Here is a 72,089-nt window from a genome sequence, read left to right as displayed (position 1 = left end):
TAACCCTAGTTATTTTTAACTAAGTGGATTATAAAATAAAACTGTGACCTCATAGAAGCAATGCTTTTGCAGAAATAAAAATTGAGTTATGGTTGGCAAGGAAGTATGTGATAGAATTTTGAAACACTTGTAATCTATGAGTCAGTGTCTCTGGAATGTTGGAGAAGCAAGAATGGCAGTAATCAATCCAAGAGGACATAATGGCATGTGCTCTATGAGCTGCTCCAAGTCTATTTTAGCAAGTGCACATGTCTCCAAAATGAAAGATACTCTCCAAATGGTCAAATGACATCTGGATTATAGAAGGTTTTTTTTATTATCATCTTTAAACATCATTTCAAATCCCATCAGACTCTCCAATATCTTCAGTAAGATGGACAATTTTTTTAATTTAGAAAAGAATTTAAGGAAAATGATATATTGGGACTAGAATTTATCATTACAATGATTGTCATTCTCTGTTTTTAGTATTATGAAATAGATATTCCACAAAACACATGATTCTAATTACCACAAAAGCAGAAAATAGCACACAGACTATTTTTGAAGTTAAGTAAGACTGTGGTGGTTTTTTAAGGATTAATTTTTATTTACTTATGCATACAAGAACTGGGGTGTAGGCCAGAAGTGCAGGGGGTGACAGGATTCACCAGAGACAGAGTGGGGAGCAGAGCAGGCAGATTGTCTGAAATACACTGCTGAGGGGAGCAGTGAGCAATACAGGAGAGATCTGTTTCACCATGTGGGTTAGCTCCCTGGCTGGGGGTAGAACTCATGCCACAGTGACTGGCAATAGCTTTATGGTGCTGAGACTTAACCCCTGTGCCACCACAGAGGCCCAAGACTGTGTTTTGTTTGGTGATTTGACAGAAGTACTCACAAGACTCAATGACAGATTATACTCGTGGCAGAAATTTATTACAGCAAAGGATGATGAACAAAAACAACAAGGAATAGATGTGCAGAAATGGAGTACAGAGAAGTTCTGCACTGACTTCTGATGTCCTTCTTCATCCATGGTCACATAGGATCACTGTCTCTCTTACAGAATTAGCCGGGATATATGTGAAATTTTTGTGTACAGGGAAGTTCATTTGAGTCTCAAAATTGAAGACTTTTATAGGGAGTAATCCACAGTGGTACATTCTACTTCATAACCAGTCATGACAACCAAAATCAAGACCCCAACAAAGAACCCATATGCAAATCATAACTTGAGATTTGTGCTAAGCCAATTGACAAGCCAGTATAGCATGGTCCATTGTTCAAAGTGTATATAAAAATTATCAGTCACATGAAGATAATCCCAAGCACCACATTCTTTGGTTGGCCAAGAGTTAGTCATGGTTTCCTTGGAGACATGTAATGATTAAAATACAGAGCTGCTGTAACAACTCTTTCATAAGTGATATTTTGGAATGAACCAATGGGAGCAAACTTTCAAGATGGTATTACTCTGGAACACATGCCTTGTTTCCATATCACTCTACCTTCCCCAAAGTGTTTCCTCTAGCAAATCTGTCCTCCACTTCATCTCCTGTCTTAATTTCCAAATTCCACATGCCCTTCAAATTCCCAAGGCATTGGTTGATTACCCAGAGACCCATGCCCAGCTGGTTGCCATCCTTTGTGCAGTCAAGACCAGAAACATAATTTGTAGAACCTGGTGGAAAATGAAAATACTGGGCCTCTTGTTCAAAATCATTAAAAGTTTCAGACAGTGACTACAAAGCATTAAGTGAAGAGTAAGTTCTTTCCTATCCTGTGAAAATACCACACCTTACACATCCATGGAGCCAGTTCTGAGTGCAATGATTACTTTTTGGAGGTTTGTCTCTCCCAAGAGACCAAATCATTGAGTCAGAAGAAGAAAATGGTGTTGCTGAAAAACCATTTGTATCCCATTAACTGAGCGCTGATTTCTGTTATATAGTTAAGGGGCAGTGCAGAGGACACTCACCTTAAAGTCAGCTCACTCTTCATTCTATCCCTCACTGGCAGCTTGATCTTGGAAAGACTTGCATGCAGCCTCCCAGACTCCATTTCTTTCACAACTAAAACAGGAATGCTAATGACACCAAATTTATCAGCAATTGTGAATGTTGAAAGAGATTATGTACACAAAGTTACTTTTAAACTTAAGTACTATGCAAATGTTATTAACCTCTCCGGAGAGCTCTGAGTGGATAAGAAATGCTGGTCTATCATTTCCTCTTCCCTAGTCAGTATTAAAGATAGACTGGCAAAACCCTGTCTTTTCCAGCTTTTTTCCCCAGATGTTAATGCTTCTGTCATTAAAGCATTGCAATAACTTCATATTATGTTTCTCCAAGTCACAAAAACAATTAGTTACAGTTGATACTCAGACTGATACATTCATATCATCCAGGGTTAGTAACTTATGTAAATAATCTCATGCCCTTTGTTTTGTTCCAATTGACTTCAAAATCATTGTCCTTCTTCAAAACTTGTCCCTAGATTGTGATTCAGTCACATTATATAACACCTAAAGTCACCTATGTACAGAATATACTTTGCTCTTTTAATCCCTATGCTTCTTAATTACTGATATGTGCACATAAGGATCTTGGTAAATATTTGTTAAATAGGTGAATTAGTGAATAAATGAAAGTGTTGGGGGGAAAGGATGTCCTGAACAAATTCCACAAATAGATTTTATGGACTCCACCCCCACCCCAGAGCAAATAGATCCAAAACACCAAGGACTACAAATTCTACAATGTCATCATCACCGAAGGGAGAGTTGCTGGAAACTAAGGGCAGAGTTAAGCAGCAAGGCTTGGTATATAAACAGATATAACAAGACATGTGGGCCTTGGGGGTCTCTTGGTTTTTCACCAGCTCTCAGCGTGCTATATAGGGATTCCAGATCAGGGGAACTAGTAGGACACATTCACAAATTTATCTCCCTCTTTTTCTCCCTGAGTTATTCCTTTCTTCATTTCCCCTTCTTTTGTAAATAAACTCTTTGTTAACCTTTTTGTGTGTGCCTGCAGTTAAGTATTATTATAAGTCCCTTTTAAGCACGCAGATGAGAACCCACAGTCAGGCAACCCATTTCATATCAGGGTTGCCCTGTAACAGTTTGGTGCCCAACATGGTTAACCATGTTACACGGATGGTTAACCAGCCCAAAGTTACTTTCTTTGCATTGGTCACCATAAGAGCATTAGGTCTGCAGGACATGTGGCCTAATCTTTCTGTCTCAAGTCTTGAGAAGTTTGCTTTTTCCTTGTGTACATCTCTCTCTTGTGGGTGTATTTTTGGCCCAAACATGGCCTCAACAATGATTTTAAGCTGTTTTATCCCTAGCTTGAGTTCTTTCAGTTTTCTTCTAGCCTTAAGTTTAAATATTCTTTTCCCTTTAAATATTACCACCAGTTTTATAAACATAAATAATAAGCCTGGTATATGGCAAATGATTTTGCCTCTGTACACATCCATTGGTGGTTTACAAGCCATCCCTACTTTACAATCTGTGATTTTGGGTGTTTTTTTTTTGTAGTGTGTTTAAGTGTCATTTTCTACATTCTTGGTTCTGTAAGCGGTGGATGTTCTACCCACCTACTGAGAATGTGCAACAACAAATTCAGGGTCTTAATTTAGCTATTAAGAGTATAGTTTTAAATTTATTATTTTATTTATTTATGCATATAAGAACTGGGATGTAGGACAGAGGTTGGGGTGGTGAGCGGATTCACCAGAGACAGAGTGGGGAGCAGAACAGGTGGATCTACTGAAATACGCTGCAGAGGAGAGCAGCGGGTAAGACAGGAGAGGTCTACTGCACTGTGTAGGTTAGCTTCCTGGCAAACTCTTTATGCAGTGGCTGGTAATAGCTTCACAGTACTGGTACTTAACCCCTTGCACTACCAGGTAGGTCCAGAAAAAGTATATTGTGGACCTGCATTCTTGGTTCTGAATGGCTAGGTTAACTTTTGGCTTAAAGAAAACAAGTACAATTTACACTTTCAAATATCCTTTTCTTATTTATACTTGGGCTGGGAGTATAATAAAATTCAATGTATGTATGTTTTGACAAACTGAGTAGAGTTCCCAGTCTGGTCAACTCACAGAAATGAAGAGCTCACAAGTTCAGAATGTGACTAAATATTCACGTAACCTGAATATTTGGAGATTACCCAAGAAATTCCAATAAAAGTAAATTGCATGCTGTAAAAATGGAGGTGTTCAATTTTCAATATTATGAAAGAAACAAGTGGATGAGTCAGAGCATCTAGTCATTAGGATGATCAAGAAACTCAAAATCATATGAATCTAAGTGTTACAGGGCAACCCCAATGTGAAATGTGTTGCCTGACTGTGGGTCCTCACCCATGCACTTAAAACAGACTTATAATGACACCCAAATGCAGGCACACACATCAAAGGTTAATAAAGTGTTTATTTACAAAAAATGGGGGAAATGAAGAAAAGAATTACTCAGGGAGAAAGAGAGAGCTATAAATTGGTGAATGCATCCTATCAGTTCTGCTGAGCTGGAGCCCCAATAGCATGCTGAAAGCGGGCAAAAAAACCCAAAAACAACCAAGGACCCCCAAGACCCACTTGTCTGGTTACATACCAAGCCTGGCTGCTTAACTCCACATTCAGTTCCCAGAAATCCTCCCTTCAGTGGTGATGACATTATGGGATTTGTAGTCCTTTGTGTCTTGGATGTCTGGTCTGGGGTCGGGGTGGAGTCCATAAAACCAATGTTTGTGGAGTTTGTTCAGGACATCCTTTTCCCCAGCACAAACACTTTAAATGAGAATTGAGAGTCCTTAGCACAATCTTTGAGTAATTAAAAATCATCATTCTTTTTGTTCCAAGGGTCCCTAGAAAATAGAGTGAAAAGAATGAAACCATGGTTCATGCAACTAAGATAGCAACCATGATTTCAGAGAGGATCTTCTGAACCTGAAAATTCAGAATGCTCTAGTTGTGTTTATGTAGATAAATAATATGTTAAATGTGTCACTGGGTGTGGTTTTGAATTGAATTTGCAGTAGTTGAAATGAGATTTTTCCTTCTCATTATAAGAAGTGACTTTTCCCAAGTAGACAATGATGAAACTCCCTACTGAAAGATAAGTAAAGCATAGTGACATATATTAAAATGAGAAAATCAGTGTGAACTTTTGGCTTTAAAAAAGAGATGTTTTCTAGTTCTATCATTATTAAATTTGGCCTTTCAGCAACAGTGCACATTCACTTATCACCACTTTTTGTCCCTATACTCTTTTCTACTGGAAGAAGAAAGGGCTCCTGAAGGGGACCTGAATCCATGTCTCAGGGCAAGAAAAATTAAGATGGTTTGGGTACATCATGTCTTGCCAAAAAGCAAGAAATCCTTTAAAGAATGCCAGAAACAGGGCTAAAGGGCAAAACAACTTGCTTAAACAGACTCATTATGAAACAGAGCCTAAATGAATAGTAAATGTTATTGTTCATATAGTTAATTAGGACAAGTTGTATCTATGAAAGGCCATGAGTTATGATGTCCCAAAAGAAGTATCAATATAAATTATGCAAAAGGTAATTATAGCACAAAATACCAGTAACTATAAGAAGATATGTTTTATTTGTATCGATTTTAATAATTAAAGGAGAGAATGTGTTTGTTCTTTCATTAAGTTTACGTCTACATTAAGTTTACATCTAGAGATTGGATATATATTTGCATCTACTCTTTTTGTGAGTAAATATGGTGAACACAAAGTACTATGGAAAAGTCCCAGAAAGTGATAAGATTATACATAGGACAGAAAGAATTACTCACCCCAGTGGTCACACACAAGGCAGAAAAGACTTTAATATTTAATTGTTACAGGTGGTCATATTAGAGGAACAATAAGGAGAAAACTCTGAGCCGTGAATGAAGTCCCTAATGAACCCCACCCCCTAATCTTTTTAGAGACCACCTCAGTAGCCACACTGCAGAGACCTCAGGCTCCAAGGATTACAACTCCCAGATGCCATGAACCTGACTTCCTGAATGAGGGCTCACTAGGAACTAAGGAAGGAGTTAAATAGCCTTCATTGGCTTATAACTAAACACATGTGGGTTCTTGCCTCTTTTGCTTTTCCAGCTTCAACTTGTACTCTGGTGTCTTAGCTCAGAAGGCGTTACCGGTAGGACAAGTTGACCTATTAATATCAGCATGCACTGTAGCTATACTGCATGTCCAGCAACAAGTTGGCATGCTGGGCGCTCACAGAGTCTGGGAACTCAGCACCTGGAACTTGTTCTTGGTGAAAGCAATGATTTTCAGAACTGTGCCAAATTTGGAGAAGATCTGATACAGCACATCCAGGGTCACCATGCAGTTGGGGTTCTCCACAATGATGCTGAGCTGTGGTCTCTGGCCAGGTGTCACCATGACAGCATCCACCTCAGCGACTGAGGAGGCCAGGGCCAGGTTTCCTGACTGGACCAAGTTCATGCCTGCAGGGCTACCTGGATCTGTGCCTGGTTGGGGAGCGGTTGGTATTGAGATCCGTGTAATTGAAGAACTGCGTGGCCACAGAGCACGTGCGTCATGGGGGTGCAGTTGTTCACCATGGTGTTGGCTGCCTCCTCTGTGTTCATCTTGATGCAGGCCTGGTTTTTCCCTTTTCCAAAGAGCCACCTCAGGGAGATGACCTCACCTCAGTAACGTTGCTGCGGAGATTCCGGATGTGGATCACTCTGGAGAATAGATACTTTTGTTGTCACCTTTAAACTTCTTGCTGCCATTTTCCTCTGCTCAGGAGGCTGAGTTCCTGCTCGTGATAAAAGTTGCATTAGTGACACAGGTAGAGAAAAGTTGGCCCAACCCCTCTTGGTACCAACTGCATTATCTAGGACAATGCCACTCATTGCTCACAGAGGGAGGAGGCTAGAGTGGAGGCAGGAATCAAACTCAGGGAATTTTGATACCAAGTTTGGGAACCACTTAAGACAGAGAAGACTTAATTCTATGTCTCCTAAATTCCTAAGCACCAACTGTTATATTTTTATTTTTATTATTTTTATTTATAGCAATAATTTAATTATTACTTTATTATATTTATTACTTTAATTATTAATTATTAAAACTTCACCTGTGGAGAAGGGATAATTATCATCACTCCAATGGAGAAGCTATATCATTTATTTATTAAATTAAAAAAGAAAACATGATTTCATACATGATTCTTTAAACGGGGAGTGTTGTAATGTTAAGCATTCTTGCTCTTCCGGTCGTTAATAATATCTAGGGTATTCCTGCCTGTGCCATATATACTCATCGATTCTCAGGCAGATCCTAGGAAGAAAGTGTTAATGACAATGACTATGTAACAGTTCTGTAGAATAGATTTCGCTGTTGTTTTCTGAGCACCCAGCAGTGTATTAGGATCTGTCTAATCCTTCAGATTTCACACCTTCCTAAACGGTGTCTGTTTACACTCCATGACATAGTTCTTAATATTTCAATCTGAGCTTTCCAAAACACCTCATAAAGTGGCCAAACACACTTTGTCTAAGAGGAAGTTTTTCCAATAGAAGTATATGTAGCAACCTTTGCCTTGCACATTTCTTAAGTGCATGAATTTCAGTTACCAATGTTTAGATAAACAACAGTGGCCTTTCAACAACAGGATTCAAATTTCAGTTACCATACCTTATATAGGGAGTGATTGTAAAAAGCACCTGCAACTAGATCTTCAATCCACATTATTTTATAAATAGCAGATGTGCTTATCTGTTACCCCACTCATGCACACAGAGCAAAATGTCAGGTTGTGTTGCTTCTTTGTCTCTCAGTGGTAAACTCACAGCATTTTACAAGAAGAAGAAGGAGCAGGAGGAGGAGAAGGAATTAATCAAATGGAGGCGAAATTACAGCAATGGAAGAAAAGTGGGAATGCTAGAAGTGAAATTTAAACAGAGTATATATGAGTTATAGCAGAAATAGCTGACAGTGGAAATGGTGACCAAACTGCCATTAGTGCCTTCACAAAAATGAGGAAAGTGATCATGATGAAAAGGATTAAGGTGTCCCAGAGGAAGTGAGGTTGTCAAAAACTCATTCCAAAGGGAGTCATGAAGAGACTGCAGAAAGAAAGTGACATTTACCAAGGCATAAAAAAGTTGCTTGCTCCATACTGCTAGTAACATGACAAGAAGACAAGCACTATCCAAACTCTTCTTAATCAATTTGTTATAAAGAAATAAAACACTTTAATTTATTGTTTCTAACATGTTAAATTGTCATGTACTAAATTAGCTTTATGATATCTTCCCTTTTTTATACCTCTATAACTGATAGTTTTGAATGTTTGACTAAATATTTTAAGAACATGAAACAACTTTTTCCCATGGATAATTAAAATCGCTTTGCATGGTTGTAGCTTCTGTGGTCATTTTTATAGTCCTATGGAAAGTGGGGGTTGCCCATGTACACTTAAATGGGACAAAATGTCAGGTAACAAAATCATAGAAACTCACCCCACTACTTCTTTATACCAATTACAAACTGTTATTCTGAAATTTTCTATTCAAAGAAGTAACTATTTTTGAATGTTTTAAGTGCAAAATCCATCACAGACAATGTCTAGTGGGAAAAAAAAACTAAGCATCAAAAAGTTGCCCTTGGATATATTTACCATATACATCATTCTAGGAGTTACTTCATTGTTTAAATTTCCAGTTTTGCTTTTTTCTGATAAAGATTGATATTACATTCAATCACCACAAACCTGATGTAATCAGAAAGACATTTTCTTAAACAAATTGACAATGGAAGTTGCAACCTTCAACTTTGTTGTCTTCTACCAAACCTTCTTTGTAACCTAACTCCCAAATTCTATCATCAGTCCTGGAGGCTCACTATGCCAACAACACTATACAAGCTTGGACAGCCCCATGACACTTTATCTCAATATGTATAAAATCCATATCCTTACTATGAAAACTCCACTCTTAACTTACTTACTTTTCCTAATTCAAGCATGGGACAGCTTGGAGATGAATGTGTGAGAAATGTGGCACTGTGGCTAGTAGAGTGAAAGATAAGACCACTGGATAATGTTATGGTTTGAATTATGTCCCTCCCAAAATTCATATGATTATATTTGGAGATAGCATTTTGTTGTTATTCTTAGGTAAAATTGACATACTGTTGTATGTCAATTATAATGATTCAACATTTGGAGATAGGGTCTTTAAGGAGGTGATTAAGTTATAATGAGGCCTTTAGGAGAAACCTTAATCCAATCTGACTTATGTCCTTATTTTTTTTTAAAGAATTATTTATTTATGCATACAAGAACTGGGATACAGGTCAGAGGTGCAGGGGGTAGTGAGAGGATTCACCAGAGACAGAGTGGGGAACAGAACAGGCAGATTGACTGAAATACACCACTGAGGGGTGCAGTGGGTGAGACCGTATAGGTCTGTGGTGCCATGTGAGTTAGCTTTCTGGCCAGGGATCGAGCTTGTGCTTCAATGGCTGTGAATAGCTTCATAGTGCTGAGACTTAACCCCTTGCACCACCAGGGAGGCCCTGACTTACGTCTATATGAGGAGAGGAAAGTTTTTTTATTGCTAATAAAAAATATTATTAAGTATATTATTAAATATAATAACACTTATTAAAGTCTTATTATTTTTTATTTTTTATTGTTTTATTCAGATTAAAGAACATAAACTATACACACACAAACTTTATACTATATGCCATTGTTTTCTACATTTTACTTAATATGAGCTATTTTTAATTATGATAACATCAGTTTACATCACTGCATATGCTTAGAGGAATAGGATCTCCCCCTTCAGTGTTACCACACCCACAAAATACCCATAATCCTCTACTATAGTCCATGTGCTTCCTGACTGTTTTGATCTTTCCCCACTCTCCCCCCACTGCTCTGGTAGCCTAAGTTCTACAGTCAAGTTTTCCAGAGTTTGTTATTGGTTTGACTTTATTTGATCCTTTCTATTGTTTCTCTGTATTCCACATGTAAATAACACTATCCAATATTTGTCTTTCTCCTTATGACTTATTTTGTTTACCATAATCGTCTCCAGTTCCTTCCATGTCACAAATGACAATTGTTTATCTCTTTTTTATTACTAAGTAGTGTGCCATTGTGTATATATATCACATCTTCCTGATCAGCTCCGTCTTTGGGTACTTAGATCATTTCCATAGTTTGTAATAGTAAATAGTGTAAATACTGTACTAGAAATAGTGCTGCAGTGAACATATCCCTTTGATTTAGTGTTTTTATTCTTCGAATAGATACCTACAAGTGGAATTGCTGAGTCATATGCTAGATCCATTTTGAATCTTTTGAGAAGCCTCCATGCTGTTTTCCAGAGTAGCCAGACAGCCTGTATTCCCACCAATAGTATAAGAGCCTTCCTCATTTTCCCTCACATCCTCGCCAATATTTGTTGTTTTTGGTCTTTTTGATGTGGGCCATTCTCACAGGTGTGAGGTGGTATCTCATTAAGGTTTTGATTTGCATTTCCCTGTGATAAGTGAGGATGAGCATTTTTTTTTTCACATGTACCTCTGTGTCATCTATGTATTTTCTTTGGAGAAATGTCTATTTAGCTAAGAGGAGGAATTTTGGACATACATAGACCTCAGGGATGGAGGAAAGGTGATGTGACAACACACTGAGAAGATAGCAAGTTAAGAAAAGATGCCTCAGAAGAAACCAATCAGGCTGATATCTTGATCTTGCACCCCCAATTTCCAAAACTGTGGGAAAATAAATTTCTGTTGTTGAAACGACCCAGTGTACGGTATTTTGTTATAGAAACCTTAGCAAATTAAAACAGGTAGAATGGGCTAGTAGAGGGCTTGGTAGATCACAATTAAAAATAAAAACAAAAAGGAATGAAAAGAATAATAAAAGATACCAAAAACAAGAAAAATTATGCTTTCCCATAATCTTTTCTGACTTCCAGCACCCTCTCATCTATCAAAGTTTTCCTTTGTCTCCCTGTCTAACGCAAGCAGAAATCCTTATCCAATAATTTCGCACTAGTGAACATTTGCTTCTATGGAAATTTACTAACCACAGAAATGAGTGGATAAGGCAACAATGTTTTCTAACAACCTATATCTCAGCTATATCTAATGTCTCAACTTTTCTAAAAGCTCACTTCCTTTTCTGCCAAAACATGAATGATATCATTCTGTATGAATGATAGTTCTGCACTTTTATTATTAATAATAATTAACTTTTATTGAGGACTTATTATGTGCCAGGTACTTTGATCTTAGTTTAAACATGAACACACATAAACACTGCACATATGCATGAATAATCAGTAATTTTCAAGGACAGAAAAGAGCAGAAGCATATTAAGAAATATTACCCTAAAGAAATCATAATTTGCAGGGATGTAACTCCAACAGTGAAGAATATTGAAAATATTACTCAGAATATCATAATTCTTCATTTTCTTATAAAATGGGATCATTCTTTACCAAAAAAATCCATTAACAAATTTTTCAAAATATATGAGAACAAGAGACATTTTCCCTCAGAGATAAATTTAAGCCTCCTCCTCTTGCAACATGAAGCTGAATCTTCACAAGTATCACAGTTTTGAAGCTCCCAGGAAGCAGGTAATCAAGGTAAAGTTATCTGAACTCCCCCAATCTCCACTTGGTCTAGAATCAGCAGCCCACATATGAGATGAGCATAAGCTCCATTTACTTTTGACTAAGGAAGTCTTTGAGGGGTCAACTTTTTTCATTTTTCACATTTTTAGTAGGCAATTGTCAAAATTTCTGACACATATAATTGAAAAAATCAGTTGTGAAAATAATAAAACTAAAAACTTTCTATAAAATAAAAATAATTCTTAAAATGCAATGGTGTATTTAGGAATAGTGTACCAATGTCTGCAATTTAATTAGAAATGCACCAAAAGGTAAATTAATAGAGTAATGGAGAGGTGGATAGATACCTAATAAAGAAAGTATAATGAAATGGTATTGAATATAGAATCTAGGTGGTAGGTATACAGAGGTTCATTATAAAATTTTTCCAACTTTTCTATAAGTTTAAAATTCTATTTTTATTTTTAAGAATTTATTGTAAATTTCAAAATTAGAGGTGAAGAAGTATACAAATAAATCAATGTAATTCTTAACCATAGAGAGCTCAGAAATACACCCATGAATATATGGAATCTTCGTGTAATATAAAGTAGTGGAAATAATTAAATATTTAACACATGGTGCTGGGAAAAGAGACCAAAAAAAAAAATTTAGATTCCTGACTCAATTAGCCTCATAGACTAGACTCCTCCACTGAGCTGCTACAAGTCTAATTTTTTCTCTCTAATGTAACCCAAGGAGCTGGTGCCTACTAGGTGGTCAATAAATATTTTTGAATGAAGCATATATGAATAAAGATTTCAGTACTGGAAGATATACTGTGCATTGCGGGATTCCTGTGATCTGTGCTCTTGCCAAGGATTAGCAATTAAGAGCCAGGTAGCTGAGTCCTTTGTCCAGCCCTGTTCCTAGTCAGTTGATGTAAAGCAACTGTCACATTGACTCCTGACTGCACACAAGTAAACTATCCTGACTGCATATAAGTAAATTCAATGATGAGTACTATGAATTTAGTCTAGACTCCTTTCAAAACTTATAGGAACAGAAATTGTGGCTATTTGTTCTTCCTATGGCTATGACAAGGGGGATGGAGAACAGGATGTAAGATAGGAAGTCAGGGAGGAAATAATAATGTTTAGAAATAAAAGATTGATCTCAAGTAACAGATAATATACATATAAAATATACATCACAGATATGTGCATGATAGGTATATGTATATATGTTACATATCCCTCTCTATATAGTGTGTGAGTGCTAAAGAGATAGGAAACGAATTGTATTATGAACTTATCCAAGCCTTACACACATTTTCCCTTATATCCTTGAAAAAGCTGAGGAAGTTATTTCACAGTGAGTGAAATTTGGCAAAAGGTACCTTGAACTACTTGTGCATATTGATTTGAAGATTTTGTAGTCAGGACACACATTGTACTCTGATGCTGGTAAGTCATGTGCTTATCCTCAGCACACCAGTGATGAAATGGAAAAGTTGTGTGTGAATTATAGATAACCTACTTAGAGTTTCCATTTATACTTGCTGAATCAATCAAAGCGTGTTTTGTTCCATTTTATCATAAACATTAGTATTTACATTTTAGTATAGTCTACCTTTTTATAAGACTACTAAAAGTCAGAGGGATAATACAAATAAAAGTGCTCAGTAAATCTTTGGTTTTCCTCAAGAATACATAAAGTAAAATGAAACTTGGCAAATATTCCTCATATTACTATGTGTTATGTAGACTCTGTATTACATAGATAACTAATGTAAAAAGTGTATGCTTCCCACAAAAAGACTAGTTCATTTTGTCTGTGCTTACTATGCTTAATATATAGCATAGTAACTCATTCCTTTATTTCAATACATAAATCGAAATAATCTTTCGAACAAGAAGATGAAGTGTTGCCAGAAAAGAAATGCTTAATAATAAAGATTCCTCTTACTTAAAATCTCTATTTTTATGGCTCATTTGAATGAACCAACACATTTTCCTTCTAGTGGTTTCCTCACTCATCAATAATAAAAGCAGCTCTTTATTCTCATGAGCATTAGAACTACCAACCGCAAATGTGCTGAGTACAAATCACTTTTCAAAGCATGGAACAATAACATCCATTTTAATGTAGTGAATAAAGGGTTCATATAGCAAAGAAGCCATTATAACACTAGTTTACTGCCAGTACTATTTAATTGCTACCCATATTTACAGTTCCAGGATCTAGAAAAAGTCCAAAATGTTTATAAACTTGTGTTTATAGTAAACGTGTGCCATAGTATACAACTTAAGTACTTTACATATCTGTATAACTGAAATCCGATGGTGAGGTTGCACTTGTCCTGATTAAGGTAGTATGCTCCTGTGAAGACTTAACTAGAATAGACATGTTACAACATGATTAGGATTAGGATGAAAGAAGCTTCACCTCTCGGCTTAAAGAATTTCTTACTTTAATTCTAGGTATAACTAAGATGTCTATCATAAAATATCAGACTATCTTCTTGATAATTACCATACTTCAGCGCCTACAAACTAAGAGTGAAAATTTCATTACCTTTCTAAATAGGCTTTGTCCTGACATCTAATCTTGTGGAATGACAGTAATGAAGAGAACTGAAAAGGAAGAAGGCAGCGGTGACACATCAAAGTTCAAGGTTCCAAACGTTCTTCAACATTAAGAAACACACTTAGAAGGAGTTCATTGTGCCTACCTGTTAGAAAATCTGGAAGTATTTGAACTTTAGGAAAGTCTTCACTGGAAATGAATTTCATGTTGTCTGCCTTTCAATTCAGCTATTCAGACATGTGGTTTGGGTAAAGGACCAGATAGCTCATGAAAGGCACATTATTCTCAATATATTCATTTCAAGACTTCGTAGAAATAGACAATAAAGACTTAATAAGTGTCTTGCAACATTGGCATAGTGGATGCTATGTTGTACCACCTAAGGTCTCAAGTCTCCCATTTGTAACGAAAGCTGATGGTGATTTACAGCCTTCCTGGGAATTACTCTCTGAGGAAGGGAGCCCGCTCATCTAAGATTATGCCATTTTCCCAGGGGCAGGCAGCATCCAATGACTAGCCCTTTGTATCAATTCCTGCTCCACTGTATTCTTTCACATAAAACCAGTTCAGTTCTCTGTTGCAACCTCATCGGAGTTCAATTTCTTACTTAACTCTGCTTCCTTTATGTCCTTGGCAAACGGTATTGTCCAGAGGACTCCCCAGTTAACCCCTCACAGGCAAATTTCTTTCCAGAGATTTTCATCATCAAATCCAATGTAAGACAAATGCAACATTCTTTTGTAGGATTAAAGACAACTATAGATTAGAATTGCTCTATTACTTTTCTTTGAGTGGATGGATAGCTGGAAAAAAAATTCCTACTGGTTTTCCTACAGGTCAGTCTACTAAATCATAAGAGTACAGACTTAACTACATTTCTGCTAATCTAAAGCAGAGTCTGAAAAAATTAAAAAATCATAGAATATATACAATACTTTCTTTTTAAAAATAAAATTAACTAGCTTGTCAAATCACAGAATATATGAATAAATAGGAGAGACTCTTCAGTTTCTACTTTCTCAATTATGTACAAGTTCTTTATAAACAATTAAGTGTTAATTAGGATTGACTTGCTGAATAATAATGAAACCTGGGGAATGGAAGACATAACCAGAACATACCTGGTCAAACCATGGCATATTCGGCCAAATTATCTGACAATTGTTATAAAAGATCTTGACTGTCATCTTTGATATCAACTTCAAAAAGTGAGGAAGTTCCCTCAAATATTCATTCTTTGTGTTCTTGTGGCACTGATTTAATAGAATCTATCCCTGTGATTTATATTTATTCTAACCTCCCACACTAGATTAAGACCTCCTTATTGGGTAATTATTCACATTGACATGCACTCAGTGAATTGCAATTTTTTTTAAAGATTTATTTATTTATACATACAAGCACTGGGTACAGATAGACGCTCGGGAGGGTGAGAGAATTCACCAGAGGCAGAGCGGAGAGCAGAGCAGAGCAGGCAGACTGACGAAGTACACTGCTTAGGGGAGCAGCGGGTGGCAGGAGAGGTCTGCGCGCCATGTGGGACCCTCACCCTGCCAGGGATCAAACCGGTGCTGCAGAGGCTGCAGGCAGCTTCACAACCCAGCGCTCAACCACTGCACCACCGGGGAGGCCCTGAATTGCAATTCAATCAGCACAAGTTTTATTGGCACTTATGAGACCCTGAACACTAAACTAAACATTGTCAGAAAAAAAATTATGCAGTACTGCCCTCAAGGAACTTATTATACTCTTAGGGTTATAACACACTTAAACAGCCAGAGGCCAATTAATGGTTGCCAATTATATATGGTAGGTTGAGTATTCACATTTATTTTTGATCCCCCTGACACTCCAATAAAAAAAAAGTACTAAAGTCACAAGTTTCATAAAGGAAACTAGAAAACAAGATTTCAGTAAAATGTTGGAAATGTGTAACTGCCTACGTAGTCTGGAGAATGCAAAAACCTAAGCTTGCAGGGCAGAAAGCCAAGATGTAAGTTATCCACAAATACTAGGAAGACTGAGGAATTGTAGACATCAGGAGGCAGAGTTACAGGATAAAGCTGATAATAGGAAGATTTAGTAGGTAGTTTTTTAGGGACGTGTCTCCCCAAACCAAAATCCAAGAGGATTGCCTGCTCCGCCTGCACTGTGTAAGTAAAAAGTCTCACTCTCTGGATAGATGAGCCAGAGAGGCTGGAGATGCAGAAATACTAGATAAAGTTGGAATGGTGAGTTACCGCAATGAAAACAGGGAGATTAAACAAAAGTTTATAAACTAAATGTTGAAATCATCCAGTCCTATTTATCTCAAAGAAAATTGCCACAAGTATGTTCACCTCACAAGAAATTATAGATTTCCTCTCTGGGGAAACTAACCAGTCCAAAGAGATGTCTACCCAAGGTGACATTTAAAATTTCCCTAATGAAATTGCTAGGTTGTTGCCCAATCACACAGAGGTGAAACCCATCAGTCTATAAACCTTACATACACAAAGCTTCCAATAAGTGTTTTAGTTTTTCAGTTATATATGTTAGAATACCTAGGACCACCACACATTTGAGGAAAACTTTAATATGAGTGACGGAGACCAAAACGAACCACAGAGAAAATTTAAAAAACAAAAGGAAACTGAAAAACAAAACAAAACAGATACTCAGAATAAGAAAAGATATTGCTTTATGAAAGAACAAATTTCACTAAAAATATCCATTTAGAGAAAATTCAGAAAACACATATGTATATATATTCTGACCCTCATACTAAAGAAATTAGCATATCAAAGAAATTTTATCATACATATGTGTGTTAAATATATATTATTAAAATATTTTTATTTAAAATTTTAAAAAATAATTTCTATTAAAATCGAAATTAAAGATCCAAAATGGAGTGATATATGCCAGGTCCCCACCCAAATTTAATATCTAATCTCATTGTCATTTCAACCTCTCCCAAAAGTATAAACCTAAAGCAATCATTATAGGGCTTCTAGATCAGCATCAGTAAGGTAATCTGCATGACAAGATCCCCTCTCCCTTCCACTCAAGAAAGACGATTTTATCTGAAATTATCTTTTCTTTTGCTACTAAGTTTATACCACCCTCTTTCTGCTTATGACTATTCTCCATTTTGTGTAAGCCCTTGCAGCATCTGGATGGGATGCTGCCCAACTCATGAATCATTTAATAAATACAATTAGATGTTCAAATCTGTAATTTTTGTTTTTTAAAATTATATAACAACCCACAGATGAGTTAAAGCTAAACTCAAGAGAATCTTCCAAAGACGAAATCAGAAAACCAAGGAAATGCAAAGTAAGAAAAACATGAAGTCTAGAAGAAAAATACACATTACATATAAATGATCAGGACTCCAAAGGAATCAGACTTCTTAACAACAACAGTAACTATAAGATGGCAACAAAAAGCCGTCAAATATCAAGAGTAACTTTATACTTCTGGTGGAAATATAGGACATGGCAATAGTAAACAACTGGGTGGTTGGAATGAGGCAATTATTAACTCCAGAAAAAAAAAAATTGTATAAGATAGACAATGTACAAGATAGGCACCATTTGACTAAACCGTGAGTTTAGACTGTAAACACTATATACTAATTTAACGAAAAATAGGGATATTTATTGGAAAGATAAGGAAAAGAAAATGTGTGCTAATTTAATTGAGAGGCAGTATAAAAGCATTGTAACTTCATTTAATAATAATTAAGAATTACTAAATCAAGAAGCAGCAGTACAAGAATATTATTTGAGATATGGAGGTAAAGACCAGAGGAAATAGCTAAAAGAATTAAAGTTATTGCCCTGAATAATAAAACAAGATTTGGAGAGGAAGGAGCAAGAGCTTCTCTGTTTTTCATTGTTTCAATTCTGCTTTTAAACTGTGAACTGGTATTATTCTTATAAATATATTCTTATATATTTTTAATTAAAAAATCTAAAAATTTATGGCATTACACAGTGCAGGGTTTTCTGTCTGACCTGTGAAATAATTTCATTCTGAAAAAAAAAATTTGTGAAAGTGGGATTTGAAGAAAAAGAAATAGCATTTGAATGGAGACATAAAGCAGAGATACTCAGGGTGGGAGTAGAATGACCTTGCAAATTAGAAAATTAAAAGAGAAGTTAGGGAAAAGACCAGTGGTGAATCAAGAAAGTTGTGGAGCAGTGGGGAAATCCTATTTAGATATGGGGAAGTCCAATGATAGAAAGTCTTGGATCTAAATAGAGGAATTTGAACTTGAGAAGATAAAAGGGAATTGTTGATACGATGTAATAAGAGCAATGTTTTAGGAAATTTAAACTGAAAATTGTATGCAAAATAGTGGATATGGCAGCAAATATTTAGTCTTTTTCACTATTATATCCCTAGTACTTATCTCAGTGCCCAGCTCACAGCTGGCACTCCATTCATATTTACTGAATGATCAAATGGGAAAGACGCTGTGAGTTATTGCAGTCATCTAGGAATGAAAAAGTAAAGCCTTAAATTAGGAATGGGTAGTGGAAATGGCAGGAACAGGTGTCTCTTGTACACATTTGAAAAAGACAAATATTATAATTTCCTATTCTAAACACCCATTTAAAAATCATTTCACATTAAATATAAATTTTCTTATAGTAGTTATAAACAGAGGTTATGATATTAGACCACCTCCAAGTATTTACAACTAATCTAAAATACAATTCGATCTAAGTATATCTATTATACACAAGTAACATTTTACAAATTTATTTCCAGGAAATTTAAATTTCAAGTTGGGGGTGATTATTAGAGGCTCCTCTTGTTATGTAAAAAAATTACTCAAAACTGAGTAACATAATGAATGTAATTATCATTTTATTACAATCTCATGATTTTAAGGGTCAGGAATTTGGGCAGGTTTCAGCAGGATGATTCTTCTGCTCCAAGGGTGTCAATTGACATTACTTGCTGGTATTCACTGGTAGATGTAGTGGGCTAGACAGTTCATGGTGGCTTCCCTTACAAGTCTGGTGCCTGGGTTGTGTTAGTTAGAAGACTGGGATCAGCTGGGACTATTGAAGAGCGAGCCCACATATAGAAGGTCTTCCAGCATAATGTTCTCAGGGTAGTTGGTCTGCTTATCTGGTGGTTCAGAGCCCTTAGAAAGAGTGTTCCAAGAGGTCAAAGGGGAAGCAACAAGCCTTCTCACCTAATCTTAGCTAGAATGCAGTGTCACACTTTTGCCACCTTATACTGGTTACAAGTGAATTCATGGGATCAGCCAGATTTAAGAAGAAAGTCTACACAACAGTGTGAATCCATGTAGGTATGGTTCATTGGAGTACTATCTTTGAAAGCTAAATTCCACAGTGGAAATTTGTTCTAAATTAGTATTGGTGAACGTACCAGTCACATTTTCATAAGCAAAAGTTATGTTAAGGGTCTTAAACTCTACTCCTAAATATGTTTACTGTTTCACTGCTAACGTTATATAATTTTTGTTATATTTGGAAGAAAAGCTAGGATTAACCACTTTTGTTTATCAATCTTTTGTTTCCCTGTTAAAGTATTTCTTAAGCACTATTGCCTGATATATTCATCACTAATCTGACAGGACAAGTTTTAGAAATATTTTTTCACATAGCATTTTTCTCCTTCCTGGTCCTAGGCAGTCAGGCTGTTTGTGAACCTTTGTCCAGAAAAATCTGTATGTCAATCTGAAAGCAGAAGACTCTTGCAGATACTTCCCTTTCTGGATTTTGTTTTCATGAAGTATGAGTTTCTAGAATTTACTGTGCAGGAGGAAAAGGCAAGAGTTGAAAGGCAACAGGAATAACTTGGGTATCAGTTTCCCACAGTTTCATCCCTGGACCCTTCAATCCACCTCCTTTCCTTCCCCCAAATCATGAAATCTCTTGAATAAACTATTTGGAACCTCTACTCCATGAAGTAGAATTTGAAAATCACTGCTTCTAGATCAATCATTCTTCAGATTTTCTGAGTTGAGAAACAAATGGGAATGATAGAGTAGAAGGTGAAAAACTTCATATATTATTATGTTTTTCTTCTCCATGTTTAGGGGTAAAGGACATAGTGGAGTCACAGGTTATTTGAGTTTATGTAGCTGAGAGTAAAGGAGAATGCTGATATTAGACATTAAAGGTGGAAAGTTGAGTAATGAATTAAGTATTGGTGGGAGTAGAAGATAATTAAATTCATCTTTGGAACATTAAATTTGAGCAACCTTTGAAGTTAAGGTAGAGCATCCTAAACAAAAGAGACTACAAAACCACTGAAGAGATGGGAATGTCCCACAGGTGAAAAGATCAAGGCTGTAGATAAGAATTTCCAGCAATTGTTGAAGTGAGCCCAGAGAGAAAAGAGCAGAAGGCTGAAGAGAGAAACTTCATGAGATCCTTAGGCAAAGTTTGAAAACTGGTGGCCCATCTGCCAAAACTTCCTTCGAGAAACTACTGCTTTCTTAATCACTGAAAACTTTATTCTATGAAATCACAGACTACCAGAAACTACTGTTTGAAATGATATCAAAATGAATAAGACATCCCACTCTCCCTGGGGAGGAAAGCAAAGCAGACTTGACTGGTGCTGAGGGGTTTCTGAAGGCAACATTCCACCTCCATCTTAACTGGGATTTCTAATGAAACAGGATCTTGGGTCCAGTTGTAGTCCAGATCTGACATTGCAGCTCTGCTTCATTTAAATTTTACCTACATTCCATGTTACAGGGCAACCCTGATATAAAATGGGTTACCTGACTGTGGGTCCTTACCTGTGCACTTAAAAGGCATTTATAATAAGATTCAACTGCACGCACACACAAAAAGGTTAATAAAGGGTTTATTTACAAAAGAAGGGGAAATGAAGAAATAACTCAGGGAGAAGAAAAGGAGATAAATTCGTGAATGCATCCTACCAGTTCTGGAATCCCTATAGCACACTGAGAGCCCGTGAAAAACCAAGAGACGCCCCCTTAAGCCCACATGTCTGGTTATACACCAAATTTGACTGCTTAACTCCACCCTCAGTTCCCAGTAATCCTCCCTTCAGTGATGATGATATTCTGGGCTATGTAGTTCTTGATGTCTTGGATATCTTTGGTCTGGAGTGGGGGCGGAGTACATAAAACCTATTTGTGAAGTTTGCTCAGGACATCCTTTCCCCTTAACAGGCCACACTTCTACCAAAGCCATGGTGTGAGCTCTCCCTTACTACAGTAAATAAATCAACTTGAATCTTTTAGAAGATGGCTTCATTTCGGGCCTCCCCGGTGGCACAGCGGTTGAGTGCTGCCTTACGAAGCTGCCCGCAGCCTCTGCAGCGTCGGTTCCATCCCCAGCCGCCTGGAGAGGGCCCCACACTGCTCCCCTCAGCAGTTTATTTCGTCAGTCTGCCTGTCTGTTCCCCACTCTGGCTCTGGTGCATTCTCTCACCCTCCTGTGCTTCTGACTGTACCTAGTGCTTGTATAAATAAATAAATAAATAAATAAATCTTAAAAAAAAAAAAAAAGAATATGGCTCAATTTCCAAAAGTAATAGCAACATTGTGTGAAGATAGAGGGCAGTGGAGATATTCACTCTACAACTGAATACTGGGAGCCAGAGGAATTGTTCCTAATTGTCTTAGCAGTTCTTCCACAGCACCTCAGAGCCTCTTCCACTTACAGAGCCTTTATGGTATTCATTTTCTAAAAATAGGTGGTGAGATCAACTGTGGAATGATTTAGGCTCATAATCCACAAACTTACCCATGCTTTTCAAGACATCTTTACACTTCAGCTCATTCTTTCAGTGTCGAGATTGGGGAGTTTCCTATCTTTAGTAGCAGGATGTTGGACTTTCAAAATCAATGCGATCCTTCGAGCACCTCAACCCTAGTGCTCCACATTTCTTCAGCAACCTTCTTCATTCCTTGGAACAAATTTCCTTCATTCTTTCTGATTCCTGTTTCTCCAACCCACTCTCTCAGGAAAGAGCAACTGCGGAAGCCAGAGCCATGCCCCACCCTTTATTCAAATCTTCCTTTTTGGGGGCAAAGCGCTCTTAAAAGGTGGACTATGAATCAGTTTTCTCTCCAGACTGTATAGAAGAACAAACACTTAATAGAAATACAGTATTTCAAACAAACTACAATGTAAAATAGTTACAACTAGATACAACTAAGGCAGCCCGTCTGCCTTGGCTCTCGGGGATTTCTGAAGCAGGACGGTGGCTGGCAGGGTCGCGGCGTCCAGAACTACTCCCGTCGCTGAGCGCCCAGTAGGACTTGAACCTGCGACCCGCGGGCGAGGAGCGTCTCCGGCTCGGCGGCCGCACGCGCGGATTGGTCGCGCAGGCGCCGGGTTCACCGCGCCTGCGCCGCGCTCCTCCCGCACCGCCCATCCCGCCGCCCAGTTGCCCGTCTGCGGCCTCAGGAGCGCTCGGGCGGCACCGGCACCTCGGGGAGCCCACAGCTGGGCGGACAGACGGTGGGCCCGGCCCAGTCTCTCCGAGGAAGAAGGAGGGCGCCGCCTTACCGGGGTCCAGACCGCCCTCTGCCCCCGCAGCTTGCCTAGGCCGGTGGGGGGAAAGCTTGAGGAGCCGCGGACGCTCCCCCGGCGCCGGTGCCGCCGCCGCCATGGCTGCCATGATGGAGCGGAAGTGAGGCTCAGGGCGAGGGCTGCCGGCGCCGCTGCTTCGAGTCCGGGTCCCCCCGCGCGGTCGCCGGGGAAGCTCAGCGCGGCCAACTGCCGACCCCCTAGGCCTGCGCGACTCCACGCCCTTGGCTCGCACCCGCTTCCTCTCAGACTAAGCGGCGGGGAGTGGCTCCCGGCCTCCGGCCCCGGCAGCGAGGAAGATGGCGGACCCTGCTGAGTGCAACATCAAAGTGATGTGTCGCTTCAGACCGCTCAATGAGTCTGAGGTGAACCGCGGCGACAAGTACGTCGCCAAGTTTCAGGGAGAAGACACGGTCATGATCGCGGTGAGTGACCCCCGCCCCGTGCACCCCCCCGGCCCCCGCCCCCCACCCCCTTGACCAGCTCCTTCGGGCCTGGCTGGGCCTGGAGTTAAGGGAAGTGGCGGGATGCAGAATTGAGAGGGAGCGGTGTTGGCCTCAACCCGCCGGGAGAGGCTGGTCTGTTGGGATAACCCGGAGGAGGGAGCCTGCGCGGCTCCCCGGGTGTTCCCGGATTCCCCCCCACCCTGGTTTTCACTGCTGGGAGACGGGAGGCGCCTGCCTCCGTCTGGGACACTCCCCCACCTGGGGCGCTGGAGGAACTGTCCGGGGAGCAAGTTTAGTGCTTGTTTGCTTGTGTTTGTTTACGCGTGTGTGAGGTTACGGTTGCTGATGCTGTTGGTATTGTGGCTGCCTCCAAATTTACCATGCATTCAATATGTAAGTTAAAAGTTTCTGTAAGAAAATTGAGTGAGGCGGTCAGCCTTAACGGTACTGGGAATGGAAGAGAGACGTGGTTTTCAAAGAAAATTACTACGTATTGATAGGAGGAAAAACTAGTGAACAACTATGAATAATACCTGTGCCTCCCACTTTTTTGAGTGGTGAATTTTTATGTTTTACAATTACGAATAGCGAATCGAGAACTATAAAAAGAAATGTTTTCTTTTGAAATTGGAGTGGTCCTTTTTTTTAATCTAGCAGATCAAGCCAATTCACACTGAATCAAGTAAGTGCTTAGAAAGAGCCATAATCTCACTCTTAATGGATTTTAGGGGGTTACAGTCTAGGACAGAGTCTAGGACTTTTTGTGTGTATGTCAAAATATTGCAAAAGTGAACTTGTAAAGATAAAATTTGATGCGTGAACTATATTTTTTGTTGGTATTAGCTCCTACTTCTACAGTTGGGATCTGTCCTGAAGGAAATTGTTTTGATGATCCCAAGAATTGTGAGATATTGTTCCTTTGTGGTAAAGAATTACATAACTAGTTGGCTGATGAGTGTCAAGGAGACCAGTATGTAAAATTAATTTTTTTTTTTTTTTTTTGAGGTCTGGTCTCTGATATTGAAAGCTCTCTGTAAATAGTTTTTCCAAGCCAGGGAGATTAAAATGGGTAAGCTATGTATACAAAGCCGGGAATTGTGCCTAAAAAATAACTTCATCTTTCTTGGTAATGCCATGTGGCAGAACTTTTTCTGCATTGCTGTCATAGTAAAAAAATTTAAGGTTAACTTTTTCTCTGATGACTTTCCATATTTAACATATTTGGGCAGTTTAGTTTGCAAGTTCGACAAAGAGGTTAGAGCAGATGGGACATTGATGATTAAAAGCATTGGCCTGTAAGACAGTATTAAACTTGTTCAGAGTTTTCATGCAGATGGTTCCATAGTTTAGAAAATGAATATCATGGCTCCACATTTCTTAGGCTTTTGGCAAACATGTCACTCTTGTGAGGCTGATTCTTTGTTACTAATGTTGGTGAGATAAACTCTGCTGTAAGTGACATGGGAAGGTGGAGAAGTTAAGCACAGAAGTAGTCATCCTTTTCCTTTACAATGAAATATTTTACATGAAACCTGAGGAAATTTGCAAGGCTTGGATTGTTAGTTGGCAAACATGAGGCCACTAGTTTCTCATAGTTTTTGTGATTACTCAGCTTCAACACTGGTTGACACATCAAAACTTTTCCTTTTAGACTTGGATGAAGAATGTATTACTTCCCTAGATACTTTGTGTGTGTTTGCACAAGTCTTTAAGTATCACTCACTAAAATTTATTTGTTGTAATGCTAGAACTTAAGGTTCACAAAATGTATTAAGGCTAGGTTCACAAATGCAGCCCCAATATGATATCAAATGTGGGGTAAGAACTAAAATTAAAAAATAATTGCCACAGGAAGCACAAATGTATTCTAGGTTTTTTCCTTTGTGTTAAGTTACTATAAAGAAATTCAGTGGTTAGGGCCTCCCCAGGTGGCGCAGCAGTTGAGTGCTGGGTGCGAAGCTGCGCTGGTTGGATCCCCGGCCACCGGGCAAGGGTCCCACATGGCACGCAGACCTCTCCTGCCGCCCGCTGCTCCCCTCAGCAGTGTACTTCGTCACTCTGCCTGTTCTGCTCTCCGCTCTGGCTCGGGTGAATTCTCTCACCCTCCCGCGCTTCTGACTGTACCCAGTGCTTATATGAATAAATAAATAAATCTTTAAAAAAGAAAAGAAAAGAAAAGAAATTCAGTGGTTGTATAATTTCCTTGTGTAAGTTTCCTTAGTGATGTACATAAGTAAGTTAATTGACAATACTAGGAATAATGAATAGGTGATTGAGTTTTGAATAGTAATGAACATTTAGTTGAACTTTACCAGTTTATTTTCAGGATATAAGCAAAAATGGATTACAGCTAAGTGATGCAACCTTAAGAAATGGAAATCGATATGTTGAGTTCATTTTTAAATAAATTTCTCACATATAGTATATGTTATTCATTTTTTTGAGGTTTCATTTTTCAAGTAATTTTTAAGCATTTTTATTTTCATCTAAGTTCAGTTTTCTTTTTTTATTTTAACATTTATCATTTTTTAGACAATATTTGCTTCCCCCCACCCCCATAAATTGAGTCCCCATAGAATTTCCTTCCCCAAGGCACCCATGCACCATCACCACAACTTAACTGAACTGTTAAGTTCAGTTTTCAATCCTTTGTCCAGACTTTCCTTATTACTCATATAGTCAGTGATTTTAGTATAATGTGACCCCCATGGCAGGCAAGTCTTACAGTGTTTCTCTGCGCGTTTTGCAGCCTTTTATACAGTTGGTTTTGTTTGGTAATTTACATATTGAGTGAAAAATGAGTATTTTATGAAAACACTTAAATTATACAAATAGAATCTATTTGCTTTTTTTTTTTTAAGATTTATTCATTTATGCATATAAGAGCTGGGGTGTGGGCCAGAGATCCGTGGAGATGAGAGGATTCACCAGAGACAGAGTAGGGCAGAACAGGCAGATCTACTGAAATACACTGCTGAGGGGAGCAGCAGACCAGATAGGAGAGGTCTGCTGTGCCATGTGGGTCAGCTCCCTGCTCAGGGATCAAACTCCTGCTGCAGTGGCTGCGCAGCTGATAGCTTCATAGTGCTGAGTCTTAACCCCTGTGCCCAGGAAGGCCCACAGAATCTATTTGCTTTAAATAAGAGAACTTGTTATCCATGAAAAAGTATGTAGTCAAATGACCCTGCAGAAGACATCAGAAAAAAAATCAATTGACAAAATTACTTTTGTAGCTATTTATATATCATAAAATAGGTACCTTCCAAGTGTTATGTCTTTACTAAACATTGTTGTAACTAATCATCATTCCTTATAGGGTATACCATAGAGGTTGCCAGAACCAAAAGCAAGCTGTTGTACTTATTTCATTGAAATTTGAGAATAAACCTACTTAGATCATTTTGCCAAGTTCCTCTTGCCCATAGCACAACACTGGCCTTTTCAAGTGAATGATGATTTGATTCTGATTACCTTAAGATTGAAATTTTTTTTAAAGATGTATTTATTTATGCATACAAGAACTGGGGTACAAGCCAGAGGCGTGGGGGGTGAGAGGACTCACCAGAGACAGAGTGGGGAACAGAACAAACATATGTACTGAAATACACTGCTGAGGGGAGCAGCGGGCGAGTCAGGAGAGGTCTGCTGTGCCATGTGGGTCACTCCCTGGGTGGGGATTGAACTTGTGCTGCAGTGGCTGCCGATAGCGTCATAGGTTGGGATAGCTTCATAGGTTACATCTTAGCCCCTTGTGCCACCAGGGAGGCCCAAGATTGAGATTTTTAAAAAGGAGCAACCATCACATACCTTTCTAATTGGGTGTTAGCACACAGTCAGTGTCAAACTAAGGAAAACCTAATAAGATATAAAGAACACAGTTTAGAATTCCAGAGACAGGCATATCCCTCCTACAAGGGTGTCTGTCCCTCATAACCAAATTTGGATCTTAAACCTCTGTACAAACTCAAACAAGAACCGTTTCACTTAAGAAATCTGAGGTATGGCTACAATTCAGATAAACTTGTTCCTCCTGTTTGGTTTTGCCCCTCAAAGCCTGAATTAGATGTGAATGTATCTTGTGACTTTGAGTTTGCAAAATTGAAATCTGAAGATCTGTACAAATAAAGGCTACATAATGTACGTTTCAAGACCCTTAGAAATATTTTTTACATTCTATAATACTAGTTTTTCGTCCCAGAAAGCCGTGGTTACTTAGTAACTTCATCACTGCCAGATCTCTGATCAAAGCATTTGCCTTAATAAAAATTATAATTTAGTATCAAGACTAAAATGAATCAAGTTAATGCTAAGTGCAAGTTAATTTTTTATTTGATAATGATATAAATTCTAAAATAATTGCTCATTCTCAGCATAATAATTGTTTGTTGTTACTTAATAAGATTGTAATGGTAGTTTGCCTGTTTGCTGTGGAGTAATGCTATTATAAACAGCTGTATAAAGGGCTTCTGAGCACTGTTACCCTTTATTTTGATGTCTCACTTAGTGAGACAAATATTTTCAATTTTTTTTTATTGATGTAAAAGTGGGGATGTGATTTAAAACTTGGCAGTGTGGGGGCCTACCCTGGTGGTGCAGGCGGTTGAGCGCCACACTGTGAAGCTGTCCACAGCTTCTGCTGTGCCGGTTCGATCCCAGCTGGCGAGAATCCCACATGGGACAGCAGACCCCTCCTGTCTCGCCTGCTACTCCCCTCAGTAGTATATTTCACCGCTCTGTCTCTGGTGAATCCTCTCACCCTCCTGCGCATCTGGCCTGTACCCCGGTTCATGTATGTGTAAATAAATAAATCTTAAAAAAAAAAAAACTCGGCAGGGTGTGTTCTATTTTTTATTTTGATAAGATTTTTAGTATTTATGTTGTTTTGAAGGGATTCACTTGTCTTCATAATTTGTTGTTACCCAGTAAAGTTATAGTGGTAGTTTGCCTTTGCTGTGCCGTTTCTTGTTTCTTGTAAGGGAAGGTAGGATTGTTTAGCTTTTGACTAGTTGTGACCTCTCCTTGACTCTGCCAAATTGTGAATTCTCTAAGGCTAGAAGCTTTGTCCACTTAAATTCAGTTAACATGACTTGATCACTTATATTAGACTCTAGTATACAGCTTCTTAACTGGGTGTTCAAGACCCTACTCAGCTTTATTCTCTTATTATTTGAGCTATACAATCTGGATTAATTGAATATTACTAAATTGTGCTGCTCATCTATCACTGACTGATATTTTATACATCCAAAATCAATGTTTATTGGGTAAGTAAGAGAAAAGTACTTTATCTTGCATAGAAAAAGTATTGGCATGGTTTATCTGTTGGTGATAGTTGTTATTTTGGTGCTTGTATTTATTTTCTAAATTGTTTATTATGAATATATCACATAAAACCAGTAAAATAATAGGTCATCTTTATTTAAGCACATTGTAGAATTGAGTGGTAGTTCATCTTAGTGGCATCTTAACAGAAAGACACTTAACTTCATGTATATCTATTCAAAGAATAATAGACAATTACATGCATACTTTCAGTTGACACCAAAGTGAGGTCATTAACAGTATTTTTTAAAAATATTTTTTATTTATGCATGCAAGAGCTGGAGTGCAGGCCAGAGATGCGGGGGGTGAGAGGATTTACCATTTACCAGAGACAGAGTAGGGAACAGAACCGGCAGATCTACTGAAGTACACTGCTGAGGGGAACAGCGGGCGAGGCAGGAGAGGTCTGCTGTGCCATGTGGGTCACTTCTCTGGCCAGGGATATAGTGCTGCTTCTTAACATCTTGTGCCACCAGGAAAGCCGCACAGTATATATTTTTAGGAATGCTTTTAGCTGAAAGGGAAAGCAACTAATTGTAGATTAAATAAATAAGAGGTTTATATTTCTCATGCAACAAAAGTCTGGAGATAGGCCTTTTTTTTTTTTTTTAAGATTGATATATTTATGGGTACAAGAGCTGGCATGCAGGCCAGACTAGGGAGCAGATCAGGAAGATCAACTGAAATACACTGCTGAGAGGAGCAGTAGGCGAGACAGGAGAGGTCTGCTGCTCCATGTGAACTAGCTCCCTTGCTGGAGATCAAACTAGTGCTGCAGTGGCTGCGGATAACTTGATAGTGCTAAGACTCAACCCCTTGCCTCACCGGAGGCCCCTGGAGATAGACCTTTACTGCTGCTACTTTAAGAACCCAGGCTCTGTTACCCTCTGTCATCCTAACTATTAAATTTCATCATTATATTTGTCATGTTTGCAAAAAGGATGCTATAGCCTCAGATATTCATTCCAGAAAGGAGAAAGGGCAGCTTTAGCTGAGGTGGTCTCTTTTATCAGGAAAACAAAAATCCTCTTTGGAGACTTTCCAGTAGACCACCACTTAGTATCCAGAACTGGGTCATGCAGCCACTAGTTGGAAAGATCGGATAGTTTTCCAACCTATGTTAGAGGAAGGTGGCTAGGTAAAGGAGAATTGGGGATGGCTTTAGATAACCCTTTTGGCGTGTTTTCTTGTTATCTCAGGTTTGGGAAGGGAGATTGTGGGGTATAGTTTCTGAAAAGATCTTTTTTTTTTTATTTTTTAAACATTTATTTATTTATGCGTACAGAAGCTGGAGTTCGATCCCCCTGCTAAAAAGACCTTTTATAACTAAGACCTAGGTAGTGTTCTATAATGTTAAGAAATTTTTTCTGGGGTCCAAATTGCTTTTGTTGTAATACCTGCTTTCCTTTCATTTAAAAGAGACTAGAGGGTGGCATGACAGTTGAGTGCTGGCCTGCGAGGCTGCCCGCGGCCTCTTTAGCACCAGTTCGTTCCCCGGCCGCCAGTGAGGATCCCACAATAAATAAATTAATTAATTAAGTAAATTTAAAAATAAAAGAGACTAGAGAACAGGCTGACACTTGCGAATACCCAGAATCCCCTTGACCCTCTTAGATGCTGACTTTCCCCCTACTAGTGCTAGATTATTCCTGCCAACACTTAAACTAGCTTAAGCTTGTTTTGTCCCTCTTTAAAAAAAGATCTTTCTTAGAAAAAAATTTTAGACCCATAGCAAAATTTTCTGTTTTGTCATTTTTTTTTTTCCAACCATTCCAATCTGATCTTTGTCACTGGATGGGTACTTTTCAGTTTTGTATTAACCTCACAGCTCTGTTTGACATGGTTACTCCTTCCTTGAAAAAATTTTCCCTTGATTTTTACATAGACATTGTACTCTTGATATTTTTTTCCTTCTATGCCCCTGTTTCTCATATTACATCGTCAGTTCTCTAAATGCATCCCCAGGATGGAGTCCCCAAGATCCTTTCTGGAAGTCCACAAGGTCAAAACTATTTTCAAAATAACACTAAAAATTTGCCTTTTTCACTTTAATTGATATTTGCATTTAACTTCTGCTCCTTACATTTCAAACAACTTTCTTTGGTTTCTTGAAGCTATGGAGCTACTTTTCTGTCTTAGGATCTTTAAGAATCCTATTCTTAATGCTCAGACTACTTCCCCATAGCTTACACTCCCTATGACTAATATTGAAAAGAGCAACAGGGAGCTATGTGCTACTTACTCTTCAGTTCTTAAACACCATTTCTAGAGTGTTTCCTTGATATATTTATGCCTACCCCCAGATTCAAGTTCTGCTAAGTGCTCTCATAGTACTTAGTTGCATGAGTCATTTAATTATTTGTATGTCTGCCCCACTGTTACTTTTGCCTCACTCAAGCAGAGTGAATTTTGGTCATCATTCTAGCATGGTGTCTCACAGTTTGTAAATATTTGTTCATTGACATGAATGGTGAAAAGCTGTTGCAGTAAAGTAAAAAAAAAACTGAATAGAATGGTGAAAAGAACCCTGAACTGAAACATAGGAGATTTGGATTTGAATTTTAATTTTGTCATTATCAACTTTGGTAACTAGAATACTGAAGTATTCTAGTTTCCTTATCTGCAAGATAATACTGGTATTAGATATTATGCCAGAGTAGACACTCATTGAATTAATAAAAATTTACACAGCAATATTTGAGTGTCTACCATAGTAGTGCTGAATACTTTGCTAAGCCCTGGAAATACAACAAAGCCTAAAGCAGACGTTTTTGGTTTTGTGGAATTTATTGTGATGGATTTGTTTTTGGTGATCCCTAAGTTCCATTCCACAAAGATTTTGTGACATGTATTAATGCACAGAAGGTATCCTGTTTTGAAGGTTAAATAATTGATGGCATCTTTAAAGGAGCTTAAGAATGTTGATTCACCATTCATTTTTGTAGCTGAAACCTTTGTTTTTGTTTTTCAGTCCAAGCCTTATGCATTTGATCGGGTGTTCCAGTCAAACACATCTCAAGAGCAGGTGTATAATGACTGTGCAAAGAAGATTGTTAAAGGTAAATATATCTAACCTGCTAAGTTATCTCAATAAATAAATGAAATTATGTTTCAGATCTTTGCCATTTATCTCCTGTTTCTCTTTTTCATTTTAATGCCCTTTTGTGTTTAGTTTATTGCAGAAAGAAGTTGTTCAAATAATAAATGGTCAAATATAATTAGGAAACATACCTTTATCAAATTCCTTGACCTAACATATCCAGAATCTAGTGAACTTGTTATAAGACTTAGTGTTATACACTTGTTCTTGAAGATGGAATTTCTATTAGATATTCCCAGAAGAGTTTCTAAGTAGCAATTCTGTAAATACAGCAGCATGAGAATGAAAACAAAAAAAAGTGATTGAAAATTGCAGTCCATCAGTCTTCTAATTGCAATTTCTTCCCCAGAGACTTATCTTGTAGTCATCAGAGAAACCATTGAGGAATTTAGCATAGGTTATCATGGGTGAGAAAAGTATGTGTGTTCCAGTTAATACCATTAATTTATAGTTTCAGTTTTACATTTTCTAAAATCATAGATTATTGATTATAGAAAACTGAAAGGGATAGCTTTCAGTTTTATATTTTCTAAAATCATAGAATGCATACAGTTAAGTGATTATCTAGATTTACTTTCAGTTGCTATAGAAATCCTTTTATCAAAGGGATCTTACAGTTAAATAATCATTATTTCGTGATATGATTTATTCTGTTTTGTGACACCTCTAATTGTTAAAAAGTGCTCCTTCTATGGAAGAACACAGAAAACTCACCAGTAACAGGAGAAAAGGTGGAGTTTATGGACAGAAGTAGGTTTATTAATGTGATGGTGGGAAAATGTAGATGTTCTCTTTAATTCTGACTTGTCTGTGCATTAAGGAAGCAAAATCACCACAGAGAGTAAGAATGGCAGAGGAGGTTCTAGGAAAGGGTTTGAAAACCTCTATCAGTAGCGTAGAGGTGACTGGATTAAGGAAAATGGCGGTATTGCCAGGCAGATTTCGGACCCACTTGAGACTAGCTCCTAGAAGTATTGAAATTACCCAATTTGGGGTTTTGCCAGAGACTACAAAAGAGGGAAAGGACAAGAGAATTCAGGTAGTTATGAGTGGTGATAATGGTGAGCCATGGAATCTTAAGGTAGATGGGAGAATGGTGGGGGATTGAAGGACAGTGAAAAAAATGCTAAGATTAGTGTATTGTAGTCTCAGTGGAGTCAGTGGTTTGTTGGGGTCAGGACACTATCAGGTCTAATAGATGGATACTTAAACATTAAGATTATGGAGGCAGTGCTGTTAGTATTGAAAAGGTCTAAAGTCTAACTATGTAGTTGGCATCTTATAAAGAGTAAAGGTCAAGATCATGGAGAAAATTGTGTTAAGGATCTCAGATGCCAGGGTATTTTAATGAGGTGATCTAACTACATGGATATTGAAACCATTAAAAAGAATATAAGGTATGTTACTGATAGACATTGGATTAGATGCTGAAATCTTGATAAAGTGAGGGAGAATAAGCTTGTGGTTCTGTTAATGATTGCAGCAAAGAGGAACAGGCCTTGTCATCTTTTGTTGTAAACATCAAATAGTTTTCTGAATGATTGTTCATGAACAATTTTTTTTTTTTTTAAGATTTATTTATTTATACAAGCACTGGGTACTCTCAGAAGCGCGGGAGGGTGAGAGAATTCACCAGAGCCAGAGTGGGGAGCAGAACAGGCAGACCGATGAAATACACTGCTGAGGGGAGCAGCGGGCGCGGCAGGAGAGGTCTGAAGTATGTCCTGCTATGTGGGACCCTCGCCTGCGGCCGGGGATCGTACTGGCGCTGCAGAGGCTGTGGGAAACTTCACAGCCCAGCGCTCAACTGCTGCACCACCAGGGGAGGCCCTCATGAACAATTTTATTACACTTTTTAGTTGTGATATACTTTTGATATCAGTGCAGTTTAAGATTACATTAGTTTTTTAAATACATTATTCATGAACTAATGAACAATTCAAATGTGTAGATCTTTTTCACATCTGGTGCAGTCAATATTAAACCCTAATCCACACTTGAATATCAAGAGTTTTTATCTTGAGTGCAAGCCTTTAAAGTGCGAATTTCATTTTGTTCATTTTAACTCTTGATCATATTTTGGGTTTTATTTTTATAGTTAACCTTACATAGAGATCTTGGCTATTAGTATATTTGGGAAGGTGAGGACATTGAAGGGTTTGTTTGTTTGTTTTTAATGACGTTAAAGTTTGAAAAGTACTGCTCTTAGTCATTGGTAAAAGGCTTACTGGGCCATGATCCTTAGTCTTTTCTTCTAAAAACTGAGCAAGGTTGTTGGTAGTTAATTAAATCACAGTGGGTATTCAGCCAACTTCAGATACTTTTACTTACACAGTTGTCTAGTTCTTAGTCAACATGTCTACAAAAGTATGATGAAAAACTTGGAATCCTTTTATGAAAGCATGGAACATGACTGATATGTCCCCAAATACCAGTTAAGTGACCCTCCCAAACAGAAAATGAGATTAGTTCAGTTGTAGCTTTTCCTACGTGAAATGGTGGTATACTTATCTGTAGTTCTCAGAATCCTGTCATTTTTCCCTTTTCGAAAATGAGTATAATGACAAGTTTAGTCATACCTTCATTCTCTGTGGCTTTTGAAATTTACCCTAGTAGCTGGGAAGCTTTTATCTGTAAAATGTAATTATCTTAAATAACTAGAAACATGGATGTTTTTCAGACCACTCCTCAGCTGTCTGTCTTACCTGAACCTTAAAGTCTTTTTCAATAGTGTTTATTCTGTGTTCCGTTTTGAGGATCATGTAGGCAATGGTAATGAAAGGAGTATCTGTTAATATTTTGTCTTCTAGTCTAGGGAGTACAGGTCTACTCATTGACTTGTTTTTCTGTATATTTTAAAGGCTTTTTAGTTTTGTTTTTGTTTTATAAGACTCACTTTTCCTGGACTCCTGCCTTTCTTTTATTGTTACAGAAAAGTTTATCTCTTTTGTACATCCTCAGATATAGGGGCTTTTCAGAATAAATCTCATATCCACCTTTCTTAGAAATTTATTTCCCTGAAGGGTACATGTTTCTACTAATGTTTGTTTTGTTTTATTACTGTTTAAAATTCTAATATAATGTCATTCTTTTGCTGAAACTTCTTTTTGTTTTTCAAAATTTTGCTTCTTTTTTACAGTTCAGAACTGAGTTCTGAATAGCAATTTCATTCTTTGCAAGTTGTGTTGCACAGGCTTTAGAATTAAATAAACCTGGATTAGAATCCAGGGTCTGCCGTATTCTAGCTTGTAACTTTTGGCAAGTTATCTACCCTTCTAAGTTCCATTTCCTCTTCTTCAGAATAAGGGGCTGTGAGGATTTTTTTTACTATAGATCCATGAAAATGTATTTCACCCAGGGCCTGGTACAAAGTAAGCACACAGTAGTTGTGAACTACTAATTGTTTCTTCCATTTTCTGAGAGAGAAAATTATTTTCTTAATTTTATTCAACCTTAGTTGTGTTTGGGATTCCTCATAGCCCAAGATATTTTCACTCTACAAAATTAAAAGTTCAAGTATTTGTTATAATAGAAGCTTTCTGTCATTATGTATTTCCCTTTTTTTTTTTTTCTTTTTTTAAGATTATTTATTTTATACAAGAATCTGGGTACAGGCCAGATGCGTGGGAGGGTAAGAGGATTCACCAGAGACAGAGCGGGGAACAGGACAGGCAGACTGATGAAATAATACACTGCTGAGGGGAACAGTGGGTGCGACAGGAGAGGTCTGCCACACCAAGTGGGACATTCGCCGTCCGGCCGGGATTGAACCGGCACTGCAGAGGCTGCGAACAGCTTCACAGTGAGGTGCTCAACCACCTGTGCCACCAGGGGAGGCCCTATGTATTTCCCATTTCTATGCCAGCTTTGTAATTTATTAAATATATTGGAAAATTTTCACCTGGCTATTACTTTTTCCCTTTTTTTTTTAAGATTTATTTTATTTATGCATCCAAAAACTGGGGTATAGGCCAGAGGTGTGGGGGGTGAGAGGATTCACCAGAGACAGAGTGGGGAGCAGAGCAGGCGGATCGACTGAAATATACTGCTGAGGGGAGCAGCAGGTGAGACGGGAGAGGTCTGCTGTGCCATGTGGGTTAGCTCCCTGGTTGGGAATTGAACTTGTGCTGCAATGGCTACAGTGGCTGTGGATAGCTTCATTGTGCTGAGACTTAACCCCTTGTGCCACCTGAGAGACCCCTCACTTTTTCCTTTAATCTTTATCTAAATGCCCTGTACCTTTTTGGGTAGCTGGGATATTGTAGGTAGTAGAACTTGTCCTAATCAAGGATATGAATGTGGCAGTGTTACCAATACATACAGAGATTTAAGGAACAGGGGAAGAGAGTCAATGGTGGGTTCCAAGTGAGGTGTGAAGACTAGAAACCAATTAAGTACATGGTAGATTGGACTTAAGACAATTCAGTGGCCAACAGAGTAGATGGAAAGCCATTGTTAAAAATTCTTGGTAGAGAAGGATCAGAACAATCATGGGTCAAGCTGATAATTTCTTCTGTGATATGGGTTTGATGAGCAAGCTGTTAGGAATAATCTGAAAGCAGCTACTACTCCCTGGCCCTGGCAGTCTAGTGGGTTTCATTGTTTAATAAATTTCCTACACATTTCATAATGTGTAAGGCTATTTACTACCTTTCTTTTTTTATAGATTTATTAGAGTTTTTCTTTTGAACAAGCCTTATCCATTTGAATTCTCTTTTGAATTCTGAATTATCTGCAAGTTTATTTCTTCTTTATGAAGTAGTTACCCTTTATTCAGTACTTGCTATGAACCAAGCCTTCATAGATTCTCCCCAATTTCCCACCATAGCTTCTGGACCTGGACTGTCTACCACTGTATCCATCCTTCGTTTTTCCAGATACTATGTGCATATACTTATTTTCATTCCTATGTTCCTTGAGAATATAGTGAAGTAAAGAGCATACTTTTGGAACCAAGATTGCGTGGATTTGTATCCATCTTAATAGCTGTGCAACTATAGGCAAATTATTTAACTTCTCTGAGTTAGTTTTCTCAACTGTAAAATGGTAATATAGTATCTTGCATAGGGTTTGTGAGAATTAAATGCATTAATACATGAACAGTTGTTACAGCCTGGCATGCTGTCCACTCTTAAGTGTTAACAATAATAAGTTTATATAATGATTTCTAATTCTCACAACCTTTCTATAGGCAGACATTTTTGCTGATGAGGAAGTGAAGGGCAGAGAAGTTAGAAGGTGGTATGCTTAGCTACTGGTTTTCTTATTTACAAAGTGTGGGGGAAAAAGTAGTATTTCTCCATATGCTGCCTTTCCCTGTTGCTCACAAAAATAACGAAAGTATATTTAAAAAGAGAAGGGAGGCTTTAGAGAGATGCTGTTGTATTAGTGATGATGATAATCATTCAACAAGCATTAGAATTCTAAATGTCAAGCACTAGGCTAGAAATTAAACACAGTCCTGGTCTCAAGGAGTTTATAGATTGGTGAGAAAGGCAGAAAAGTAAATTGACATTTGTAATTTACAGTGATAAGTATGAGTAAATGCAGATGCTGTAAAAACGTAGGATTGTACTCTTACCCAGATTTATTTGTGGATGGGTTATAGAGATAAGGTGGAGGAAGAAGTAAAGCCTGAGCCGATCTTGAAGGCTAAACATAGAGTAGGAAGGAGAGGTGTGTCTTCTAGGCAGAGAGATGATTTGTGCTAATGCATGCTCATGTGAGAAGAGTATTATATGTTGGGGAACTGGATACATTATGGTATGATTTAAAAGTTATATAAATTATATATATAAAATTATAACATTTCATATTGTCAAATTTGACCATTTTTACCAATAAAAAAAGTAATGTGAGGCAAAGGATGGTTGGAGATGTTGTGACAAAGCAAAGAAAGAGCAAGGTCAAAAAGTGCCTGTTTTACCTGATGACAGAATTTGCAAATTGATGGGCACTGTTGCATATTTTTGAAGATCTTAAGATATGTACATTTCATCATATGTAAATTTTACCTCATAGGAACAAAACTGGAATATATTGAATTCTAGTTAATGTTATTTGCATAGGTGTCATAGGTTGGTATATTAAATTCTGCAGTTCACTTGATTGGCAGAACATTATTTTTCTTTTAAGTCACATAAAACTTTGGAATACCGATGTAATAACTTTTGAGATGTACACTGACATAAGAGATGGTATTAAGGAACAGAATTTAAAATTTGTTTCTTGTTGATCATGAAAGTTATCTGGGCTGGAGAGAGTGTAACTGTGGATGAATTATCACTAAGAAAATTGGTATTAAATATATTTTTATTTTCTTTAATGTCTTTATAAATCCTTCACGCACTAAACTTTGATTTTAATGCAGGCTTTGATGTAGTGTAAAGAAAATCTGAGTCCTCGCAATTCTTCCCACAAATATGCAGTTGATTATGCATACATAAGCAACAGGGTTAATATGTGTGTGAATTTTTTTAGAATGTTTTCTGACATTCTTAGATAATTTCATCTGAATCTTGCTTAAGGAAAAAAAAAATCCCTTGAAGCATAAATATCTTCTTTTCCTATAGATGTACTTGAGGGATACAACGGGACAATATTTGCGTATGGACAAACATCTTCTGGGAAGACGCACACAATGGAGGTAACATTTTATAATCTGTGCTTGGATATAGTTTTCAGTAATAGACAATACAGCCATTCATTATTTGTGAAATTGTTTCATTGTGTGAGTTTGATTAGTGAAATTACATTATTTGAAATCATATCTAGCTTTGTGTCATCAGTTAGCAAACCACAGAATTGGAAACATTTTACAATTAAACAGGAATAATGGAAATTTTGAATGTTTATGTGTTTTCAATTCTATTCAGAGCAATTAATTTTTTCCTTCTCTACTTGGTCCCAAATACCAGTCACTCTTTGATAAGAAGGAATGTCTCCAAAATTATCAGTGCTGCTATTAATAATAGAGCTGCTTAATCTTTGCTTCTAGAAAACAAAAGTTTTCTGTGATCTGCTTTTATTGTTTATTTCATCATACTGTTGAGTAAATGACTGCTTATTTTAGTGTAATTCGTATTACTGGTTTTCATAAAGTCATAGAGAACAGGGACAGTCTTGACATTTGCATAAAGTTGACTCAAAATGGTTGGAACAATATAGATTTATAGGAAAATGAACTAAAACTTTCTCCTAGAATATTTCATTTAGAAGAGTGGATAATATAAATCTAATAATTAATAAGAAACTAAGATCAGTTGGTAACTCAGGTTGACTTACAGTATGTGTAATTTAGAAAAGGAGATAATAATTGCATTATGTTTTTAGTTATTTATAGAGCTATTTTCACCAAAAAATGGCAACAATTGCAATTTCTATCTTATATTGACTAAATTATTGATTGAAAGTTTTTGTTTTTAGTTCATACTTTATTGTTTAAGAAGTCTGACTTTATTTTTGTTTTAGGGTAAACTTCATGATCCAGAAGGCATGGGAATTATTCCAAGGATAGTGCAAGATATTTTTAATTATATTTACTCCATGGATGAAAATTTGGAATTTCATATTAAGGTAAAAATCCTTGGGGGAAAAAACTGTATTTTATATCTAGAATAATTCTTTTCCCCAAAATAATAAATGTTGTCTTCCTTTTTTAATATATTTTAAAAATTATGGACACTTGTAGCTGAAAAATCAGTTAGATGGCTTTAAGTTAGTTTTTGCTTAGCCTTCTTTAACAAGTCTATTTTGCTTAGCTGCCTTATCTGTAAAATTAGACAGTTTTACTAGAGAATTTAAGGTTATTACTATGACTAGTCTAATTCATTTTAAATGAAGGTTTGAAATTGCTTTTTAATTAAGTGGTTTATTTAGAATATGAAATATGACTGAGTTGTTAATAGCTCTGTCCTCCTGCCTAAATGGTGCCTATTTCTAATTTTAATTCATTCATCTTTTTATTTCTTTGTTCTTTAGGTTTCATATTTTGAAATATATTTGGATAAGATAAGGGACCTATTAGATGGTAAGTGAATTATTTTTCTTTTATCATTTTCAAAAGCAAGGTTTTTTTTTTTTTGAGTAGCAGATATGAGACCATTATTTCTTAGTAATCTATGTGAAATTGACTTAAATTGTTAGAAACATTTAGAAATTCTTTTCAAGTTTTAGTTAAATGCCTTTTACTACATTGAATGACTTTTTTAAAGGTACATGTTTATGAATACTTCTTAAATAGTAATTAGAGCATTGGACTGGAGTTGGAGAACCCAGGTCTGTGTGCTGGTTTTCTGTTAGCTGTCAGATATTTTGTCCTTGGCAAACCATTGAACCACTCTGACTTATTTCCAAAATGTAGGTTCTGTATTCTGTATTTTATATTTCTACATTTAAATTTCCTATTTCTATAGAATCTTGCTTTAATAATGATTTCATATTTTTGAAAGTTTACCATTATTGTTAGGCTGTCAGGGAAAGAAACAATTGAATTAGCTATTTCATCATCAGCGTTAGAGTTCAGGAAAATGTTTCTAATGTTACTATTTTTCCTTTTTCAGTTTCAAAAACCAACCTTTCAGTTCATGAAGATAAAAACCGAGTTCCCTATGTAAAGGTATTTATGAAATAATATAGAATGATTGTTTTGCAAAGCTATTTTTAAGTACCTTAAAAGTAATTGACATTCTTTTAAAATTATTTCACAGGGGTGTACAGAGCGTTTTGTTTGTAGTCCAGATGAAGTTATGGATACCATAGATGAAGGAAAATCCAACAGACATGTAGCAGTTACAAGTAAGTAAAATATTTATTAACACAAGGTAAAAAAGGTTTTAAAATACCTTTTATCAAGTTGATTAATTGTAATTTTTGTCTTGTGTAAAATTATGCTCTACAAACTATTAGGGAAAGCCATGCTTATTTATAGTTTGTGTAATTTCATTGCAGATATGAATGAACACAGCTCTAGGAGTCACAGTATATTTCTTATTAATGTAAAGCAAGAGAACACACAAACGGAACAAAAACTCAGTGGAAAACTTTATCTGGTTGACTTAGCTGGTAGTGAAAAGGTAAAATCTTTATACTTTGATATCTTAGTATTTTTATAAGCATAGTAGCTTGAATTTGGACTTAACACATCCGTTGTGTTGAAAAGTTTTAATAAACTGGGTTTGGTAATACTTTTTGGTTACAAACATTGACTCCAGTTTATAATTACAGAAATTCCAAATTACCACCATTTGAGCCAAAGTCCATTATTTCCATTGACTTAATGTTTTGGGGCGTTTTTTTGTTTTTCTTACTGAGAAGTTGTTCAGCATATGTCATTATGGATTTCATTAGATATCCTTTTCTAATTTTTGGTAATTACTTTAGCCATATTGGCAGTGAGCTCCCTGTGAAAACTGGTAATTGCCCATTACTCTTTGCTGGTTTGATTGTGTTTATTTCTTTCCTTTGGATGATTGTTTATTATACAGTCCTCTGTAATCTGAGTCTCGTTTATGTCAAAGTCAGAATAAGTTAAAATGTTTTAATATTGACCTCTGTTGCCACTGGACGGGAATTAGCATTTTTTGTTCTTTGTGTCTTATGGTTAAAAGAACATACCCATACCCTCCTACTCAAAAGTCTTAACACACATCTTTCAAACCCTGTTTAATTTTGTGAACTTCGAGAGGTCATTTCTTCAGCCAACATTGCAAATAAATAAATACTTTTTATCTTTAACGTTTACATTTTTCTTTTTTAAAGAAATTCATGTATATAAACTAGGTCTGTTTTCTGACTGCATCAATATTATGCTTTAGCAAATTTTAAAAAATTCATTTCTAATGTAGTTAAGGGGACTAAAAATTAGTAAAATGTGGAATTAGTTATTTTCAAGAGCACAAACTAAAAATAAAATTTGGTATCTCCTTAATCGCATTTTTGTCAAATGACTAGCACTAGATCTGTTTCTTAGGAATGTTCAAGAAATACTGGTACCTTAAACATTCAGCAAATGAAGTTTTTTTTTTTTTTAAGATTTTTATTTATTTATGCAATAGCTGGGGTACAGGTCAGAGGTGTGGAAGGGTGAGAGATTCACCAGAGAGAGAGCGGGGAGCAGAACAGGCAGACTGACTGAAACACTGCTGAGGGGAGCAGCTGGCGAGGCAGGAGAGGTCTGGCGGGCCATGTGGGAATCTCCCTGGCTGGCTGGGAATCGAACCTGCGCTGCAGAGGCTGCAGACAGCTTCTCAGCGCTGTGCTCAACCTGCTACACTATTGGGAAGGCCCCAGCAAATGAAGTTTTGAAGCATTTAATTTTCTTTCTTTTTGCTGAGTATTGATAGCCTCTAAACTTTTGAGATGACTATATCACATAAAACCAGTAAATAGGTCATCTTTATTTAAGCACACATGTAGAATTGAGTGGTAGTTCATCTTAGTGGCATTTTAACAGAAAGGCACTTACCTTCATGTATATCTATTCAAAGAAAATAAACTTTTGAGAAATTTTCTAAAAAAAAAAAAAGATAAAACTTGTTCATTCCTTTGAAATCTTACATAGGTTAGTAAAACTGGAGCTGAAGGTGCTGTGCTAGATGAAGCTAAGAACATCAACAAATCACTCTCTGCCCTTGGGAATGTAATATCTGCCTTGGCTGAGGGTAGTGTGAGTATACATGTCTTCTATTTTCCTGATGTAGTTATATGGAGAGCTACTTAAACAGATGTGTATGTATGTGTGAGTCACTGAGTAAAAGATTGACTGTCTTGGAGTCAATATGTGTGAATTACTTGTTTTTTTGCGTTTGTTTTTTGGTATTTATATCCTAGTTCCTAGCTAAAACAACTTTATATCCGTGATTTATTTATTAAATCTCAGTTTGTTTAAAGTAACATTTAACAAATTTTGTTACTTTGAAACCCATTAGTCTTTTTTTGTTTTTGTTTTTGAATGTAGACGTATGTTCCATATCGAGATAGTAAAATGACAAGAATCCTTCAAGATTCATTAGGTGGCAACTGTAGAACCACTATTGTAATTTGCTGCTCTCCATCATCATACAATGAATCTGAAACAAAATCTACACTGCTGTTTGGCCAAAGGTTTGTTGGAAAGAAAATAAAATCTAAGTGTAGATATATATATACTTTGTTAAATCTAGGAAAATGTCAGATAACTAGTGAAATCAGTGCATTTGTTAGTATGTGCTAGTTACAACTTTTTAAATTGAGACACATGATACAAGCAAGGTTCATTTTTTTTGTGTGAATTAAGTTTTAGTACATGTTAAAGTCACATATTAACTTTTGTATATTAGAAATTTTAATTCAGCATTAAAAGAAATAAGCCTTTGAATTAGTAAAGTAAAAGCCTGACAGATTACAAATATAATCCTGTTTTCAACCTGTTGGCCTATGCAATAGGTTCAGATAATCTACATGAATGCTTACCTTAGGAAAATCAGTAAGGATGACTTGATCAACAATAATTTCTAATTCAACCTTACAAACGAATTGGAAATGTAGGCCATCGTTCTTTGTTCTCATCAAGTTTTTGATTTACTTTTTTTAAAAAGCTATTTGCAGATGTTAGGCTAACCCAAATTTGGTTGGATTGCGAATATGTACTATTCTAATTGCAAATCTCAGTAATTAGTCAAAGATATAATGGACAAAAATAAGTTAAGCAATTTTAGTCACATTCCTTTTTTCCCCCAATTACTCTCTTAGGGCCAAAACAATTAAGAATACAGTTTGTGTCAATGTTGAGTTAACTGCAGAACAGTGGAAAAAGAAGTATGAAAGAGAAAAAGAAAAAAATAAGACCTTGCGGAACACTATTCAGTGGCTTGAAAATGAACTCAACAGATGGCGTAATGGTAATTATTGAAGGATATGTCATTTTGAGATTGCTGAATAACAACTCAACTATCAAATCTGATAAGACTATAAATGAAAGTTACAAAGTATATCCATTTCTACTTTTTAAACATTTGGGATCATCATATAGAAATAAAGTCTTTTACCTTAAATTCTGAATTTATCTGAAATAATAAATATGGCACAGAGGACAACTGGGAAGCTATAGAAGTCACAAGATGGCAAAGTGTCTAGATCAGGATGAAAGCAGCAAAAATTATAAAATTTGATGACTGAATTTAGGTGATGGGAAGAGTCAAAGATTATTCAAATGTTTCAATTCTCAGGGATAAGAAAGTAAGAACTCCTGAAAGAGAATAAAATTGAAGTTAGTAATACTCTTGATTATTAATGATTCTGTTTTTGTTTTTTTTTTTCCTGAAATTATTATTCATTCTGTTATTTTAGGGGAGACAGTGCCTATTGATGAACAGTTTGACAAAGAGAAAGCCAACTTGGAAGCTTTTGCAGTGGATAAAGATATTACTGTTACCAATGATAAACCAGCAGCTACAATTGGAGTTACTGGAAACTTTACTGATGCTGAAAGAAGAAAGTGTGAAGAAGAAATTGCTAAATTGTACAAACAACTTGATGACAAAGTAAATATTGGTCATATTCTCTTTCATTTTGAAATATTAACATGGGTGTTTTTATTTTCTAATTTTAATACTAGGGTGTCCTCATTGCCTATGTACATTTCTTTGAAATCTGTTAGCCTTTTAAAAATCACTGTATTAACAGAAGATATGGTATCATAATTTTGGTTTCTTTGTAGAAACCTATGTATGAAGCATAGCTTCCCCCCCCCTTCCCCCCCCCCCACTTTTTAAACTTAAAGAAAATTCCTAAAGGAAATGAGTCATTAGATCATTTGAGAAACTTAGCAAAATGACCTCTTAGAATCAGGGCTTGGAGGACTGTAAAGAAAGCTCGTATAAGAGATTAGAGGAAACAAAATAAAATGGAAATATTTTCCTGTTTTAATTATATCATTTAGTATTATAAAAAATAGCAAATTATGAAAAGAGGAAGGGAAATAAGAATATAAAGAAACTAAGAACATGATTCTAGTTCTGTTTTTGTTTCAATTTTAGGTGGTATGTTTTGCATACTTTTAACCAGAGGGCAGGTTCAAAGTGGATGCATGGATATTATTTTCAGTAGCATCTTTAAACATGTTAATTTTAACATTCATTAAGTTGTTTAATGAATAGCTTTCATAAACATAAGCTCCTCTTCTTGTAATTCCATCCAGTCAGAATTATTGAGTTTAAAACAAACTTTGAATTTGGAGAAATGGTTTTGAAATATTTCATCTTAAAATTTGTTTTAGAAAACAGTTGAAACCAGGTTTTGCGTTACTCTCAATTTGTTTCTTTAAAATTCTAGGATGAAGAAATTAATCAACAGAGTCAGCTGGTAGAGAAATTGAAGACACAAATGTTAGATCAGGAAGAGGTAAGCTGAATGCCCTCAATATTGCTTCCAGAAAAACTTCGTAGCTTGTAATTATCCTTTAAACATAAAAAATGAGTTCTACAGAACTCAGAATATACTAGTAGTACATTTTAAATTCTTTTGAATGTGTGCATGTTTCAATCTAGATACCCTGTTGAGATCTCTACATAATAGGATTGAAGCAAAGGTTGACTTCTTAAGGGTTTTTGCTTTCAGTTTGAGTTCTAACTGGAAGGTAGAACTTTTTGTGGTATTTATTTTTTAAATATAAAACAGTTCTTTAAAAACATTATTTGATTTTCTTTAACTGTCTTCTACTTTGCTGGCTTTGAATTATAGTAGTTTTGTTTAATTTTTCTCAAGACTTCTTACTGATCCTTGAGAAAGACTTATTAGACTGAAGTCACTATAATACTTCCTCTCAGTGAAAGTATTTACACACAAAATGAAGGAAGAAATGTAAAAATGTTTTATTCTTGCTCATTCACTTCAACAGAAATACAGGTTATAAAGGGACTATTAAAGAATATTTTTGAATCCCATTGACTTTGTTATTGATAATTGCATAATTTTACGTAAGACTCATTGTGAGAATAAAATATTAATGAAATTATTTTTTACTTCACCATTTCTATCTTCATCTAATTTATTCATGTCTGTCATCTATATCTTCATCTTAGTTCTTCTAAATTTCTCTTCTCTGATTTGTCACTTAATTTCAACTCTCATTTTACTTCACTTGGCACAGCATGATGATATTTCTTAAATGTTAACTTAAGGTTTGCTGTAGGTGTTGGGAGGCCAAGACTGTACAACTTCAATGAGAGAGCCACCATCTGTCAAACAGATCCTGATCAGATCATTTTTATATTTAACTATAGCATTGTTTCTCAAGGGAGCACTAGTGATGTGCATGATTGTTCATTATATTTTGTCTTATTAGTTAGTACCTCTGCAGTCAAATGCTCTACCCCTGAGCTATACCTCTAACCCCTACTTCTAAGTTACATTAGTATTCTGCTTCTTTATTTTTAATCACAAAAGTTTTCAAATGCCTCAACTAAAAGCCACTGATCTTGGATGGTAATATCCTGCCAAGTAGTCTGATGTTCAATTTTATATGCTGATTCCAGATTTTACTGAGGCACAGGTTAGATGCCATCCCTTGTTGCCCAGGAAACAGAACTTTTGAGCAAATCTTATAGATGTTTACTAATATCTTTTTTCTATGCACACTGTTCATGAATCCATTACACCTTTTTCTTTCTTTTACACTGATTTCCACATGACTAAAATCTTCCTGTTGCCGCCACATTCTTCGTGAATACCCTACAGAAATAGCCCCTCTTTTCAAATACTTACCAAGCATTTTATCTGTTTTCTTGTCCCTCCTCTTTAGCTCTCACATTCTTTCTTGTATTACTTTTAATTACATACATGTCTTTTCTTCTACTAAGCTTTTCATGGGCACGGTATTGGATTTCCTTCCGGTCTCCCACATTTTTAGTCTCACTTGTACATATTAGACATTGAGTAAATCTATTGAATGAATGTTGCCACACTTAACGAATGTCTACTTTTCACTCCCTTTGTACTTAACAATGTGGGACAAATACATTTTTTTTAACCTGTGTACTTTTGGTAAAAATTTAGTAACTCCACTTTTTCATGTAGCTTCTGGCATCTACCAGAAGGGATCAAGATAATATGCAAGCTGAGCTGAATCGCCTTCAAGCAGAAAATGATGCTTCTAAAGAAGAAGTAAAAGAAGTTTTACAAGCCTTAGAGGAACTTGCTGTCAATTATGATCAGAAGTCTCAGGAAGTTGAAGACAAAACTAAAGAATATGAATTGCTTAGTGATGAACTGAATCAGAAATCAGTAAGATATAGTTTTGTTTTCTTAATTCTTTAATACAAGTATTCATAATTGAAAAATTACCCAAGCTGCTGATTGCTATATAAACGTAAAATTGATAATAGTTGTTCAAGAGTTCAAGTCTCAACTTCATCTCCTCCTACATATGAAGCCTTAAAGGTAGAGGGTTATCTTTTTAGATCTTAAAGATCTATTATGTAATAAAATGCTGTTTTAAGACATGTTGGCTATTCCTCATATTATTATAACTTTTTTTTTTTTTGTGTGACCCTCGCCGGCAGCCGGGGAATGAACCGGCGCTGCAGAGGCTGCAGGCAGCCTTGCAGCCCAGCGCTCAACCACTGTGCCACCAGGGGAGGCCCTATTATAACTTTAAAGGGAAAAATTAGATTCTAGCTGCTCAGTAAAGTTTTTAGTGGTTATTCAAAGTACAGATTAAGAAATGTGCACATAAAAATAGAGAAAATCATATGGGTATGTACATTCATATAACTTATATTTTGTTCTGTTTTATTCCCAGTACCTGGAATGATACCTAAACAATGTAGTAGGATCTTTCTTGTGATTCCTCAGTAAATGAGGGTTTCTGTTTGTTACAAGTTTTCTGTCATGGTTACAAGGAGGGATAGCCATCTTTCAAAGATGATGCCAGAAATAGTACAAAACTGATTTTTACTGATGCATTCAGCATCATCCTGTTTTTACTAGCTTCTTGTTTAGAATTCAGTATCTGTAGCTGGACTCGGGATCAATGCTCAGTGCTTATTTCAGTGTTCACCTATTTAATAAAAATAGATAAAATAGCATTTTAAGAAGATTTTGTGCCCTAATGAAAAGTTAATTTTCCCTTTTCCAATTTCCAAATTTAGCTTGAAGTTATGACTTAATATCATAGAGATCAAGACATCTTTATAACGCATAACAAGCTGCATTATTAGCAGGCCTATTAGATGATTGGAAGAACATTAGGAGTTTCTTATACTCTTCAAGCTTTCAGTTGGTACTTTGTCACTCATTTTGGTTTTTAAGACAGTTGTTTCTGTGCTCCAGTTTTTGAAGCTGAAATCTATCAGCACTATATTGATAATAGGAATTAGAAACCCTAGTGTTCCATATGTGTTTATATGCTTACAGTATTACATTTTCATAGAGAAAATGTCTAACTAGTCATTTATGGTAGAAGCATATTACATTTGAGATTTGAAAGATTGCTGGTATTATATATTAAACTGGGTGAACACACTTTACTGATGCTCAGAAAGTTAAAGAAATGACCAAAAAAAATCTTTACTAAAAGATAGTGTCTAAAAATTGTATTCAAATACAGGATCTGATTTGTGCCATAATAAATAGTTTATTGGATTTGAGTTTTCAAAACTGTGGTGACTTTGTTATTAGTAACCAACTATTGGAATTTTATAATTACAATATTTAAACTCATCATTAACTCATAATAATTGCTAGTCCACTCAGTTGCTAGTTCAAGTAAATGAAATTAGAAAAATAATGGATTTGTGAGTGCTGGGTGAAAACTTGAAATACCTGTGAATATTTGAATTCATCTTTTATTTAATAGACTTAACTTTGCTTTTTGTTTTTGGTTCTCTTAGGCAACTTTAGCAAGTATAGATGCTGAGCTTCAGAAGCTTAAGGAAATGACCAACCACCAGAAAAAACGAGCGGCTGAGATGATGGCATCTTTACTGAAAGACCTTGCAGAAATAGGAATTGCAGTAGGAAATAATGATGTGAAGGTAAATATTATAATCAAATACTAAGTATAATTATTTGTACAAAACTCATACTTTTGTTTAGTTCTGGTTTTTTACAAAGCTCTTTTCATATATATTCTCTCATCTCTGCAACAGCCATATGTAGTACATGTTTTAACTTCATTGTAAATAGATAAAAGAGAAAGAAATAAGGGACCTTCAAGTATGTATAGTCAGTAAATAGCATGTATTTAGACCCCATGGCTTGTTCTGTCCTTTTACAATTTATTTAGCAATTGCGTTAATGAATTACTATACATAAAAGTTTATAACTGGAACAATAGTGAAGATTAGTTTGGTTGAAGATTGGCTGTGGTTGCTTTAAATGTTTGAAAAGGTAAAAGATGAGCTCTGCTAATTCATTCTTTTAAAATTTCATTATGAAATATTTCAAACAAAGTAGAATATTAACCTTGGATTTACCATTTACCAACTCTTTATCAGCTATGTCTTTTGAAAATATTTTGCCCAGTCTGTAATTTACTTTTTCATTCTCATAACATCTTTGCAGAGCAGAAATTTTTAATTTTGACAAAGTTCAACTTACAATTTTTTCTTTCAAGGGTTGTATTTTTGGCATTCTATTTGAAAACACCAAGCACAAGGTCAACTAGATTAGGTGACATGTTATCCTAGATTGAATAACATATTTTCTTCTGTATTAGCTCCTGTAAGTTTTTTAGTTTTATGTTTTCATGGAGGTTTGTGATCCACTTGGATTTAGTTTTTCTGAAAGGTAGAAAGTCTATCAGAATTACTGGTTTACATGTGAAGGGACCACTTTTGTTCCAGCATGATTTGTTGAAGAACCTATCTACATTTCCTTACGTTTGACTCTTTGTCAGAGATCACTTGAATATAATTATGCAGTACTCCTCTGGGCTCTTTTCTGTTTTAATGACTTACTTGAATGTTCTTTTGCCACTACTACACCGTCGTTAATTACTGTCTTAGAGTAAATATTGAAGTTGGTTAGTGATGGTCCTTGGACTTTGTTCTTTAGTATTGTGTTGGCTATGCTAGATCTTTTACCTTTCATATAAATTTTTAGAATCAGTTTGTCTGACAAATTGTCCACAAAATAATTGCTGTGGTTTTGGTTGAGATTATATCAAATCTGTAGATCAAACTGGGAAGAAGTGACATCTTAACTATATTCAATCTCCCTATCCATGAATTTGGAATATTTCATTTTAGTTCTTCCTTTTATTTCTTACCTCGGTGTTTTCTAATTATCTTGTATACATCTTGCACGTGTCATGTTACATTTACACCAAAATACTTGATTTTTATGGTGCTAGGTTGCATTGTGTCTTTTTAATTTCAAATTCCACTTGTTTGCAATTCCACTTGTTTGTTGCTGTTGTGTAGGAAAGTTATTGCCTCTTGTGTGTTTATCTTGTATACTCCAGTGTTATACAGTATTTATTTTTTTATTTTTTTCGAACAAGCATGACCTCTGTATAAAAAATAGTGGTTTTGTTTTTTTTTCTTCTCAAGTTCTATTTACTTTTGACACTGAATATTGTACTTAAAATTCAGTGACTACATGAAATTTAAGGAGTATAAAGTGACTTAAAAGTCATTCTTTCCATGCCATCTAAAGATCCTTAGATTCTAATTGGGAAATACACTGGGATTTTTGTCTTCAGTTTTTTATTTTGCTTTTTCTCACAGCAGCCTGAAGGAACTGGCATGATAGATGAAGAGTTTACTGTTGCAAGACTGTACATTAGCAAAATGAAATCAGAAGTAAAAACACTGGTAAAACGCTGCAAACAATTAGAAGGTACACAGACTGAGAGCAACAAAAAAATGGAAGAAAATGAAAAGGAATTAGCAGCATGCCAGCTTCGTATCTCTCAAGTATGTTTTACGAAGTTTCTTCATTTTTTGGCTGGTTGTATATACATTTTATTCGTTGTTAAAGTTTTAAGAAAAATCAATTCCTTAGGTTATTTTGGAAACCAAAATGGGAGGTTAATTCGTTCTGTTTTCTCTAGTCTTACTTTACTATAATAATAGAATGATTAAGCTGCGTTACATGTATGGTAAATACTGAAGTATATTCGAAAGATATGACTGATGTGACCATTAAAGAATCTAGAATTCTAGGCTGGAGAAAACTGCAGATATAATTTTTTGGTTTTGGAAATTGAATGGTTGAAGCCATTCACCAAGATGAGAATTACAGATGGAGGGTAGAAGGTAGCATCAGATGGATGTAACAATAAGACTAGGTTATCTCATATTTTAGCCTTCGGTACCTTAGTTTGCACATGTAATAAACAGCACAGATGACCCTTTCATTTATTAAATTCTTTATTATAAATCTGGCCCCTGAATATTTCATTTCCCTTAAATGTATTGTACATTTAGATATATCCATAAAACTTTAAAATATACTTAGTAGCAACAAATTGTGTGGGTGAGGGTTTTTTCCCACTTTCATGTTAATGTATTTTCCCCAAAAGCATGAAGCCAAAATCAAATCATTGACTGAATACCTTCAAAATGTGGAACAAAAGAAAAGGCAGTTGGAAGAATCTGTTGACTCCCTTGGTGAAGAATTAGTCCAGCTTCGAGCACAAGGTATTAGCTTCCAGTTATTTCTGAGTTATATCCTTGAGTTAATTTTTTCTTAACTTTAGTATAATTATAGTTAACTTATACTGTTTGCAAATGGTAGGAACAGGAAGCAAATAATATGTTTTTGTGTAAGTTTGAAACATACTTTTGAATATGTTTGAATAAGAAAGTGCCCAATCTGAGAATTTCCCATAAAAAAAATTAAGGGTGTGTGTGTGTAAATCTTGACATGGAGAATATGGAATGCTATCTTATTTCTCTAATGTGCCCTTCCCTGTCTGTTTTCAGAGATAGGCACATAAATTATGGGAATCATGATGTCAAAACATATCATAACCAAGAGTACTTAGTCAGTAGTCATTGTATTTGAGGGCAAGATTTACTACATGGCACTTGGATAATTTAAAGTCAAGTACTGCTAAGGACTGTATCCCCATATAAAACCCGAATATATACCCATACAAAACCCATTTGCTTCTTGGTTTATATGAAGAATTTAGTGATTTATTTCTTCTTTTGTTTCCTCTTCATACCCACAGAGAAAGTTCATGAAATGGAAAAAGAGCACTTAAATAAGGTTCAGACTGCAAATGAAGTTAAGGTAAGTTTGCAGTAACATTAAATTTCAATGGTGGTAATCCATCTTTATTAATATTGAATGGTCTAACATAACATCTTCCTTCAATAATTTTAGCAAGCTGTTGAACAACAGATTCAGAGTCACCGAGAAACTCATCAAAAACAAATTAGCAGTTTGAGAGATGAAGTTGAAGCAAAAGAAAAACTTATCACTGATCTTCAAGAGTAAGCATATATTTAAGATTTTAGAAACTAAGAAAGATGACTACTTAGGCAAAAGGAAAGAAATAATATGTTTAGGATGACAGTGTAGCTATATTATAAGCCTGTGTTTTTCATTAAAATTATAATATTTGATGTGAAAAGTAAGTTTATTTGTGAATATTCATCTAAATTTCAAGTTAAATTTTTTTTAATTGTATTTGAAATACCATTATTTTACATCCTTGGGTAGTGTTTTGACCATATAGGATTTCACACACAGGTATAGTCACTGTAACCTTCCCTCTACCAAAGCACCCATACTCCTTCACCATAGTTCATTGAATTCTATCTGCTACATTCCCTTGTTTTCATCCCTCTCGCTCCCCTTATCCCTCTGAAAGTCAAAGTCATCGGTTAGTTTTCAAATGTTGGTTTTAAAGTTTGTCTTTGTCTGATCCTTTGTTTGGTTTTTCTGTATAATGCATCAGTGACACCATGCAGTAATTGTCTTTCTCCTTCTGACTTATTTCACTTGGTATAATCCCTTTCAGCTCCATCCATGTTGTTGCTAATGGTGTGGTTATCTTTTTAATTGCTGAGTAATATTCCATTGTGTATATGTAAATTGTGTATTTATGCCACGTGTTTTTTATTTACTTACCTTTTGGGGGGCCTTTAGGTTGTTTCCCTGTCTTTGCTATTGTAAGTAGTTTTGCTATAAACATAGAAGTGCACATTTCCTTTCAAAGTAGAGTTTTCTGTGTTTTTTGGATAGATACCTAGGAGTGGAATTGCTGAGTCAATATGGCAAATCCAGTTTTAGTGTTTTGAGAAATTTCTTTACTGCTTTCTATAGGGTCTGGACTAGTCTACATTCCCAACAACAAAAGTGTAAGAGGGTTCCTTTTCTCCAGACCTTCACCAGCATTTGTTGTTTCTGATCTTTTTGATATGGGCCATTCTCACTAGCGTGAGGTAGTATCTCATTTTTGTTTTGATTTGCATTTTTCTCATAAGTGATGATGAGCACTTATTTATATGCTTGTTGGCCTGTCTATTTTCTTTGGAGAAATGTGTATTTAGTTCATCTGCCCATTTTTTGTTTGGGTTATTTTCTTTTTGTTAAGTTCTTTGTAAATCTTCGATATCAGCCCCCTGTCAGAAGTATGCTATGCAAATATTTTATCCTGTGCAGTGTCTCTTTGTTTCAGTTACATTCTCTTGCTGTGCAGAAGCTTTTTAGTTTAGTGTAGTCCCAATTGTTTATAGTCTCTTCTGTTTTCCTTACTACTGGGGATAAATCTATGAAGATATGTTTGAAGTTTATGTCTTGGAGCATTTTGCCTATGTTTTCTCCTGTATGTTTTATGGTTTTAGGTCTTATATCCAAGTCTTTTATCCCTTTTGTGTTGATTTTTGTAGATGGTGTGATGTAGTGGTCTAGTTTCATTCTTTTGCTTATGGTATTCCAACTTTTCCAAAATCATTTATTGAGGAGGTTTTCCTTGTTCCAGTGTATATTCTTTTCTCCTTTATCACATTAGCTGTCAATGTGTGTGTGGATTTATTTCTCAGCTGTATTCCATTGGTCTTTGTGCCTGTTTTTGATCCAGTACCATGCTGTTTTAATTATTATAGCTTTCAGTAATACTTGTTCTGTTTCTTTGAAGAATAACATTAAATTTTTTTAAAGATTTACTTCATTTATTTATGCATACAAGAGCTGTGGGGGGATGAGAGGATTCACCAGTGACAGAGTGGGGAGCAGAACAGGTGGATTGACTGAAATACACTGCTGACGGAAGCAATGGGCTAGACAGGAGAGGTCTGCTGCACCATTTGGGTTCACTCCCTGGCCATATAACTCATATTTAAGTGGCTGCCAATAAGTTTCATGGCACCAAGACTCAACCCCTTATGCCACCAGGGAGGGCCCACCATTAAAATTTTTATTACTATATTAATTCAATCTATAGATTGCTTTGAATAAGATGGCCATTTTGACTTTTAGTCTTCTGATCTATGAGCAAGGGCTGTCTCCATTTCTTTGTCTTCTGTTTCCATTATCAACATTTTAAAGTTTTCCTTGTATAGTCCTTCACCTCCTTTGTTAGGTTACTCCAGGATATCCTTTTTTTTTCCTGATATGATTATAAATGAGATGGTTTGCTTAATTTCTAACTCTTGTAGCCCATTGTTTACATATAGGAAGACAACGGATTTTTGTGTGGGGTTTGTTTTTTTTTTTTTTTTTGGTAGCCTGCCATTTTACTGAACTAGTTCATTATTGTAATTAGTTTTTCTGTGGATTTTTTAGGGCTCTCTATATTATCCTGTCATCTGCAAATAATGATAGCTTTACTTCTTTCTAAATTTGAATTCTTTTTATATCTTGCCTAATTGCTCTAGCTAGAACTTCAATGTTATATAGTTGTTGAGAGCAGGCATACTTAGCAGATCTTAGTCTAAAGGCTCTCAGTATATCACCATTAAGAATGATGCTGGTTGTGGGTTTATTATATGTGACTTTTATTAATTATGTCCCATTTATCCCAGGTTTTTGAAGGCTTTTCATCATAAATGGATGTTGAAAGTTTTTCAAATACTCTTGGTATCTGTTGCTGTTTTTTGATGGTTATATTTTGTTGATGTGGTGAATTATGTTGATTGACTTTTGAATGTTGACCCATCCTTATATCCCTGGTATAAATCCCACATTAATATAATTCTTGTATTATTAGTATTCAGTATGCTAAGATTTTACTGAGGATTTTTGCATCTACAATCACTAGGGAAATTGGTTTTTAGTTCTTTTTTTTTGTGTGTTTTCTTTGTTTGGTTTTGGTATTAGAGTGATGATGACCTCATAAAATGTGTTTGGTAAGTATTCTTTATCTTCAATATTGAAAGAGATTGAGCAGGATAGGTATTAGTTCATCTTTGAGTGTTTGGTAGAATTTGCCTATAATCCCTATCTGGTCTTGGACTTTGGGTTTTGGGGGAGAGTTTTGATTACCATTTCAGTTTCCTTGCTTGGAATTGGTTTTTTCAGGTATTCTGTTTATTCCCTTTTCAGTTTTGAATGATTTTATAATTCTAAGAATTTGTCCAACTCCTCTAGATTGTTGAAATTGTTTGCATAGAAATGTTCATAGTTATCTCTTATCCTTTGGATTACGGCCATATCTGTTGTACTTCTCTACTTTCATTTTTTTATCCTATTTGCATGAATTTTTTCCTTTTTTCTTTGTGAGTCTAGCTAGAAATTTGTCTTTTTTTTCTTCCAAAGAACCAGTTTTTGGTTTCATTGTGCTTTTGGATTTTTTAAAAATTTTTATTTCTTGTATTTCTCCTCAATTTTTATTACTCCCTTCCTTCTGATTTCTGAGTTTTTGTTTTCCTAGTCCTTGAGATGAGAGATTAGATTGTTTCCTTGGGCTCATTGTTTTTAAATGTGGGCCTATATTGCTATGTATATCCATCTTAGTACTGCTTTTGCTGTGGTCTGGAAGGTTTTGTTCTCTTCATTTGTCTCAAGGTTGTTTTTTTTTTTAATTCGTAGATTTCTTCACTGGCCCCATTGGTCTTTCAGTAGTAATGGGTTGTTGAGTCTCCATGTATTAGAGAATTTCCTTGCTTGCTTTTTGTAGTTGAGTTCTTGTTTAATACCTGTATAATCAGAGAAGATGCTTGCTGTGAGTTCAGCCTTCATAAAATTGTTGATATTTGTTCTATAACTCAGTATATGGTCAGTCCTGGAGAATGATTCGCATGCACTTGAGAAAAATATGTATTTGGCTTGTTAAGGGTGTAGTGCTTATTTATGTCTGTTAAACCTATTTGGTCTATTTCTTTGTTTAGGGCAATTGTGTCTTTAATTATTTTCTTACTGATTTTCTTTCTTTTCTTATTGGTGAGAGTGAGGTATTGTAGTCTCCAACCACACATTGTCTGTTTTCAGATTTAGCAGTAATTGTCTGATAAATTTTTGTGTTCCTTTCTTAGTAAATATTGAAAGTTATGTCTTGATGTATTTCTCCCTTAATTATTATATAGCATCCATCCCTGTCTCTTGTTACTTTTTTTTAGCAGAAAGTCCAATTATGGCGGTTCCTGCCTTCCTTTGGGTGCCATTTGCTTGTAGAATTGTTTTCCAACCCTTTACTTTCGGTCTTTATTCTTGAAACTTAGGTGCATTTCCTAGAAGGAGCAAGATGGTTGAATTCTGTTTCTGATCTAACTAGTTAGTTACCTCTGTGTCAAATATGTCAGTGCTTTTCTCTTCTTGCCCATAGTGTTTCTTCAGAGAAGACTTATGTTAGTCTAATCAGGCTTCTTTTATACGCTATCTGCTTCTTCCCCCTCATTAGCTTCATTATTTTTCCTGTCTCGGACTCTTGGTAGTTTTACTATTGTGTATCTTGTTCTAGGTCTCTTTTTATTTAGGTAAGTTGGTGTTCTTTTAGCTTCCTGTATTTTACGTTCATTTTCTTCTGCAAGTTTGGGAAGTTTTCTTCCATTTCTTAAAATAGATTTTCAGTTCCCTTCTCTCTCCTTCTGGGATACCTTAATTCTTATATTTCCTTTCTTTTTTCTCCTGGTGTCACATAATTTTGAAGTGTGTCCATTTTTTTTCTATCTTGATTCTTTCTTCGTTTGTGTCTTTGAGATCATCATTCAGTCTTCCTTTTGGTCTGTTCCACTTCCTTAGCTTTCTCCTCCATTATCTTTTAACATCCTCCAGTTTGTTTTTTTCTTAAAGTTTCAGTTTCCATCTTAATCCTTGATTGTGTTCCTCATAACTGAGTTTTCTTGTATATCTCTGTATTGTTGTTGAGTTTTCTTTGTATTCTTCAAATTCTTTGATTTTCTTAAGTCTCACAATTTTGAATTCTGTGTCTGATAAGAATAGAAGCTCTTCCATGTCATTGTAATTGGGTTCTGGACTCTTGTTCTCTGTCTTTGGTATATTGTTCCCCTAAGGACTTGTTTGACCATTTTCTTTCTCCCTTTTGTTTGTTTTTGGGTTTGCTCTGCTGTAGTTGGAACTTCTGTTGTGTGTAGGCACACCTTCCCACTGTTGTAAACAACTGGGGACTTCTAGAGTCTGAGATTTCCCCAGAAACACATCTGAGCCAGGGTCCAGTAGCCATGGTGGCTGGGCCAGGACTGACAGGTTGCTGGGGAACTAATCCCCTAAGGTTAAATTTTTAAAGATGTTTCTTAGGTCTTTTGATGTAGCTATTGGTAAAAAGAACTTTAATCACTACTATAAAAGAACACCCCTGTCTACTCCAGATGATTTCCGTAATTTCCTTTTTTTAATATTCATAACAAAAATATTTAATGGAAATTATAGGGTTTATTTTAATAGACATTTTCCAAGTTTACCTTGAAGATATTTTCCCTACTCTATAACCGTATGCATGAAACACAGAATTTCTAGAAATTAGAGGTCTACCTCTAAAATCATAATGATGCCTTTCAGAAAATAATGATGTTGATACTGCATTTTTCCCCTTTTTTAGCCAAAACCAGAAAATGATGTTAGAGCAGGAACGTCTGAGAGTAGAACATGAGAAGTTGAAAGGTGTAGATCAAGAAAAGAGCAAAAAACTACATGAACTTACGTAAGTAAATGCTGTAATTCAGGTTTAAAATTTAAAAGTAAATCAGGATTGAAGGCATTGATTTTCATAAATCTGTTGGATGCACTCTTTACTTTTTATTGCTAAATGATATTTTTCTTAAAACTTCTGAGTTGATTTATTCCCAAACATTTTTGATACATTCTTGTAGTTTAGTGACAGCAAAGTCTTTCATTTCTTTTTTGGTCAAGAGTCAGAATCTTGTTTATGAGCCTGCTTGCTGCTTCTATGCTACCCTATTACTTTGAGCTCCATTACAAAAATAATCCTAAAACCTGATATTAAATAATTTACATTTCAGAATCTGCCACAAAAATTGAAATTTTGTCAAGTTTGAGCTTGCATATATATGAATATTATTGATTAAATATTACCTTTGAGCACAGGTTTTTGACATTCTTTATAATTTACTGACAGAGTATAGTCATATATCCAGTTTTCTAGAATCTGGGCAGGTAAAATGTTGTGATCATAATTTTTCACATACCTTGGATTTATGAGAGACACTTTGTAAATAAACTGTTATTATTGGATGGTCACAGTCTGGACCATCTCAGTTGATTTTACAAAGATTTTCCTAAATCTTACCATAATTTTGTTTATAATAATTTTAATGTAAAATGTCTTAGTCTCTGATAATTTTTAGTGTCTGTAATTCCCAGTTAAGTCAGAATTATTTGGGATAAATGCTACCTCCAGTGTCATGAAAACCAGTCTCAGCACTCTTGCTGTATATGTAATGTGCTATATGTGGCATATTCTAAAATATAAATAAATTACAGATGAAGCTTCTAAGACCAACATTTATTTGAAAGATACATGGGCAAACATTTTTTTATTTGAATGTAAGAATTGATCCTGGGCCTCCCCGGTGGCACAGCGGTTGAGCGCTGGGTTACGAAGCTGCCCACAGCCTCTGCAGCGCCGGTTTGATCCCCGGGGACCCGGTGAGGGTCCTACATGGTGCGCAGACCTCTCCTGCTGCCCACTGCTCCCCTCAGCAGTGTATTTCATCAGTCTGCCTGCTCTGCTCCTCTCTGACTCTGGTGAATTCTCTCACCCTCCCGCGCTTCTGACTGTACCCAGTGCTTGTATAAATAAATAAATCTTTTTTTTTTAAAAAAAAGAATTGATCCTTTCAAATAAAAAAATTTTGACTTAACTCTTCTGCTTAAAGCTAGGATTTTATGCAAAGTTGAAAATATATTTTGTATATTCTTTCACTTTTTTAGAGTTATGCAAGATAGACGAGAACAAGCAAGACAAGACTTAAAGGGTTTGGAAGAGACAGTGGTAAGGAAAACTTGAAAAATCAATAGGATTGGGGAGCATTTAATGGATTCCCCTTCAACCCTCAACTTTGTTATACTAAATTTGAACTCTGAATTCCAAAATCACTGCCATTTTTAATTCTAGGCAAAAGAACTTCAGACTTTACATAACCTTAGGAAACTGTTTGTTCAGGACCTCGCCACCAGAGTTAAAAAGGTAATACAACTGTAGTGGATGGGAATTGTATAAATTGTGCTTGCTGTCTATAATTCTTTGTACTGTAAGTGAAATAATAAATTTTTACTGTCAATTTTTGTGTAAACTTAGTTTTTTTAGATGTTTAAATTTTTTCATTGTATTTATCAACCTTCTCTAGAGTGCTGAAATTGATTCTGATGACACCGGAGGCAGTGCTGCTCAAAAACAGAAAATCTCCTTTCTTGAAAATAATCTTGAACAGCTCACTAAAGTGCACAAACAGGTAATTAAAAAGGCTATTTTGGGGTAGCTGCAACATTGTAAAAATTAAAGAATTGAGGAATGGCAAGTATTTGAATCAGAGTCCTAAGGAATTTTCATACCCTGAGCCTTTCCATTGTTTGATCAAGCAACTAAATAAAGAAACCACCAACAGTTTTTAGGGGAGTTTATGTTTTTAAAACCTTATCATGCTTGTTCTTGTCTAGTATAACTCTAAGGTCAATAAAATGTATTTTTTCCTAGTATTTCATTTATGTCAGTTTTCTTAATTTATCATGATAATTTGTCTCTGCTAAACAAGTCTTTGTAGTTAAAATACTTTTATTTTTACATTTAATGCCTCAAATATGAAGTGTCTTGAGCAATTCATAGTTTTTAGAAAGTAATGCTTTTGTTTCTTTTCTGTTTTTAATATGACTTAGTGATTTAATAATTGCAGTGTTTCTTAATACAGTTTTTCTATATCTTCACTAATGTAAACCTGATATTTGCACTAGAATAAAGTAAAAGAAGTTTTAGCCTTTGTTCTTAGCAGTTATTAAAGAGCTTATTACCAAGTTTATGTTTATTTATATAGTGGGTCTCCTATATAAAATGATACTCATTTCACCAGGTTAGTGTTTTCTTGAAAAGAGCTAACACTGTGTTATAACTTACTATCATTGCCTCATAGAGGGTAAGAACATTTCGCCCATGTCCAAAAAGAAAAGTGAAATTATATCTTTGTGAGAAATGTGTGCAATTTTATATATACACGCACACCCCATTGCATGTTTCTATCTAAATGGAAAACTTAAAATTTACTTTTCTGAAGAGAAATTATGAAATGTTCATGCTTTCTCAGATCATGTTGTTAAAGCTAGCATCTTTATTTTCTTGATGTGCCTTAGTTGGTACGTGACAATGCAGATCTTCGGTGTGAGCTTCCTAAGTTGGAAAAGCGACTGAGAGCTACAGCAGAGAGAGTGAAAGCTTTGGAGTCAGCACTGAAAGAAGCCAAAGAAAATGCATCCCGTGATCGCAAACGTTATCAGCAAGAAGTCGATCGTATAAAGGAAGCAGTCAGGTCAAAGAATATGGCCCGAAGAGGACATTCTGCACAAATTGGTTAGTAGAACACATTTAAAACCTTTAATCCTTCCTTTGTTTAAATATTGTCATGTACTTGAAAGCAGTCTGATTCATTATGTGTTGTTATGGTGCATTTGTCTTTATTTTCTAATTTAGCAAAGAGTACCATTGTTGGAGCAGGGCAGAAGTGAGGAGTAACCACATTAAGAGAACAGGATTCAATAAATAAGAACTAGGCAAGCAAGTAAAAATGGTTAGAGACAGAAGAAGCTATATAGAGCATTGTTATTAAAGCAAAGAAAGCAAGTCATCAAACAGTATTTTGTCCTCAAGAGTAACACTGAAACAGGAATAAGGTTTTGAATAAGCAAAGGATTGTATGGATCCTAAAGAAAATACATAATTGAAAAGAAAAGAGAATTCACTGAGAAACAAAAAGGCAAAATAAAACAACATTTGGAAAATTGTGAATAAAGAGACCTAAAAAGTCATTGCAGTCAGTGTTTTAAGATTATTTTAAAATTCTTTTTTATTTTTCATTTTAGCTAAACCCATTCGTCCCGGGCAGCATCCAGCAGCTTCTCCAACTCATCCAGGTGCAATTCGCGGAGGAGGTGCATTTGTTCAGAATAGCCAGCCAGTGGCAGTACGAGGTGGAGGAGGCAAACAAGTGTAAGCTTTACACTTTACTTACAGGTTTGTAATGTATCTGGCTTTTGAGTTATAGCTATAAATGGAAATGTTCCACCATTGGTCATTAAGCACTTTCTTGGATTCTCACATTAGTACCATGATTTTTAAGTATGTGATTATAAAATTAAGAATTTTTTCTTACCTATTTTCATAATTCAGTTCATATTATATATTTAATTTTGTGTTCTTAATGTCTTTAACCTAACATACTTTTTGATTTTTTAGAGCTTTTGAACAAACCATGGTTTATAACTATCTGCTTCACGGAGCATGTAATTAAGTATGTTAATTTTTCCATACTTGAAATTTCCCAAAATTGAAATTTCCATATATGAAATTTGAAGTGTGAAATGTCTTTACAGCCCCTCACCTTTGAAATTATTTCCAGAATTTTCCCAGAACTGGAATTAGAAGGAAAGTGAGCATTTTAAGTGCTCTTAAAATGTGAATACATTGCTCTTCAGATTGACTACACCAAATTTCATATTAGCCAAGGGTTAATCCATTTTGTTCTACCTTTGTAACATTGAATATTGTTCTTAAGCTTAGAATATATGAGTTCCAAATAAATATCTCATTGAGTTATTAATAACGTTAGATTTTATCATATTTATGTACCCACTTATTTTTCTTTTTTAATGAATTGTTTCCCATTTGCCTACTCTGATCTTTCTAATAGATTTATGAGTTTGTATTTGTTTTTAATTGTACAATTAATAGCTATTCCCTGCAAGGTGATAATATCATAAAGTCAAAGATAAAAACCAGAGATATCATCCAGTATATCTTGAATGTATTGCGAAGATTTTGAGTGCTTTCTTTACAAATTTTTTTCTTTCTTTTAAGGAAAGCACCATAGCTCACCTCTGACTGTGTGATTATTCTTTTTTTTTTTTTTTTTTTTAAGATTTATTTATTTATTTATTTATACAAGCATTGGGTACAGTCAGAAGCACGGGAGGGTGAGAGAATTCAACAGAGCCAGAGCAGGGAGCAGAACAGGCAGAAGGACCAAAGTATACTGCTGAGGGGAGCAGCGAGCGGCAGGAGAGTTCTGCGGGCCATGTGGGACCCTCACCCGGAGGCCGGGGACTGAATCGGCACTGCAGAGGCTGCGGGTAGCCTCGCAACCCAGCGCTCAACTGCTGCGCCACCAGGGAGGCCCACAAATTACAATTTTTTAAACTATTGATAATCTAATAACATACTATCCTTGTTATACGTATTCTACTTTGTATTCTGCTATTCTAGCTTAGCATTTTCTTGTATAGCATGATATATTAGTTAATAATCTGTTAGTATTTCATCACATGACAGGAACTCAGATTTTAAGCCTTAGGAAGTCCCAGATATATAGAGAGATGCTAAAAACAAATGATTACTGTTTCTGTCAGAAACTAAAGTCAGTTTATTTTAATCTTGGTTGTTTTTACTTAGACATTTTATATAACATTGTCTCAGTTTGAGTAGAGGATTAAGCAGTTTTCTGGAGAATTCATATATCTAATAATTTTAACATAATTTTTTGTCTACAGAGTATAGGATTTTTTTTTTTTAAGATTTTTTAAAAAGATTTATTTATTTATTTATACAAGAACCGGGGTACAGGCCAGATGTGCGGGAGGGTAAGAGGATTCACCAGAGACAGAGTGGGGAACAGAGCAGGCAGACTGATGAAATACACTGCTGAGGGGAGTAGCGGGCAAGACAGGAGAGGTCTGCTGCGCCGTGTGGGATTCTCACCGGCCGGCCAGCCAGGATCGAACCGTGCTGTAGAGGCTCCGGACAGCTTCACAGTGCAGCGCTCAACCGCCTGTGCCACCAGGGAGGCCCGTAGTATAGGATTTTTTTTTAAGATTTATTTATTTGTGCATATAAGACCTACGGTGCAGGCCAGAGATATTGGGGGGTGAGAGGATTCACCAGACACAGAGTGGAGAGCAGGAAAGGAGGACTGACTGAAATACACTGCTGAGGGGAGCAGTAGACGAGACAGGAGAGGTCTGCTTTGTCATGTGGGTCACCTCCCTGGACAGAGGGATCAAATTTGTACTGCAGTGGCTGTGGATCACTTCATAGTGCTGCATCTTAACCCCTTGCACCAGCAAGGAGGCCCTACACAGTATAGGATTTAAACGATAGTTATGAGGTGAAAGAAGCATGGACTTTGGGATTGCTTCAAAATTTGAATCTTGTTATTTCTATTTTTTTAAAAAAGATTATTTATACAAGAACTGGGATACAGTCAGGTGAGGGAGGGTGAGAGAATTCACCAGAGACAGAGCGGGGAGCAGAACAGGCAGACTGACCAAAGACACTGCTGAGGGGAACAGCAGGTGAGGCAGGAGAGGTGTACCGCGCCTTGTGGGTTTCTCCCTGGCGAGCCAGGGATCGAACCCACACTGCAGAGGCTGCGGACAGCTTCACAGCGTGGCACTCAGCCCGCTGCGCCACCAGGGAGGCCCTTGTTAATTCTATTTTTATGAACTTCAACAGTTTACATTTTAAAAAGAATTTCTTCCATTTTTTGACTCCTTTTAAGATTCTTCAGCAGAAAAATGAATTAGGAATTCATAACCTATTAATCACTAAATTAAAACATTTTTCCTTCGTAGACACAGTAAATCACATTAAACAAAATACTTTTAACAAAATGCCAATGTAATTTTTTTTTTTAAGTCCTTTACAGCTGGTTTGTTTAAACCAAGGTACAGTGCAGGACCATCATTTGCATTTGGTTATATTCCTTATGTCTCTTAATCTAGAATAGGCTCCCTTTTTAATGACTGATTTACTGAAGAGATTAGGACAGTTATTTTGCCACCTTTTAAATGTGTTTGGGGCCTCCCCAGTGGCACAGCGGTTGAGAGCTGGGTTGCGAAGCTGCCCGCGGCCTCTGCGGCGCCGGTTCGATCCCCGGCTGCTCCCCGGCCTCCGGAGGAGGGTCCCACATGGCGCGCAGACCTCTCCTGCCGCCCGCTGCTCCCCTCAGCAGTGTACTTCGGTCCTTCTGCCTGCTCTGCTCCCTGCTCTGGCTCTGGTGAATTCTCTCACCCTCCTGTGCTTCTGACTGTACCCAGTGCATGTATAAACAAAACAAACAATTAAATAAATAAATAAAACATGCCTCTATTAAAAAAAAAAAAAGAAACTACCTTTTAAATGTGTTTGTATCAACAATGCTCTGCCCTAAAGTGTATTTTTTTACTAATAGACAATTTATTATGGCACATCAGCACAATTTCTGTTTAGATAATACACCACTACATTCTGTTAGTTAATCATTAGGTGTGACTGAATTTCTTTTGCAGTTATTAAAAAAAAATCTCAAATTTCTAAATCTACGGAATAAAACTTTTTAAAATAAAAATAAATAAATAAATGGGTTTGTATCTATAAGTAGTTGCTTTGTTCCTCTGTCCCCTATATATTGAAAGTATTTATTAGATTCAGTATAAACATTTTGAATAAGACTACATGGTAGGTAATATGTGCCTAATATTGTACCACATAGGTTAACCCATACAATAGCTAGGTTTCCTGCCAGGTGGCTGTGTTTTCCCCCATTGGTAAAATAACTTTTTGAGCACCTTTATTAGGAAAATGGAAGTTGCTTTTGAGAATTACAGAAGTTTAAGATGTTGTTACCTAGTACTGAGTGGGTATTTTGTAGATATAAGCTGCCCTTTCTGGAAGTGGAGGGTGGTAATGGAATTTTTCAGCAAACAAATAATAGCTATAGATAAAGGTTCATCCTTTTTGGATATTGTCTTCACATTAAAATTCATATGTAAACTTTGAATTCATATCTCATTTACAGAAAGGCTAGGTGAAGTCCTTTGTGTAGCTTAAGCTTTAACTTAAAAGTAGAATAGGGCCTCCCCAGTGGTGCAGCAGGTTGAGTGCAGAGCTGTGAAGCTGTCCACAGCCTCTGCAGTGCGGGTTCGATTCCCGGCCAGCCAGGGAGATATCCACATGGTGCAGCAGACCTCTCCTGTCTTACCCACTGCTCCCCTCAACAGTGCTTTCAGTCCATCTGCTTATCCTGCTCCCCGCTCTGTCTCTGGTGAATCTTCTAACCCTCCTGCACCTCTGGCCTGTACCCCAGCTCTTGTATAAATAAATAAATCTTTTTTAAAAAATAAAAATAAAAGTAGAATACTGATGCCATTGTAATGACAGCAGTTTCGTTCATGTGGGAGATAACTAACCTAGCTATAAACTAGGTTTTCAAGATTCAAAGTATTATAAGAGGATGATGATTTACAGGTTTATTTCATTGTCCTCTAAAGGATAGTGATTTTATTTTAACTCTTGTATCAGTCAGTCTTAAACCATGATTGGGGAGTATATGAGTTTATTTAAGTGATAGATTAAAAATGAAATATTTTTTTCGAGATTTTTCATTATTAAAAAATTTCAAAACACTGAGTTTGTTTTGAGGAAAGATGTCAGTATATTAATATTAATATCCTCAGTACCTCATTTTACATGACGGCCTAGCTTGCAAAATCTTCTGAACAAGTTGAGTTTTCTAAACACATGGGTAACTAGGCAGTTTAATATAAGAATGCCTCTAGGTCACATCCTCCCAAGATGATGCTTCATCATCTGTCTGTCAAAGGTACCTCTTGTTTATCCCTCTCTCTCCACCCCTCCCCGCTCCTTTGGTTAAACAACTGTCATGTATATAGCAGTGCTAATAGTAATCGTTGTCTTAAACAATGTCCCTGCCTTTTTTTAAACATTATTCTGCTCATAAACAGCCCTATTTTTGGAGGTAAATAAAAGAAGAAATCAAATCATGTTGCCATCTTTTTTATTTTTTGAGAAAATGGTCAAAGCTATTGGCTAAATTTTTTTTTTTTTTAAAGATAGATAGCGGAGTTTTTTTTTATTTATTTATTATACAAGAACTGGGTACAGTCAGAAGTGTAGGAGGGTGAGAGAATTCACCAGAGCCAGAGCGGGGAGCAGAGCAGGCAGAAGGACCGAAGTACACTGCTGAGGGGAGCAGCGGGCAGCAGGAGAGGTCTGAGCGCCATGTGGGACCCTCCTCCGGTGGCCGGGGAGCAGCCGGGGATCGAGCCAGCGCTGCAGAGGCTGCGGGCAGCTTCACAACCCGCCGTTCAACCGCTGCGCCACCGGGGAGGCCCCTGGCTAAATGTTTGAAATTATTCGTTCATTTTATTCCTGCTTTTTGTGATACTCTCAAAAGTTCTATAGAAATACAAATATATTCTTTGTTTTCTTCCATTTTCAGGTGTTGAAAGTAATTGAAGTATGAAGAGGACATAATATCAAATAATCAGTCAATGTATAACCCGCTGGGAATTGTAGAATTATAACTTTTTTTAATGTATAAATTATACCTGGCCTGTACAGCTGTTTCCTACACACTCTTCTTGTAAACTCTGCTGCTTCCCAACACAACTAGAGTGCAATTTTGGCGTCTTAGGATGGGAAAATGACGGTTTACAACTGTGGCCCTATTTATTTACACAGTTTATCTTTGTGTCTTTTGTCTTCACTGTGCCAAGTTCACTCTACCATATATAAGATTGTGCTTTTTGTACTTGTTTTTTTGTGTGTGTGTTTATTTTTAATCTCATTTTAAATTACCTAACTGCTGCCGCTTCTTATTTTTCTTATTAGAATGTCTTCCTTATTTTAGGGAAAATAGAACATTTAGATAAATGTCTCAAATTTTACCACTTGCAACACTACATGTTCACAAAAATATATCTTGTCAGTACTGTACTTTAAAATTCCTTGAAATGGGTTCAGAGTTAAAATTATTTGTATCATCTCTGGAGTTTGCTTCTGAAAACTATTTGAGCACTGAAACCTTGAAACTGCCTAACTAGGCATTTGAGAATGAGCAAGGCTGCTTAATTATTATCTCTGAAATGCCTGTTGCTGAATTATCTGAAATAGGATTATTTCACATTATCAAAAGCAAATCTCAGTTGAGGAAAATGAATTATATTTCTCTTCTTGATTCTGTAATCAACATAGCTTGATAAAATGAGAATATCCTGCTTCATTCTCTTGAGCCTGCTAGTTAATAAAAGTTAATAAGAATTGGACAGATAGTAATTTCTCATCTTAAGATGATAATATGAATTAATATTATAAGGTTAAATGTAATTTTATATTATTAGTATTGTATTGGTTAATCTAAATTTATAATCTGTATATGGAAATTGAGAAAAGTATGATTGGGTGGGACAAATTTATGAATATGTACGTAAATTTTGGTCTGGAATCCCTGAATTGTCTTTAACCTACTACACTAAGTCAAACTATAATTTATTTCTTCTTTTGTCTAAGAATAGTAAATTGTAAGTCATTAATAATCCTTAAATTATTTTGTTGGTTATAGCCCGTAATATTGTAGTTAGTACTGATAAACCCTATTTTTGCCACTTTTTCCTCACATGATAAAATCAGATCAATATTTTGTTTAAGGAAGCTATGAAAGTATTAGGGAAAGAGATTTCAATTTTTGCTTCATCAGTTGGGGGGCGGGGTGGTGATTGCAACTAAGTTAGCAGAAATATGCAGAGAATGGGAATTTAAGGTTACAGACTTAGTCCATGGAGAGCTTGGAAGTTCTGTGTTAGGATCTGACTGGCAGAATTAACTTTTTGAAAAAGTTTTATACACAAGATATTTGTATTAAATTTGGAGTCATAGAGGACTCAAATCATAATTGGCTTATTTTTCTATTTCTATTGTAATTTCCACTTTTGTAATAATTTTGATTTAAAAGATAAATTTATTTATTTTTTTAACAGTCAAAAATCCTTGCTGTTATAGTCTGCACCTTTAAAATGATTGTTTTACTTTTAAGACAGATCAAAACAAACACTCCAAAAATTTAGATGAAACCTTGGTGTGGCAAGATTGAAGTACTATAGTTAACTAAAAAATTAAAAAAAAAACACTACAGCATATTTCACGGATATAGTTTTCTAAATGGTGAAGTATTTGGCTGCATTCAGAGACATTTATATTTTGTTTTCAAATGAAAACATGCTTTGGCAATATTCTTAAACGAAGCAGAAATTTTTTTCTCTTTTGCCTGAATATGGTAGTTTCATTCTTGTAAGATGTATCACACACAGGTATTGGTGCTGTGTAGCAAACAATGAATTATAACTAGCATGTGGTTCAGAATACACAATGTTAGATTTTTTAAACTGTTTCAACAGTTCTTTTCTATTTATAATTTCAAACTTTCACAAACTGTACAAAGAGTTTCATAAATTTGTTTTCAGTAAACTGCTCTTTTTGCTATGGTAGGTCATTAAACACAGCACTTACTCTTATAAATGAAAACTTCTGATCATCTAGAACATTGACACTTATTTCAATTTGCAGTGTCTTTTTGACTGAATATATTAATGTTCCTCTGAATGATACTGATAAATGGTTCAAAAGAGAGTCTCAATGAAATAAAGTAGTATTTATTCATGGTGATCAATTAAATTATTTGCTAACTTAAAACCACTGTGTGTAATTCTCAATTTGACTTTAGGTGATAGAAGAGTTCACCTGTAGAATATGGTATATTTCCAATACTTAACAGTATAGTAAAAGAGAATTGGTTTGGGAAGACGCCATGTAATTTTAAGTTAACCTGCATGCTGTAAATGTGTTTTATGTTTAAATAAAGAGGAAAATTTTTTTGAAATGTAATGACTTTCTTAAAACTTATTCAGTGAAGTGTCAGGTTGATTTTATATAGCTAAGTGGCCTTCTGTCTTGACAGAACAGTGACTAATTGTCATTATATTCAGGTATATTTTGTTTCCTAATGTATTGCATACTCTTTGGTCAGCAGATTTCAAATATGTAGGCTGAAGAATTAAGAAATGGAAACAAATTGTCTCACCTATGTTATTTTACTTTACATGGTTCTGTTCATCTGAGTCTGTTTTATTAACTTATATAAGGAGTATTAAAGTTTGTTTTTCAATGCTTTCTCAATGGTCATTAAGCTGGAGGGAAAAAATGGCTGTTCCTAAACTCTAGTGATAATTGGGGCTTTTAAAAAAAAATCTTTATTTATTATAGAAAGTATTAATCATATAAAAGTAAACAACAAAACTCAATTCATGACTAATTTGTATCATTCTTAACCTTATTTTATGCTCCTCTTCCCCACATTATTTTCAAGCAATCCCAGACATCCTATGCTTTTATTCAGATATTTTAGTGTATATTTTAAAATAAACTTCATTAAACACCAGATTTTGTTAACCACATCCCCAAAACAATAGTTTACTAATAAACAATTGCAATTTTTGTAGAAATTTATATTAAGTTCCAGTTAAAATACATTTATTGCAATAGACTCTCACAGGTGCTCCATTTTTTCCCATGTAATTATAAAGAAAACAGGCTATATGTCCTGTTGCGTTTCCCAAATTGTGCTTATTGCACCCCTTTGATATTGAACATACTCTTCTATCCTTTGTGCTTTAGATACATATTTAATCAGATTCAGATTTTGTTTTTTCAGGGTGTGGGAGGCAATATTACTACATAAATGATGGTATCCTTGCATCAGATGGCATATAATGTCTAGTTTTTTCCTGAATTATTAGCCACTGTTGATGATCTATGCATAGGTTCATCAATTTATTAGAGGTTACAAAATGGTGAGATGCTAACTCATTCCCTCATTTGTAGTTGCAATATAGAAATGCCCTTCTATTTGTTTACCAAGTGTGTTATAGCCTGTATCAGAAAAACAGGGTGTGTACTAGATTCTCATTAATGCAAGCCTTAAAATGAGTTGCTTCCCCATCTTCTGCTGGCAACCGGTTGTATATTTTTGCCCCTTGTTTTGTTTTGGCTATTATCTCTTTAAAGTGTGTTAGTGAGCCTTCAAATCAGTTGTTTTTTTTTTTCCTTTTTTGGAGGAGTTTAAACAGAAACAACTTGAATTTCCCACACTCCAGTGAAGTGGCCCTTTACCCGGGTCTCCATTGAACATTTCTGTCATCCAACTCAGTGTGTTTGACAGCAGCAAAGTGGTGTTCTGTGGAATGACCAGATTTTCTGATCTCTGATCAGACTATTTTGATTAGGCAGAAGAATTAACAACCACGGAAAAAAAATGTGTGTGAGTGTTGCCTATTTTATGTGGATGTGAACTGCTTTTGGCCTTCTCTTAGTCTGAAAAGAGCACAGTGTTTGCTCTTTTGACTGGTGGTTGTGGGAAGAGAGAATATAGCACTAAGACTTCTGTCTGGCCTCTAGAATAGCCTGTGTCCCAAAAGATGCATGGGAGGAATCATGTCAGTTACCAAGTATGTTCAACTATAGTTACATATACAGAGTCAGAAATGACAGCTTGTGCAGTTTTAATCCAAGCATTTACATATATGTTTATAACTCAGACAGGACTCCATTTATTACTGTGCTCCCCCCCCAAAATGATGCTTCACATTGCTCAGTATCAGTGTCAACTCTCACTATCCAGTAGATGCTCCCTCAAAATACTTGGTCATTTTTCTACAGGTACAGGATATAGTTAAGTAAATGGATATAATTCCTTCTGGAACAGGACAGAGAATTGTTACATTCTGTACTTGTCACAAGATTCTCTGGGACCCAACCTCTTCATTTGTTATGTTCGGGGTTTGGAAACAGGAGCAGGTCACTGGGCAAGGAGTTACGACTTTACTAGAGCAATTGTCTTTGTTGCCTTGTCTTCCATCATTGATACTCTGATGATAAAAGGTGAATAGTATGTTTGTTGGCTTTCCATCTGTGTTATCCCTAAACATAATATTTAGCCATATCCATAACTGGGTCAGATCCAGCCCTGCTGCTTATGATAATTGTGTCCATCTGTTTTCTAGTAGTTAAGCCTTTGTTGGGGGGTAGGGAGGTTGTCCCCTTTGCTATCAGCAAACCTGTTTAATAGTTCTGGAATAGCCTTACCTACCTAACAGCTCTTCCTTATAAAAGAAAACCATCATTGAACTTTTTACCTTAAATGATTATTAGTGATTCATGTGCTTATGTACCTCTGATAAGTGATGAGGTCACTTTACTACTGTGTTTTTCTTCCCCAAAACCAATAAGCCTATCTAATCCTGAGAAAAATAACCACATAAAGGAAGGGCATTCTATAAAATGTCTAACCAGTACTCATCATCATGACAAACTTACAAATCAGGGGACTAAGGAGACATGACAATTAAATACAAAGTGGTATCCTTGTTTGGATTTTGGAACAATAAAAATGGGAAAAGAATGTTGAAGTCTGTTAAAAGTACCAGTTAATTTCTCAGTTTGGACAAAGGTGCAGTGATAATATAAAATGCTGACAATTTGTAAAGCCACAAAGAACAAGATAAGAGCCATAACATTTGGGAAACCAGAAAGCAGTTTAGACCCTAGAAGCAACTCCTAAGCGAACAGTGGGGAATGCTGAGCAAACCAATATCCTCCCCTTACGGAATCCCAAATCGTTCATGCGTGTATCATCAGATACCTCTGGAAGTTGGAGTGGACTGAATAGTATTCCACTGTGTATACATAGCTCATCTTTATCCATTCATCTGTCAATAAACAGGTTATTTCCAGTTCTTGGTTATTGTGAATAATGCTGCAATGAACATGGGGATGCATATGTGTCTTCAAATTGTTGTTTTTGTGTTCTTCAGATAAATAGCCAGAAGTTTGATGATTGGGTCATATCACGGGATTTTTGTTGTCGTGCCACCTCCATACTGCTTTGCATAATGACTGCCCCAGTTTACGTTTATACTGACAATGTACAAGGGTTTTCCTCTTTCTACATCTTCAACACTTGTTTATTGTATATTTGATAACAGCCATTTCATCTAGTGTGAGGTAATACATAATTGTTTTGATTTGCCTAATAAGAGAT

The 72,089-nt window shown here is 35.9% G+C and overlaps 1 protein-coding gene across 1 annotated transcript; it reads left to right on the top strand.

Annotated features, from left to right (window-relative positions):
- Positions 1 to 23,039: 23,039 nt before the first annotated feature.
- Positions 23,040 to 61,157, top strand: KIF5B (kinesin family member 5B; the record flags this gene model as incomplete). Its single annotated transcript, XM_084253528.1, has 25 exons — positions 23,040 to 23,165; positions 31,480 to 31,567; positions 38,181 to 38,254; positions 39,079 to 39,183; positions 39,589 to 39,637; positions 40,170 to 40,225; positions 40,317 to 40,404; positions 40,558 to 40,682; positions 42,170 to 42,274; positions 42,566 to 42,711; positions 43,339 to 43,487; positions 43,936 to 44,129; positions 44,920 to 44,988; positions 46,663 to 46,869; positions 48,477 to 48,620; positions 50,316 to 50,504; positions 51,113 to 51,230; positions 51,767 to 51,828; positions 51,922 to 52,031; positions 57,539 to 57,640; positions 58,891 to 58,951; positions 59,075 to 59,146; positions 59,307 to 59,411; positions 60,301 to 60,517; positions 61,027 to 61,157. 25 exons carry the CDS (start codon positions 23,040 to 23,042, stop codon positions 61,155 to 61,157), a joined length of 2,892 nt encoding a protein of 963 aa, XP_084109654.1.
- Positions 61,158 to 72,089: the final 10,932 nt, after the last annotated feature.

The sequence above is a fragment of the Talpa europaea genome, assembly GCF_964194135.1.
Source record: "Talpa europaea genome assembly, chromosome: 14".
NCBI lineage: Eukaryota > Metazoa > Chordata > Mammalia > Eulipotyphla > Talpidae > Talpa > Talpa europaea.
This window is presented reverse-complemented; position numbering and strand designations above follow the sequence as displayed.